This window comes from Lissotriton vulgaris, chromosome 8, assembly GCF_964263255.1.
Source record: "Lissotriton vulgaris chromosome 8, aLisVul1.2, whole genome shotgun sequence".
Lineage (NCBI taxonomy): Eukaryota > Metazoa > Chordata > Amphibia > Caudata > Salamandridae > Lissotriton > Lissotriton vulgaris.
In genome coordinates this window covers 885,019,742-885,091,830 of record NC_141696.1, presented here as the reverse complement: position 1 = coordinate 885,091,830, position 72,089 = coordinate 885,019,742, and positions in this window count along the sequence as shown.

The following is a 72,089-nucleotide window of genomic DNA, read 5'->3' as shown; positions in this document are numbered from 1 at the left end:
TGCCTGTTTGCGTTCAAAATGAATGCAAGTATGCATTTTACTCAAAGAAATAGTGTTAAATGCAAGAGAACATGAATAGCAACCATGAGCAACTACTCGTGCTCACTAAATGTGCTCTAGGGTTAGGGTGTCCCCTCAAATTACTCTTGGCTTTTAGTGCTATCTTCTTAGCGCAAAATGCACTCTTGCATCCAAAATGGATGCAAGGCTGCATTTTGCGCTAAGAATAAGCAATAAATGCAGCAGAACAGGAATAGCAAGAGTGAGTGTCTGCTTATGCTCGAAATGTGCTCTGATGGCATGATTTTTTTCCCCAGAATTGCTCTGATTTATGTAAGCAGGAGTAATTGTGTTATTATTGGTAATTTTGTGTCGAAGAATAACACAGAATTTCTGAAATTACTCTAATTAATTTTGCCTAATTGAAATTCCGCCAAGGCCTAGTTATCGACAAGAAGCAGGGCATTTTTCATAGAGCTCTTAAAGGGAAGGGTTTGTGAGAAATATGTTCATGAGTTGACCTGGGACTACTGCACTTGCAGCATATTTCACTGTATGATGCATAGTTTGCAGATTTAAACAAAAAACTGTTGTTTCTCATTTGAATGGACCAAAGATTACTGAGAAAAAGAATATTGTGCTTCATTTTTCCTTGCAGTGGCAAAGCCTTTCTAAATGTCAATTTATCTTCTTTAAGTTGCAAGTTGCTGTCTTCAGGATCTAAACTGGTAATAATTAGGTGAAACCTTTGGCCATATATTATCAATTAATCAAAATCATACTGAAAAAATATTGCAACTGAATTTGCCACTTTATGCCGCATAATTAAGGGGGTCCTGCTGCATGATGTGGTTCTCTGCTGTTGCATAATTCCAGTGGCCCTGATTTTACCTATGCAGGTGAGGATACCTGAGCTTATGCAGCACCACTCCTGTCTTCCACTAAAGTTACTGAAATGTTCATGTACAAGACGTTTTAAAGGGGAAAACAGATTCAGGGGTAAGAATGCCACACAAGGAAGGAAGGGCATGTAAACAAACTACAGCTGCAGCAAACTAAATGCTTACCAGAATATATTTTACAATATAAGAGGAATTTTGGATCATTGATACAAGCCTCATTGGTTAGTGGCAGCAAGTGGCACACTTTTAGATTGTGTAGTGAAGTGCATTGGTTTCATTGTTTAAACTACCCATATTCTAATACAGATGTATGTTTGTTTCTGTGTTCCTTCTTCTTTTTTAGGATTCTTGAAGTAGGTAATCTCCAGTTTTCTATCAACTCACCCTGTATAGAAGATTTGGGTAACATTCACTTAATTTTGCCTGGAATGCATGCAGATGCATAACTCTGATGTCAGTATAGGTTAGGAGTACAAAGGTCTTAGAGGTCCTGATGAAATCTACACATCTTGTGAAGCAGATGAAACATGTCACCCTAGAACAGACACACTGGCGCAGTAAATGCCTCTTTATGTCATGTTATGTTTTCAACTATATCGCAGGAGCCCTCCTATTAAAGAATTGGGTTAGGGTTCCCTGTAGGGGCGTAGCTTCAGGGGGGGGGCGGTGTTTGTGGTAGTACACCCCCAATAAATGGATAGTTGGGTATAGGTACTTTCAGTCGGGTATGAAGAGGTATCTGTCTGATTTCAACAGGAATTTTTCATTCACACAGACAAAAACGCAAAATACCTTCTCTCTCTCCCTGTTTTAAAAGTCCTCAAAAATGTTTGTGGTTTTTGGACTTGGCCCTTTTGGCAAGTTCACCCCTTAACTTTTTGCCTTTTAATATGAATTGATGGTAGTGATTTTAGGCTTCTGCACACTTAAGCACTGTGGCCCAGTGTAAAGTGGGTGCGCTCTCTGGGTGCATGTGGTGAGAGTGGCCTGCCCTCCCATAGGAATGCATGGGGGGTATGAGTGTCCATGGTCATTCCTGATGTGAGAGGAGTGCAGGGGCGAGTTTGGTATGTGCGAACTCTAGAGATTAAATACTGAGCGATGGTGTGTGCAGATTTACTGTGACTAGTGGAGAAGTGCCACTTTTAGAAGTTGGCATTCCTGTGTGCAGTGCCTGCCTGCCTGATGTGAATTGCATGTCTGGCTTGTGATTGACAGGGGCTGTTTGGTGTGCTTAGCTCCAGGAGCCAGGATGGGTCTGCCCGGTGGTGAATTGGGAGATCTGTATGCAGATGGGAGGGAGGAGTTGCACCTGGGGCCTGAATACGGCTGGCCCTTCCCTCCACAATGCTGGCTCCACCCCCTGTGATGAGTCTGATGTCCCTGGCCTGTCCTGTGAATAGAGGAGAGGACCTGAGCAAAACAAGGTGCTCAAGTGCTCTTGGTTCTCACCTAGCCCTGTGCTGTGTCACAAAGGGAAAATAGGGTATAAAAGAAGGGGATGTGACCCCATGTAAATGTTCTCTTTCTGAATCCTGACAGAGGGGGGCTTGCTGCTGGTGGGGCCCAGGAGGGACTGCCATGGGGGCTGCCTCCTGTGTGAGGGCCCCTGGGCCCTGCCTTGCCCCCTGGATGCCTGGAGGACTTCTTGGATCCTTTTGCCTCCTTTTGCTGAGCCTTATGGATTTTAGGCTGCCCTAGCGCCCTGTGTGCGCTTTGCTTTCTTTCTTGGATTTTCCCCCGGCGAGGGAGAGCCTGGAGGCCGCGCAGCGCTGTGCTGCAGCCCCTGGTGAGGGAACCCCTCTCATAGGGATTCTCCCATGCTGCCGGCCTGGCGGGCTCCCACCCGCTTAGTTTTATTTAACCATGGGTGCCCACCCCATATGGCCGCTTATTGCTGCATTTCAGATGGCAGGAGTCCACCCTGCTTTGCCCTTTAATTACCAATGGAGCCTACCCCTTATTGCCGCCACCCGAAGAAATCGTCACGATCCTTGGCCCGCCTGACTGTGGGCGGAGCCGCCGGACGGAAATGACCAGTGTGGCCGGATGGTGGTGCTCCGAGAGGGGGGGACCGGAGCCTACCCCGCCTCCCCTAGTTGCCACGAAGAGTCCCGGGGGGGGGAGGCCCGGGTGAAGGGAAAGAGCAGCTGCCAGCGAGGCTCTCGAGAGGAGGGGAGAGCCCCGCCCGCTGCTTCGATAATGCCTGCCAAGGCTCCCATGAGCGATGGAGAGCCCCGGCAGACCGCGAAGAAAAGACAGCGCCCCCTGCCACCTCCGGAGAGCAGTCTGGTGAGTAGAGTGCCTGGAGGGCGCCAGATAGAGGCATCCCGTCAGAGCGACCCCGTTCGTGCAGTGAGCCGCTCCAGCATGGCAGTAACTGTCTAAAGGGCCCCGTGGGGGGTCCAGAGGTCCCGTAGGCCCATACCACTCCTGTTCCCTTTGGGGGAGTCCAGATAAAGGCACACGGTGCCCATTTGTTGAGCGGGCTCACAGTGGCGGGCCGCTCCTACACCGGGGCATTTTTGGTTTAAGAGCGTGCTTGGCCCTAGTGATGGGCAGATTGATCCTCAAAGCCAGATGGCTCCAACGCCCCAAATTTTTTTCCCAAGCCTGAGGGCTCCAACGTTTGGCTGATTATCTACGGAGCCAGTGCGCTCCACAGGGGCAGATTACTTTCAGAGCCAGATGGCTCCACCGCCCAAAGTATGTGTTCTAGAGCCCAGATGGCTCCAACCAAAGGGGTCACATAATTGTTTCCAGAGCCCGTGTACTTTCCCCAGTGCTTGGGGACATGCTTCTTGCCAGAGCCAGGTTGCTCCAATGTGGGACATATCGGTTTAAGGGCCACTGAGGGCCCCTGCCTCATTTTTACACTTGATATCTACAGCTGCGCAGCAATTAGTGCCAGCTGCACCGTTTAGGCGCAATTCTTGAGAGAGTCTCTGTGAGGGACAGAAGTGGCACAGAGGTGCCAGGCCTTCCACAGCTGCACAGCACCTAGTGCCAGCTGCTACGTTTAGGCCTTCCTTTGAGATTCCCAGCAGCCAAGGAAGTAATGGGCAGCTGCAACATTTAGGTTTTGCACAGTGGGGTACCCTTGACCATCGCTGCCTAGGCAGCAGCCCTGACTCTGTGGACATGGGGCATTTGAGCCCCCTCATTTTGAGATGGCCAGTTGGCCAGGGGGATTGTTACATTTATAGGGCACCAGGCCCTAATGTGATTTATGTGCTAATGTGATTTATGTGCTGATGTGATTGTGGTGCTAGGAAATGTAATGCATTTCCTATGTTTTACGCACCCTATTTGATACCTCTGAATATGGTTTATGATTATGAGGTAGTTTTGCGTATTACGGTTTGTGTTAGTGAGATTATACTTCACTGTGTGATTTACGCCCCTAATGTGAGTTATACTTAAGAGGTTAGGGCCTAAGGTATTTAGACGTGTGTGATATTGTGCATAATGTAGTTTATGTCATGGACTGACGCAAAGTACAGTGATTACCAGCGTTTACTGGTTGTACATTTTTATGATCTATTTTTACTTCTACCAAGTTCGCTTTGTGATAGTTTTGCCAGTGGTCCATGTGGCCCTGTCGGGTGTACATGATCCCTTGTAAATATTGCCCAGTGCCAGTTGGCACAGCGTAAAGTATGTGTTTACTATTCTGACGTGTTTTGAGAATACAAAGACTCTTTTTGATATAACCTTGTGTTGAGTTCCTTTTGTAGTGTGCCTGGGATGTTGTTGCTGTTGTGTGCGTGCACAAATGCTTTACTCATTGCCTCTGGGATAAGCCTGACTGCTCGTGCCAAGCTACCAAGGTAGTGAGCAGGGGTTATCTTTGGCCTGTAACTCTCTTGCCCTGAGTAGAGTGGTGGTCTCCGCCTGGCTTTGGCGCAAGCCTTAGCCAACCATCTCTAACAGTGATCCTATCACAGTTAGATGGGATCCCATCTAACAGTGGTTTTACAAAATATTGTGTTTTCTCTCACTTAGTACACCCACCATCATAATTCCTCTCTATTTAAACTGCCCTTAAGGCCCCTCTCATGCACCCTGCTTGTCCTATAATGTATTATAACATTAAATACCAGCGTGATTGTTGGAAAAATCTGAAGCTCCCCCCACTCTTCCTAACCAAGCTATGTCCCTGGTTCCCTATTTTTTTTAACAACAAATTTTTTCTGATTTTATAGCACCAAGTGGGCAAACCCCAGTAAGCGGCATATAGGCATATGACAAAGTGTAAGCACATGAGATACTTGAGATAGCCTCACCAGGAGGTCTGCAAAAAATCCAACCTAACATCCCGCCCCTTCCCCTCCCCCCAACTCTGCACCACACATCCCATGAGGAGCAATATATACATGCACAATAAGAAGATTAGGTCTACAGCTAGGGCCAATTAACACATTATATTGGTGAGTCATTGATAACCAGTCGTTCGATAGGGTCTTGGTTTGCTGGTTGTAGAAGGAGGGACAGGTCAATACCTCGATGTTTTGCTCAAATCTTCCCATGTTTCTGTGGGCAACCCCGTGCCTGAAATGCTGCTACTTCAGCCGACATACATTTATCTAAGAACGTTTTCCATGTCGCCACCCCGGGGGGAGAGGAAGACTTCCAATGCTGCGCAATGTCGCGCTTGGCTAAAGTGAGGCCTAGGAACAGGAGGCGTCTCTTGTATCTGTTCCCCCCAATGTCTTCTGTGCTGTGAAGAACTGTCAGTTAAGGGTCAGCCGGGATGTCCCACACCAGTACCCATCCCAGGCAGGACAGCACACCCGACCAAAAGTGTTGTAGTGCACCGCAACTCCAGACGGTGTGAAGGAACGACCCACCATCAGAGGATACAACTGAGACATGACTGAATACAGGACTGAATAGCCCCCATCTTTCTGAGGCGAAGGCGGGTGTAATAAATTCAGTGAAGGTATTTGAACTGGATCAACCAGTACCTAAAGGAGACAGCAGCATACCTGGGGCTGGCAAGGGTCTCAGTCCAGTCGTCATCTGTCAGGGCCGGTAAGTCAGCCTTCCACGCCACCCGGGTCCGAGGTATTTTTGTTTTGGCGTGTGTAATCAAGGTTTTATAAATTTGGCGGATTTTATGTGCTCCAAGATCCCCCATTAACAGTCTGCCTTCCTTGAGGTGGAATTCAGGTAGGGACTGGAGGTACTGTATCAGAGGAAACAGGGCATGGCGGAGCTGTAAATACTTATGGAACTGAGATTTGTGTAGGTCAAACTCCTTCTGCAGCCTCTGAAAGGATTTAACTGTGGGCTAACGCATTACATCTCCTAGTATAGATATCCCTATATCATCCCATCTGCAAAATCCGGTCAGGGTGGAGACGGGCCGGAGGTGTGTGCCCTGCCAAAGGGGAGTTGTGCCTGCCAGCGTGTCCCACCAGCCCATGGACCTGGACACACATCTCCAGATCTGAATTACTGTGCGGCAGGCCGGCGGGAGGGCCTCCAAGGACAAGTTGCTGTATAGGAGACCAAGCAGTGGGTATTCCGCCAGGAAAAGTCTTTCAACCGCATAGGCTGGATCAGCTTGAGAGTTGTAGCATCATTCGTTAATTACCAAGATCTGAAATGCCCAATAATTTGCGCGAACGTCCGCTGCCGCAATTACGCCCCAGCAGGTAGATTGAATACATGTTACCAGGGCTACCCGAATCGCCATTTCCCCCCGGAGAAATCTGTTTAGGAGCGCATTCACTTGGAGAAACCACGACGGAGGGATGGGATATGGGTAGTTCTGCAGCCTATAGAGCAAGGGTGGCAGGGACACCATTGTGAAGATGGCGGACCAACCATAATGTGATAAGGAGACGTGGGACCTTGCAGTCGTTTCCTCACGCACCGCCGGGAGCAAAGGGGCTATGTTGCACGACCACGCCATAGTGGTATATCTAGCGATTTGGACACCGAGGTTCTTAAACCCCTTGTTCGCAATGATCAGCTGTGAGGCCCAAGTTTGACTCCCCTGTTTGCCGCATATGGGGAAAATAACAGATTTGGACGGGTTGGCATATAGTCCGGTTGTTTTGCCGAACACCCACAGAATCTGAAGCACCCTAGGCCCAATGACTCAAAGGTCGGAGATGAAGAATAACGCGTCGTCAACGTACAGTGCTATCCTGTCTGAGCATTCAGGCGACCAATCCAATCCCCGGTAGACCGCATCCAAGCGCACCCATGCTGCCATTGGCTCTATAGCTAAGGCGAATAGAAGCGGGGAGAGGGGGCAACCCTGTCTGGTCCCCTGTGGATGGGGAAGGGGCAGAGTGATAGCCGGCCACTCAAACCGTGGCCGTAAGATCGGTATACAGCAATTTCACATAGGCACGAAAACGGGGCCCTAGATTAACCGATTCTAGAAGTTTAAAAGACAGGTCCAGCTCATTGAGTCGAACGCCTTGTCGATATCTGCTAGCAGGACAGCCGCACGGCGTCCTAAGCGGTGGGCCTCAGCTACAGCAGTATGTGCGCATCTTATGTTGTGTCTCGCAGAGCGTTGAGGCATAAAGCCAGATTGGTCTGGATGTACCAGGTCTAGCATGCAAGTGCAAAGGTGGTCTGCAAAAACCTTCCCTAGTAATTTCATCTCTAAATTTATTAGGGATATGGGACGGTACAAACTTGGATCCTCCGGAGGACGGCCTGGTTTGAGGAAGACGACTATTTCGCCATGTCGCCAGTCTGGGGGCAAGATCTTCTGTTCCAATGCCAGGTGTAGCGCTTTAAGGATGTGGGGACCAATGTTCCCTATATGGGGATGCATAAAATCGCTGGGGGACCCTTTTGGCACGGTGCACGTCCTGGCTGCGTTCTGGAAAGGGCCGCCCACCCTTGAATAATTTTAATGTTTTCTGTTCTAAAATCCCATCAAGACAAAAGAGAAAATGAAAGTGCTCCCTCCCACTGTGAGGTTGAGCCCACCTGGTGATGAGCACCTCACGAGGTGAGGACCTTTTTGATGAAGCATGCCACATAATTAACATGTAGGTGAGAGTTCTATCTATAAGAACACATATACTGTGCCTCGTGAGCACTTAGGAGCTGAGCATAATATAGACATCTAAGTTAGTTTGAATAAAAGCAACGACCCCCAGTTTGGAGTAAATATAGTACACCAACTTATTTCTGCATTGACATAAACATATACAGCTAAGGGACCCGAAATCCAGCAGTGCGAATGTGCTATTGCATAGTGACTGATTGTTTTTGGGGGACAACCTCCAATTTTTGTTTATGTATATCAGTCCGGGTAAACTGAGGGCATTTCTCACATAATGATTCCCCTCCATTTTAAAATGGAGTAAAGGTAAAACAGGATCCAGAACTACACATGGATGACTGTGTGCAGCAACTAAGGGCACAATGTATATCTCAACTCTCCTTTCTCTCAATTGAATAGTGAAAGATTAACTACTTTGTTTCAGATTGCAAGTCATTGGATAAGACAGGTGGCCATTGACATGTCAAACATCTACTTCTCCTAGAGAGAAGATTATTTGCTTGGGTGGCAAATAAAAACTGGACAAAAACCTTTCAGCTGGGAAGTATAGATCAGAGTGGTTTGGTCACAATTTGAAGGTTTTAGCAAAACAATACTCACCAGGCAGCTGGCAAATGATCAGGAAAAATACTCCCATACATTTTCTGATAGTTTGTGCTTTTAAGGGATGGCAGAGATATCAGGAGCCAGTATGAGCCAAGGGCAAACAACATTATAGGGGTTGTCACCTAACACAATACAAACACTGTGCTTCGAGATGAAATCTTTTCTGTTAAAAAATCATTGTCATCAGGTGTGTCTGTCCAGTTGGTGCTATGGAAGCAGCTGAGGACTACAGCTCACAGAAGAGTAGGGGCTGTATTATAGATAGGGTCCTTCGTCCCTGTTTGTGCTTCGGCACACCTTTAACTACATGTGCTGGGTACAGACAGAAATAGTGTGCCATAGTATAAATAATGCACTGCCTAAGGACATATGTGAACTTTACGGCTGCCCTGGGGATAGCACAGTAGTAAAAGGCAGAATGGCTGTTTGAAGTGGCCACTGTGTCCTGTGGCCTGAACTTAAAAGAGGACCCCTCTGCAGCCTGTGCCATCTGTGGCTGCACACGCCTACAGGGCTTTGTATGGGGGATCCATGTGTTCCCCATGCTCTCCCTTGCAGGTGTCACCACTGGGGGGCGCACAGCCTGTGTGCTACCTCTTTGCAGTGCAGAATCAGTGCGCCGCCTGATGGCCTCTCTCTCTGGACCCAGGTCAATAGTATGGTGCATGTGCAAAGGCAAATGCGAGAATGTTCTTTCAAGACAGAGCAGGTGCTACATGTACGCCAGCGCTGTCTGTATTACAAAAGGGCCCCAGAGGTGCAGAAAGCGAGCACACACACATGTATAGTGCCACCTGCGATCTATACTGTAGTGTAGGTAAATCTCTGTTTGGCACCTTCTTGAGTTGAAATTGGAATGCCATCTACTGATTGTGTCTGCTGTTCACTATTGTTCGTTTGTGTAATGTTAATAGGGTGTTTGTTCAAGGTTTAGTTCAGAACTCGCTTGAGTAGACTAAAGTGTGTTTTTTTTATCTTGGGAGATCTTTGTAGTGTTTTATGAGTAAGGGCGGGTGTGGTCAGGGGTTTTTACTTTTCTCCCATCCAGATGGTCGACTGTCCATCGCTCCACCCAAATGTTCTCTGTGCATCGCAATATAGGTAGGTCAATATGATGAGATATTATGCACACAAGTGTGTAGTGTGTTTAAACTAACTTTGCTTGAGTATCTCTATGATATGTGGTGCGAGGGAGGTTGTTGACCTGGCAGCACCTAACAACATGTATGGCTTTGTTACCATTAAGTGCACATGAGAGGGCTGGGGGGTGGTCAGTCTAGCGTACCCTGTTTGATTGATGTGTGTTTTGAGAAGTACTGCATAGTGAGAAATGTTTTGAGGATGTGGCGAGTGATGTTGAGTACCACAATAGCAGAACTCCCTCACTTATCTGGGCTGGGTGGGATGAGTGTTTGACATTCTTTTCAATAGGCTCCGTAGAGTAATTGTGTTGTGTCATGGTCGCAAGTGATGACAAGTTTAGCTATATGGCATATCTGTGTCTGTTGGATGTATGCAGGGTGATCTGTCATGTTGGGAGCCTGTATGTTTGTTGCCAGCTGTGGCATAGCATTTAGAACTGCTTGTTGGAAGGACGTTAGTTCCTTGTACGTCTACAGGTTACCCCATAGTGCCAACCCGTCCATGGATGTTGCAGAGCACTGTGTGTGTTTATATCTTAAGAGTGTACTCCCAAAAGACCCAGTGATGAAAATGGTGACATGCACATAGGTTCTGCAAACATTTTAAGATACTGCCAAATGAGTGACATTTCAACAGATTTTGAAAGGCTGAAGGAGCAGTCAGAGTTGATGACATGAGAAGAAGCTGTGCAATTCTTCAAAGGGGGTGACAGTTTCTGGTGCTGTTCATTTATGCCTAATGAGCTAGATAATACCTGGAAGAACAATTGAAGTTCTTAACCCAAGAGGGACTTACTCAACCCTTTCAAGGTACAGATTTCCACTACTGCTCGTATTTTCCAAAGGGGTTCACACGTTTAGTCCTTTTTATTTCATCACAGGCTCCCAAACATGGACAATTTTCAGTCTGGCAAAACCTAGTTTGGTCACGGTTCAAACCCTAGCCACACAAACAACCTACAGATGCAAGAGAGAGACACCAAAAACATGGGAGTCTGTTGCCCCGAAGATCAAAACGGAACCAGCCCACCCAATGTCAAATGAAAGGCCTATGGTGTCCTGATGTTGTGGAGCTAGGTGGTAACCTAGTGGACACTCCCTCTATTCACACTGTATCCTATCCGCAACCCTGTTTTACGTTCTACCTGTGTTTCATATGCTTGACGATTGAGTTGTTGCTTCTGTTCTGAGAAAGGAGCTTCTGCAATGCTTGGCCTGACAAATTGCTTTCCATGATGGTTGGCCATAAAATGGATCTGGGCCTAGGGCGTCAATCCCCCAAGGCAGGGCTGGCTTTCGGGCAGTGCAACCGTGCGGGTGCAATGGGCGCTGACCTTTGGAGGGGGCGATGACCTGGTTGGGGGCCACTGTGTTTAGCAATAACTTATGGCAGGAGAGATGAAGGGCACTTTTGCCCGGTGGTAGTGAGAGAATCCAAGGAGGTGGTCATGGTGTGTGGGGGCACCAAAAATGGCTGTCGCACCTGGCACTACCAGCGCTAAAGCTGGCCCTGACCCAAGGTATTCACCCATATGCCACATTCCATGTCTATGTAAACAAAAATAAATGTATTAATGAAGTGCTGTCAGTTGTTCACTTTCATATAACACAAAAGTCCCAGAGCGTCAGCACACAGCAAATAAAACGATGCTCGCGAAGCTTTACATCCTAGCGTGTAACATTTCCCATGTGCTGAACATGTGCTTGGCAAATAAGTGTCCTTTTGTTTAAAAGTATTTAATTACATGACAGAGGATCCAAATTGAATGAAAGATTTATAGATCCCTGATTAGCTAGAAAGCGATCTTTTTGCTTCAATTAGGTTGGACGGCTCTCACCCGAAGCACCCCAGCCCCTCCCTCAGTTGCTGACTGTAAAATAAGAAAACTATTACCCAGCTGGGGTAACAATAGGCTCCCATCGTGCTTTTCTGCTCAGCCCGCAGCTGCCAGTGAAAGTGGAAACTACAGCAGCAGGAGAACATTCTTTCTTTGCAGCCTATTTCTATGGCCAAGTGCCCCCCCACTGGCTCCGTGTATTTTCTATGCAAAACTGTGGAAGAAGTGACATTTTAAAAGTTTTGACCTTTGTTTTTTTCTGTTTTGTGCGAACTCTGGCATGCATTTTTTAAACCCCTTGTCAGGGTGTCTGCTCGAAACCGCAATAGCCATTTATTTTCATGCTGACTTTTTTTGGGGAATGGGTAAAAATGGGCACTGAATGTTATGCGCCGGCAACCTCTCTCTTGAAAATGATAGTGATGCGGAATGTAGAGAACACAGTGACTATGATGACAGGCGTCAGGCACCGCGAGCAAAACAAGAACATAGCAAGCCCTGCCTTTGTCCTGAAAATGGAAGAGTAGAAGTGACTGGGGCTGTGACTCCATGACCTTTGCCCCGGTAAGCAAATTCCTACTTAGCCTGGTGTGCGAAAATTGGATATAACTCATTAGTACAGCAGTGCCGCAGTAAAGTGACGTTCCCCGTCACTTAGTCCTTTCGTGTCGCAGTCCTTATGACGAGTTATGACCTCTGCTACAGGGATGAGGTACGTGACCAGTATTAGTGAGGTTCACGCGATTGGGGATAATTAAGCACAATTGGGTCATCCCCCTGCAGTAACATGGTATTACCCTAATCTATAAATAAATAAGTGACATTTTGTTAAACACACTCCATGTTGTATTCCTGCGTAATTGATTAGTAAGTAGCCTGTACAGTATTGTGGAAGCCCTCCGATCATGATGCTTAAAAAAATAAACAAAAAAGACAGCAGAACACAAAATCAGGAGACCAAGTACCCTTATACTAAATGGATGATTTAAGAATTATTTAGTGCATGCAAACAATAAATGGAGTCTCTTGATTGAGGATGGGTGAAAAATGTAACAATGCTTCCAATGAGATTTTGAGCATGAGTTACTTGTGATTAAAAACAGCTTTGAGTTGTATAATGTAGGCACCTCATTTTAAATTTACGAATTATTAGCTGCAAAATCAGCTATTTTGTAATTGATGCTAATTAATCTGGAAATACATGTAAAAAAACGAAATGAAAGCATCAATGTACGGAAGGAAATAAAGAGGTAGAAAAAAATGAGGAGGTTGAACGCTCAGCTTGAAAATAAAATACTCTTAGGAGGTTAAAGGAACACGCTGTGCAGAGCAGACTGTTCCGGGGGTTTCTGTTTACTACAGCGCACTATTACTTTTCTTAGAACTAACCCCCTAGCTGCCATTCAGCTGTAGGCAGACACCATGCTGTGCCTGCTACAGTTCTCGCCACAGCAGAAATACAGGACTCTTTGAAGAGGTAAAACAGATCTACAGGTCTGAGAGAGAGCAGGAACGTGCAAAAAGAAGTGCTTTATTTGTGCCAGTTGGTGCAGGTGGGAGCCACCAACACTTATTTTTGCTGACTGGCACTTATTTTTCCTCAACGGACTTTGATCCAGAGCAAGAGGAAGAAAAACACAAAAAGGCGAAAGAGAAAGACAGAAAAACAGTGACAATGAGAGAAAGCAGGGATAAAAACAACATGCAAGAGAGAAGAAGCACGGGGTGTCGGGTGGTTATTAAAGAATAATCAGGCAGACTCAAGACCCTGCAGACCTGGTATTCAGCATCCTGGCCTTCAATAGCGCTGGCCATGTGTTCTGCGCAAAACTTTGGGCACTAGTACTTTTGCTAATTAAGCACTGCCTAAAAGATATGCATGGTATGTCCAAGGAGGTCAGATAGATAGATAGATAGATAGATAGATAGATAGATAGATAGATAGATAGATAGATAGATAGATAGATAGATAGATAGATAGATAGATAGATAGATAGATAGACAGACAGAGACAAAGAGACAGACAGACGAGCAGGCAGGCAGATGTGTTATTGGGCCACAGTTATTCTAACTGCCATGGGGTGGGTGTGCATTTATTGATTTTTTACTGAAAAAGCAAAGGTTAATTTAATGTAGCTTTTGTTGAAAATTTCTAAGTCACATAAAAAGCAAAGGTCATAAGCCATGAACTCCTTATCACCTCTGTTAGAAATGGGGGTCTCTGATAGGCCATGGTTTGCATCTTTGTCCAAGTAGGGACCCTTCTTCCTAGTCAGGGTAAGGGAGTTACACTCCTGAAATAACCCCTGCTCACCCCCATGGTAGCCTGGCATGAGCAGTCAGGCTTATCTCAGAGGCAGTGCGTAAAGCATTTGCACATAACCAACAGTAATACAGTGAAAACACTACAAAAGGACACCACACAAGTTTAGAAAAATATCCAATATTTTGATATATCCAAAACAAGACCAAAACGATAAGAATCCAACATACAGTACTTAAAAATATATAGTTTGCAAGATACCCTTTGAAAGTACCAGAATATCACCAAAACACAGTTCTTCCGAGTCGGTAGCTCTGTCCGGTGCTACCGCGATACTGAAAACAACAGAATCCAACAGTTCCATCTGATTGCGTCGGTCAAGGGTGTCGGCTGACTCGTGAACAGTACCTTTTCCATTGCGGCCGACACCATGGTGAGAGCCAGTCATGGCAACCGACGCGGTTGCGATGTGAAGTGAATCGGTGCCCACAAACCGTGGTGCAGGCAACGGCTCAGTGACAGTTGTCCAGTGGCATCGGTGGGACCAGGGCTACGATGTGGAGTGAGGTGATGCTTGTTGCGGTGCTGGCAGGTCATGGTGCAAGCGACAGAGCCGGTTAGCAGTAGCCCAGACTGCGGTGGGGGACAAGGCAGGGCATTGTGAAACTTGCAAGTGGTGCCCCAGCCACAATGCGGTCACAGGTGTTGAAGTCAGCAGGCAGTGATGGCGTCAGTGAGACCAGGGCAGCTCGGTGGAGGTGGCGGCGGTCGTTGTCGTCGTCGGTGAGACCAGGGTTGCAGTGCGAGATGTGTCAGGCCCCTCTGCAGTACTCAAAGTCGGTGACAGAGCTGGTTGCTTTTCCCTTCTCTGTGGCAACGGACACATCAGTTCCAGAAGTGGTACCCAGAGGTTGTGAAGTCTTTGCAGTCCCTGAGACTTCAGAACAGGAGGCAAACTCTACTTCAAGCCCTTGGGGATTCTCAGCTCAAGTAAAGATAGTTCAGTCCAGTCCTTTCACTGCCCAAGATAGCAGGTTCAGGCCCACACAACAAAGCAACAACACAGAAATGGGGCAGCACTCCTCCCGGCAGCTCTTCTTCTTGGCAGGTTCCTTGATTCCAGCGAGTCCTAAAGTTCTGGGGTCTGGGCCCCAATATTTGTACTCAAAATTCCTTTGTTCTTTCAGGCGAAGAGTGTCTGTGCTTAGTCCAAACCAGTTCTGTCCTCTCTGCCCCAGCTTCCCGGTAGGAGGTGGAGACAGCATTGTTCAAGGCAGACCAGGCCCATTCAGGTGCAAGGAAATATCCTCCCACTGCTCTAAATGTAGCCCAGGTCTACTAAGCCTAGCCCTGACTCATCCAGAAAAGGCAGGACACACCTCGACCACACCAGTGGCTGTCTGAAGAGAATGCACATCCCCAGCCCCTGCCACTCCAAAGCCAGACATTCCATACAAAGCCCCAGCAGAAGCACACTGGACGGCTAAGCAAGAAAACACCTACCTTCTAAAACTGGTATTTTCAAACATAGAACATAAAAATCATCTATATTGAAAGATGCACTTTTACATTGTGAATCCAAGCATACCAAACTCCATTTCCCCATCTTGTCCCAATGAGAAGTTATGCTTATAAGATGTTATAATTAAAACACCCATTCTATCCTATGGGACAGACAGCCTTTCAATAGTGAAAAACAAAATACACTGTATTTCACTATCAGGACATGCCACACACCTCCGTATATGTCCTACCTTTCACATACACTGTACGCTACCCATGGGGGTACCTTTGGCCTACCTTAGGGGTGTCTCATATGTAAGAAAAGGAAAGGTTAGGCCCTGGCAACTGGTTGCACTTTCCAGGTCGACATGGCAGTACCGAACTGCACACAGCACTGGATTGGCAGTTCCCGGTTACATTAACAGGCTGCTCATGTGTGTGGCACAATCAGTGCCCCAGGACCACTCACAGCATTCGATTTACAGGCCCTGGGCATACACAGTACACTGTACTAGGGACTTACCAGTAAACGAAATATGCCAGTAATGGAATCACCAATCCATAACATAACTTACCTGGAGAGTATACACACTGTAGCACTGGATAGCAGTGGTAAAGTGCACAGGAACCTAAAATCAATAAAAACAAGGTCAAAAACAGGAGGTAAAAAAGCAAAAAGTCTTTGAAAGTTATATGGTGCACCCTTTACAAATTACTAAAGTTTAGGATGCTAGTATTACACCATGTTAAACAAGATTAAAGCTGAGTCATCTTATATGTGTTGCAGAGGTATGTTTCAATATAGCTTGTGTCTTAAACCCAAAGACTCCGCCCTATAAATATGAGAAAGGCATAGCTTCTGCTGACAATAAATTGTCCATCAGTGGATAACTGGGGACTTGCCCATTTTAAATATATGTAATTCACTGCTATAGACAAGTTCTATATGGCAAGGCTATGGTGTGGATGTTTATTTACAAAACTTAGCTGAAATATTTTGAGGAATTGCAGATTGTTGAATAATGTAGAATGTTATGGTGTCCGATTTAGAGAGCATTTGTTGCACACTGACACTGTAGGCATGGCTCTGATGCTGGATGCCATTGTGCCGATATTAGAAATGTATGTAGTATATTTTACCAAACTACTCGTTGTCCATAGGCCCTGGCAAAAAATCTTTTCAGTGGCATACCTGTCAACCCCTTAACCTAAAATTGCAGGTCATTTGAAGTCCTTAAATGGGTAATCCGTTTGAAGTGAATAGAAGGTTGGCCTCAGCTGTAGCATGTTATATTACTTTAAGTCCACACATCATATAGGATGCTGAAATAATGACTGGATAATGTCATCAGTGAAGTAATTAATGATGTCAATTGAGATGTCATTAGTGATGTCATTTAATATGTAATGAGTGATAGATATACTATGTGAGGCCATACGCACTGTAAAGCGGAGGCAAACATAGTTGTCTCAGCAAATTATAACTGGTGAATTTTAGCGTTTTTTCATTTTTTAAACATTCATTTTTATGTTATTTGAACACCAAACTGTGACCTCACTTTAACAGTTACTTTTTTCACTAAATGTATGGAGTGTTTAACATGTGGTATAGATCTTACTACCATATTCTAACTATAACAACACTTTGACCTTTGTTTTTTAAGTGAATTTCAGTTTTTATTTTCATATTCAGCCAACTGTTCACCTGCGTATAGCCTCTGGCTGTATGCAGCAGATTTTGGCCGTAGGCGCTGGCCACGCCCTGCACCCAACCCCCCTGCAGTTGGCCATCCTCCTGCTGTTATACCCAAAACTTACTATGACTCTCGCACCTCCATATTCAGCGTTGTGAACTCGCTAGCCAGATTACATGAACAACTAGCACCTTTCCCATGCACAAATGATACATGTTCATATTACCTCATTTATATTATGTTAAATTATAGCATTCATAGCAACATTCATAAAATCTCAGTTAGAACTATAACTTTAGAATTTCCTAGTGTTTGCTTAGTAAAAGTTGGATTTGTGAACAATATCCTTGAAATCATTTGATGTTCTTTAATATGGTATTAATTGTTTTTTATTTGTTGATACCGCAGCACTTTCCCAGAACTTCGAAAGTTCATTATGAAGTGTGTTGTGGCATATACTGGAGTAGCATAGAGTTGGTTGGTGTAGAGTAGAGTGTTGCAGAGTGGAGGGGCATTGAGTGTCAAAATGTAGAGTATTATGTTGTACAGTAGAGTAGAGGCAAGTGACATAGAATGGAGTGTTGAAGAGTGGAGTGCCGTAGGATGTTGTAGAGGGGAGTTGCACAGAGTAGAGTGTTGTAGATTGGAATGGTGCAAAGTGGAGTAGAATGTGGTAGAGTGGAGTGTCATAGAGTGGAGTGGCATTGAGTGTCATACAGTAGAGTGGAGTAAAGTGGCATTGGTTGGTTGCCTAGAGCATCATAGAGTGGAGTCGAGTGGAATATAGTGGCCTAGAGTGGAGTGGCATTTGGTAGAGTGGAGTGGCATGTCATAGAGTGGAATGGCATGTCGTAGAGTGGAGTGTCATAGAGTGGAATATAGTGTCGTACAGAAGAGTGGCATGTTGCAGAGTAGATTGGAGTGGCGTATCATAGAGTGTCTTAGAGTGGAGGGGCATAGAGTGGAGTGGCATGTTGTAGAGCAGATTAGCCTGTCATAGAAGGGAGTGGTGTGTCGTAGAGTGAAATGGCAAGGAATGCCGTAGGGTGGATTGATGTAAAGTGGAGTGACATTTTGAACAGCAGAGTGGAGAGGTATACAGTGAAGCAGCATGTTATAGAGTAGAGTTGAGTTACGTGTCACACCAGTGCCCGCTTATCCTTAACGCCGTTTACCTTCCCAGAGAATCCCCCTCTTCTGCGTTCCCAGGGATATACCCACCCCCCTGCCTCAAAGTACCCTCCCATCGCCCTTCAAACCCATGCCCTCCACTCTCGCTAACAGCCCCTTCAGCATACCTTTTCCTCTCATACGTACCTTCAGTTGATTTTATAATTTTCTTACCCCAATATTTTTCCTTTGCCCGTACTTCCTGACATCACCATTCTCCTAAATGCACCACACCTGAGCACTGCTCCTAGTACTATACCTTGCTGCATTTATCCATCTTACAGTGACCTAACAGAATTAGCCCCCAATATGTGCGTTTTGCACCCTCTCAGTGCATTATCCTGGAATGTGGACGGCCTCACTCATTACATTAAAAGGGAAAAAATTGTCTCTTAACTCCAGTCCAAAAAGGTGGATGTGTTCCTGCTACAGGATACGCACCTAGACACCCTGTAGTCTGACAAACTACGTTGAGACTAGGATGGGCAACGTTATTCTCAGTAATGTACACCCAAGAGCAACCCCAGATGGAGGACCCCCGCAAATATAGAGTAGCAGTTTGTTCTCCGCAAATACCTGCAGGCCACAGTAACAAGCACATGGTCTGACCCAGATGGCAGATATGCATTTGCCAAATTGCACCTGGGAGACAATTCCTTATGTCTGGGGCCGATCTATGCCCAGACGGGGGCAAAACGATCATTGTTCCTCCACTTGAACTGCCTATTACTAAAATAGGCGCCTCGCAATAAATCATTGGTGGAGATTGGAACCTCACAAGGGACCCAGTTCTGGACAGACCGGGACCCTTACAGAAAAGGGACCCCCCTGTTGGTCAGGGAGGAAAGGGGGAAATACAAAGAACACCAAGAATAATGTGTCTCCCTCTAGACCTCTATTCCTTTGTATGCCCCTCTGACCAGTATGTTTATGTATTGTTTTTGAGTTGTTTGCGGGTTTGATTGGTGTGAGTGAGTGTAAATGTGATTTTGTCTATGAGATTAGATTAGATGTTTTTTGTCATAGGGGTCCAATGATGAGTATCAATTTGATTGTGTACATAAAGATATAAAACTGTTTCTTCAAAAAAAAAGGAAAAAGAACTGAATAAACAAAGAAAAAAAACGTGATGAAAAATGTATGGAACGATTATATATTTTTTCGAAATTTGAGACTATCAATCAATCAAAATGAATAAATTTAATTGTGGAATAAAGTAATTGTAAATTGTTTACGGTATGTTCCATGAAATGTAATGTAACCCATTGATGCACTCTAGAAGGTAAAGGAATAGAGGTGTAGAGGGAGACACATTAGTCTCAGAACGAGACCCTTAGACAGAGGCAACACTGCAGATAGGGCCCTGATGGATGATGTTCTGTCAAACAATGGATTGGTAGATCATTGACGCCACAGTCACCCGACAGATATGGTGTATACATTCACCTCTCCGGCCGAAGGCACCCTCTCCAGTCTGGACTTCATCCTCATCTTTCACAGAACGGTTGCGATCATTCGGGAAACTCACATACTGGAGGCAGCACTCGACGATCACTCCTGGTCCTATTATCCTTAGATGTACTGCTGAGCTCACTGGGACATAAATAATGGTGCATGAACATACAGAGGCATCAAACCCTTTAGGGTAAATCCCAACTGAAGACCCACCTCTCTAAATATCTCTCCGATAACCAGAACCCGGTGGCCTTTCACAGAATACTCTGGACTGTCTCGAAGGCCACCATCAGGGGCCAACTCATGAGAGACCCCACATCGGCCAACAAAACAAGCAGCTAATAACCAGAAGGATCTAGAAAGCAATGTCTCATCCTATACCACCTATATTCCGCCCACATCACCTTGCAGCACTGCAGATCCCTGGAACAAACGTGGATGGCCCTAAATAGCCTTTTCACTTCTAAAGCCGAATACACTTTGCAACGGATGAAAGGGCGACACTACGAACAGGGGGGAAAAGCTGGATGACTGCTGGCAGCACAGCTCGGTCAATGGGAATCAGTCATGGCCATCCTTGCTATAAAATCGGAAAGGAGTGAGACCCTGAAACTGCCCCAAGACATTGTGAACAAATTTGCCTTATTATATAAATCCCTTTATACTCCGGGTAAATCGACTAGAGGAGAATGAATGACTACTTTCTTGACAGAGGCTGACTTTCCCGGTCTCTCAGACAAGGACAGAGAGCTCCTAGAAAGGGAATTTAGCAAAGAGGAGCTAGGGCTCTCAATATCCAAACTACCTTATTATAAAGCCCCCGGGAAAGATGGCTTCCCAGCAGAATTTTATAGGTGGTTGGGGGAAGAGATGTTTGACACCCTGCAGGCCGCATGCCAGGAGGTGGAGTGAAGGTCCTCCCTGGGTCTCTGTCCAACAAGGCAATAATTGCCATCCTGCCCGAACCTGGAAAAAATGCATACTATGCGGCAGCTACCGGCCTATCTCCTTGCTAAACTGTGCCATTAAACTATTGGCCAGTTTTTTAGCAGCCCGCCTGTGTAAAATTCTCCCCTCTTTGATACTCCACATGCAAGTAGGTTTTGTGCCAGGCCAGTCTTCCAGGAACCACCTTCGCACCTCGGCATGGGCCCTTTCCCTCAACACAGAAAAGGCATTGGACTGCATTGAATGGAGTTATCTTTTTGAGGTGGTGGAATGCTTTGCCTTAGGAGCTCAATTCATCGCTAAGGTACAGCTGCTGTATGATAGCCCCACTGCCCAGGTTGACTGCCGGGGCTTCCTATCCGATCCTTTTTCGATTAGCCAGGGACGCATCAGAGATGCCCCCTATCCCCACTCCTCTTACTTTTTCCCATGGAATCCTTAGCCTCTACCATCCGCAATTCCACCAGCATCACAACCATCTCACCCCCAATAGGAAACTCCAAGCTCTATCTCTATGCTGATGATGTTCTGCTCACTCTAACTGATCTACAAAGATCCCTACCAACCTTGTTGGACATTATTGACGATTTTCTACATTCTCCGGCTATAAAATAAACTGGGATAAGAGCGAGACCCTTCCCATTTTGACTGGCACCATCAAAGCGGCCATACACGGCTACACTTACCACTGGCAAAACTCACGTCTCAAATATCTGGGGATACTGGTAAATAGAGGAATGGTGGGAATGTTCCAGAATAATTTGAACCCACTACATTCTCAGATGAAACATGGCTTTTTAAAAGGGGTTTTATTGGGTTTCTCAATGTGGGGCAGAGTGCAGGCCGTATGGATAATAACCCTACCACTCTTCATATGCACAGTCGGGATTCCCGTCCAGGTCTTTCCACACTTCCATTGACTCCCAGATCTGGTCCTGTGTGTGGGGCTCCTCAAAACCCAGACTAGCCATAACTAGATTGATGGCACGTCATTCCAGCAGATGCCTGGGCCCATCAGTGGAACACTGCGTTCTTGCACTCCAGCTGTCCCAACTGGCATATCTGCTGCCAGGGGTCTGGAACCACCACAATGGGTACACATAGAATGGAACCTATTCTCAGCAAACGTAGGCCTCTCCATTCTATAAGGGGCCTGGACCTGCCAACACAACCCTACCCATCCAGTGATACACGCTTTGCATGGGCCTGGCAGCTCGTGCATCGTGTACTCAGGATAGACCCACAACTCCATGAGAAAGCCCTCTTGTGGGAGAATGCCAGAATACACGCTGATGGACAGGTTCCGTCCTGGGTCCAATGGAGGGAAGCAGGTATCCACACTCTCGGCCAGCTTCTCCTAGAAGGAGACCTCAAATCATTTGAAGAGCTGAGGGATGAATTTGGCCTCCATGCGGCGCAAACCTAGTCCTATATGCAGTTGCGACACTGCCTGAGAGGTTGCTTGTGCCCTCGCCCATGGTCCCTACTGACCTCACCAGTAGTGTCCTATCTACACATATGAGGAAAGCACAAAGGGGTGATGTCAGGACTATATGGTACATTATCATCACATCTCTTCTCACAACCCCTATTGCGAGCTCTACACAACAGATGAAAAGTTCCATTGCTGGTCTCGTAGAGGAAGACGAGTGGGCAGATGCTCTTGAAGCCATGGATAGGGGTACCAGGGAGGCCTGACTGAAGTTCTGCCTTTTTAGGATGTTACTTGACTGGCATTGGACACCAATGAAACTAAACAGAGCAGGTCTTCTCCCACACACAAACTGCTGGAGATGCGCAAACGCCCGCTCCGATATAACAAATATATGTGAATGCCCTTCGTTCTAATCCTTCTGGTAATATGTTGGATCAGTCTTCGGTACGTCCATACCTCTTCACCTGCCACTCATCCCCCCAACTATTCTCCTTCATGATACACGAAACTCAGCGGAGCTCTCTGGACTGAAATATCGTCTCCTCTAAATAGCCTTAGCAACAGCCAAGATATCCATCCTCCGTCAATGGAGATCGCAAGCACCCCCACCGCAGGAGGCTTGGCTGGTGGCCATGATCCAGGTAGCATCGCATGAGCATGTTATCCACAACCTACAAGACCAGTCTGATCTTTTCCTCCAAACATGGGCACCTTTTCTGCAAAAGGAGAATGATAATGGGCACCCTTCATCAGACGCCTTAGGTTCCCCACCCCTAAATCCACCTCCAACCAAATGGATTAAACTGAGGGGCCTTACTCCGTACCACTTCCCATGAAAATAGCACACAACAACACGATGTATTACATTGCATGCTTTTTACAATGCAGTCGTTACATCGATCGTGTTGTTACTACGCAATACATTTACATCGCAAGTCATTAGAATGACTTGCTGAAGGGTTCGTGCTGGACTTAGAAATAGTATTATTTAATATTTGTACTCCAGTTTGTGCAACAGTAGGGAAGGTGTTGAAATTAATTTCCAATACCTTAGCACCCTCTACAGCAAGCCATTCTAATGACTTGCGATGTAAATGTATCGTGTACTAACAATGTGGTTGTTGTAACAACCACATTGTAATAGTACTGCGATGTAATGACCGTGTTGTAAATGCTGTTTCCCCTGCCTATCCTTACAGCTCAGAATGTTTACTCACTTTCTCCCCACCTTCCTCCCCATTCTTCCATTGTTACACATGTACAAGCATCGTCTTCTACCCTCATCTCACTTCTCCACTGCTGTTCTACCCTGCCCTGCTTTCCCAATTCCCACCCCTCCCCATCCCCCTTTCAACCTACACCCTTCTTCCCCTATCCTTACCCCCATGACCACCCTCCCCTCCCCACCTCTCCCCCTCACTTCCCATGGACCCCTTCTCCCTCCCTCCTATCCCACCCCCTATTCTAGCATTCTCTCCTCCCCACACCTTATACTACGAACCGCTGATATCTCCCTCTACGACCCACAATTCCCTCCCTCTCCTCCCTCCCCTCACGGTCATGCAGACACACCAAATGATATGAACTCCTGTTCCCCTCACCCTGAAGACATCGGCTGAGACCTCCCACACCATCAAACTGGTCCTTTCATTACCTCCCTCCTTGCCACTGGTTCTTTTCATCAAACTCCCATTCATTTATACAATGACCTGTGGATATACCACTGATAGCAGTATAGGGGAATCTCTTTAACCCTCATTTCCTGCCTGTTCCACAACCCAACCTTATCCTCTACCCTGTTCATAACCTAAGACACTCGGCCACAGTTTTCGTACTTGTTAATTAACCCCATCGCTGTGTACCATGACATTTATCTATTTTCCAGGATGCTCATATCCCCCCACATCCATCCACTATCATGAGAGGCAGCAGACATCATAAAAAGGGCTCACCAGGGAGTCTGCTTCTCATCAGTGATATGGGCACCTACTACCTCATCACCTGTAGGTTGACATCCAGTTCCTTCGATCCTCGGACCACTCTAAAACTTTAGGTGGGCACCTTCCGGAGGTCCCTAACCCTTATTCCCTACTGTGCCCCCCCATATTTACCCTCCCAGCCTTCCCTTCCCTTCCTACTCTCAGTGTTATATACTATGTACCATCTCATTCTTATTGGACGTCTGTGGGCGATTCAGATGTCCACTGGAGTCTGGGAGCACCGCACGTTTTTATCTGGCTGAGATCACACAGCCCTGCCGCCTCATCGCGCGCTTACTCGCGCTGCATCTGTGCGCCTGTATTTTAAACTGTTTTTACGCTGTGCTGTGCAACACTAACCCCTCTTTTGTTGTGCAGGTTCCCTGGAGCTGTTTTACTTTACTTTGCGCCGCCTGCCCTTAACTTACCTCCGACTTCGGAGTGCACGCTGGGACCCGTCCAGTCGCGCTGCACTCCCACTAGCTGACACCGCCTCCCGGCCCGCCCACTGCAGCCGAGCAAGGTGCTGCCTGGGTCGTGACCTGGTGAGCCGCCATCTTGGGTGAGGGAGTAGGCGAGCGGTGCAGCGCTCGGCCCCTCCCGCCCTCGGCCTCATAAATACCCTGGCCTGGCAATTATCCCATTGATTGGGCGTCTGTGGGCGATTCAGATGTCCACTGGAGTCTCGGAGCACCGCACGTTTTTATCTGGCTGAGATCACACAGCCCTGCCGCCTCATCGCGCGCTTACTCGCGCTGCATCTGTGCGCCTGCATTTTAAACTGTTTTTACGCTGTGCTGTGCAACACTAACCCCTCTTTTGTTGTGCAGGTTCCCTGGAGCTGTTTTACTTTACTTTGCGCCGCCTGCCCTTAACTTACCTCCGTCTTCGGAGTGCGCGCTGGGACCCGTCCGGTCGCGCTGCACTCCCACAAGCTGACACCGCCTCCCGGCCCGCCCACTGCAGCCGAGCAAGGTGCTGCCTGGGTCGTGACCTGGTGAGCCGCCATCTTGGGTGAGGGAGTAGGCGAGCGGTGCAGCGCTCGGCCCCTCCCGCCCTCGGCCTCATAAAATGGTCCCTCCTCTCAGGGAGCGCAGCGGACGGGCGCAGCGGGTGCGCCGTCATCGCGCCGAAGTCGCACCTAAGTCCCGCCCCTCTGTGCCCGTCCGTGCCCAGATGGGCGCAGGGGCCAGGGACGCTGTCGCTCCCATAACTTACAGCGCTGCGGCACTCAAAGCACTGCAGTTCCCCTCCTGCTCCCTTCACCCCATTACCTGGGCTCGCATCACCTCTCTGGAAATCATGGGAAGCTCTCCCCCTCTATTAGGGGCAGGCACACCCGCTACCCATGAGTCAAGCCTTCGCGTTCTTTATCTCAATACTCGTTCTTTTATTAGGCATCAGATCGACATTTTCCTCCAACTGACTACCGAGAGCCCGGACATACTCCTACTCTCGGAGACATGGCTATCGGAAGACTCGCTCCCAGATATCCTGGCGGCGTTACCTCCCGACTATTACATGCTGAATGCCAATCGATCAGGTGGTCGCCAGGGAGGGGGCGTTGCAGCAGTAATTCGGAAAAGCCTGCAAATCATCTCTACCTCCTCGCTCATTCTCCCAGCAGTTGATAACCTTGTTATCAACCTGGGCACGAAAGAGGGCGCTGTCACGCTCGTGGTGCTATACCGCCCCCCTTACCCTATGCCTCTCTTTCCCTCTTCTTTTGTTGAACAAATAGCCAATCTTACCACCTCTTCCCCCCGTGTGGCCATCTTTGGGGACTTCAACTATTGGTACCAACATAAGGATGCCGGTCCTCAGGCCATTGAGCTTTTCGAGGCCCTATCGTCCCTTACCCTAAAACAACACATAGACGTCCCCACACACACTGGAGGTCACATTCTCGATCACATCTGGACCCATGGGGTCAAGCTTTCCCACCCGGTGATCACTCCCTGCATTTGGTCCGACCATTTTTTGGTCGACGTCACCCTTACCATCACTGGCCATATCAGGGCCCCTCCCTCAGAGGGCGGCATGGCACGAAAATGGAGGGCTGTAGACACTCAGGTTCTTCTTGACCTCCTCTCGAAATCACGCCCTTCCCTCACGTCTGACCTTAGTACTGACAAGCTAGCCCATGACACCTCTCATTGGCTTGTCTCGGCCAGCGATATTTTAGCCCCCTCACCAAATTCCCTCGGTCCCGGCACAATCACTCCCATAAGTGGTACAACTCCGATCTTAAACAGCAACACCTTGAACTTCGCCAATTGGAGCGCAGGTGGAGAAGGGATTATTGCACCTCAAGCAGGGAGACTTACTTGGTCGCCCGCAACAAATATAAGAAAGCCATCATCGCGGCCAAATCTGCATATATTGCTGAAAGAATTCTCTCTGCACCTATCCAATCTAAAGAAATCTTTAAAGTCATTGGGGAACTTACCACTGACACCAGGACTCTCCCCACCCAGGCCCCCACCCAGGAATCCTGCAATGCCCTTAGCTCCTTTTTTGTGGATAAAATTGTTATGATTAAGGACTCCATCACCGCCTCCTTTCCTGACGCTGTTACTACTCTGGTTCCTCATAACCCTTCCTCACTTTTGCACTTCCCTACTCTTGACTCAGCTACCCTAGCAAAACTAGTCACCCGGGTCAAGTCTGGTTCCCCGGATGACTGCTGCCCCCCGTCTATACTACGAGACATCTGCCTCTCCCTTCCCGAATGCATTCTTCCTCTGCTGAACTCGTCTCTTTCCTCGGGCATGGTGCCTGGCTCTTTTAAGGAGGCCGTTTTAGTCCCTCTCTTGAAGAAGTCGGGGGCCGACCCATCGGTTCCAGCCAATTACCGACCCATCTCCCTCCTTCCCTACCTTTCCAAAATCCTGGAAGCCCATGTTACGGCTAGCCTCTCACAGTTTGTCGAAAATTCGAACTTCCTGGAGTCCAACCAGGCCGGATTCCGACCCGGCCACTCTACGGAGGCAGTCATCTTGGCCGTGCTCGACACTCTGAGAGGCAATGCCGACGAGGGCATCCCCCAGGCCCTGGTCTTGTTAGATCTGTCGGCTGCGTTCGACACGGTGGATCATGACATTCTTATCCGCCGTGTCAAACAAGCCGGCCTCCAGGGCCCGGCGTTGGCCTGGATCCACTCCTTTCTGTCTGGCAGGACCCAGACGGTCAGTCTGGGTACCTTTCGTGGACCCAAAATATCCTCCACTTGTGGTGTCCCCCAGGGTTCTTCTCTGTCTCCCCTCCTTTTCAATCTCTATCTTCGCCCCCTTCTTCTTTCTCTGAGGCAGTGGGACGTCACCGTCTTTAACTACGCTGACGACCTACAACTCATCTTTCCTCTCTCCACCCCTTCTGCTGTCTCCAATTTTCACTCTGTGATGTCTCATATTCTCCTCTGGATGAGCCAAAATCAGCTTAAGCTGAACCCTGGAAAGACGGAGCTCCTTCTTCCTGGCAGGAGCTCCACCTACTGGGGTCCACACTTCTGGCCCATTGGACTTGGCCCTCCCCCTGCCCCTGTGGCATCCGTGAAGAGCTTGGGTGTCATTATTGACTCCGAACTCTCTCTTAAGGCCCAGGTGGGGGCAGTGGTCTCCTCCTGCATGTACCAGCTCCGCAGGATCAGGAAGGTTGCTTACCTTCTGTCCCCCGAAGTCCTACTCCAAGTCACCCTGGCCTTAGTCCTTTCCCGCTTGGACTTCTCGAATTCTCTATATCATGGCCTTCCAAAAACCTTGCTCTACAGGCTGCAGGTCGTTCAGAACCAAGCGGCGCGACTTGTATTTAGGATCCCCAAATGGCAGTCGGCCAAGCCTCTTCTTGCACTGGCTCCCAATCAATCTCAGGGCAGCCTTTAAGATCGGCTGCCTAGTATTCAAGTCCCTCACTGGCCCCTCCCCAAGGTTTCTGAAATCTCTCATCACTCTGTACTGCCCCCCTCGCACTCTCAGATCCTCTCACCTTCACCTCCTGGTCATCCCATCCTTCAAACTTGCGAGGATTGGAGGTCGAAGTTTCTCATATCTTGCCCCCACATTTTGGAACTCTCTTCCTCTTCCCCTCAAATCCGTTAAATCACTCATCCTCTTCCGTAAGTCTCTTAAAACCTGGCTTTTCCCCCAATCTGGATAAACTCTAATCTGCCATTTTCAGAATCCCAATCAGCGCCAGGAAACCTACGGTGATAGTGCGCTCTAAAAGAACCTCCTAACATAACATAACATAACATAACATAACATAACATAACATATTACCATTGTATGACATTGCCGTACCTGAATATCGGATGATTCCCCATGCTTTGTACCGTCATGTCTTCCTTAATGAACAATTGCAACACAAATATATATATATCTATAGTACTATTGTAAAGAGAGAGCTGAAGCCTTTGAGGCAGGTAAGCTCAAGAAGAACACCACCAATCACAACACCCAATACAGCATTGTAAAGGGGAGTTGCGGCAAATGGACATAGGCTATACAGCATCCCAACATATACTCTGTGAGGGGAAAAAACATAGTGGGGCAAAGTAGTCTGTAGGAGTGGCACCAGCTCAGAGGTGGGTGTGTGAAAAGCCATTATACAGCGTGCAAAAAGCGTTTTGGGCTTGTCGTTTAGCGTTGTGGGCTTGTGGGGTCTGATACTCACGCCTGCTGCATCGGCGTCAGGATAGCGTTCTATCACATCGGGGCGTCGGCGGGAATGGACACTGACGCAGTGTGTGGCGTAAAAGTGCCCAGACAACGTTGGGACGGGCGGGAGCAGACACTGACGCGGTGTGTGGCATGTAAGTGCCCGGACAACGTCGGGACGTGCTACTAGTATATATATATATTCACTGAAAAAACCATAGGTTTCACACCAGTTATAGTTAGCTAGAAATTTTACTGACATAAAACCATTGAAATTCCCACGTTATAGTTAGTTGGACTCACTATAACTCACGCGCCTGCAATGCACTGCTGATGACGTCACATATTACATCACTCATGACATGGTCAGTGACATCACTCATGACATCACTGATGACACCATCCAGTGAATGTGTGTCTTTCTGAAATATCAATATGTTTTATATATGTATTTGTAAAGGTCGATGGACGAATAAATGTTTAAATAAGTGTGTAAATGGATGTTTATATTTAATAAAATATTGAATGGTTAACTGGCTTATAAAGTGTATCTTAGTGAATACATATATTACCGAGTAATTTTTAAATATTTTAAATATATGTATCAGTGTTTCACTTTGTGTATAAGTGGCTGCATGGGTTGGTGACTGACTCACTGTTTGTATGTGTTTTCAAGACAGCGTATGTGCAGGACTGTATGGGTGGATGAGTGTGAATATGTGTGTGTTAGTGAGTGAATGCCTGCCTCACTAGTGTTTTTATGAGTAACTACATATGTTTTAATCTAGTATATGTGAGTATTAATGTTATAAGTGAGTATATGTGAGAGTGAGAGATTGAAAGAGTTCCTGTTTAAATAAGTATGTGTTTCTATAAGTGATTGTTTAAGAGAGTAAGTATGTGTAAGTGTCCTTAGAAGTAATGTACTAGTGTGTGTATAGCTGTATATGCAAATAAATGGATGTTCAATCGTTTATTTGCATGTGTGAGTATGTGTGTGAGTAGAGTCAGAGTCAAATACACTTTATTCGATTATTTTAAAATCATAAAAGTATGCTATACATTCATTTTTGATCATAACAAACACAAGTTATAAAAAACTGATTTTAAAAAGTTATTCAAAACAAAGATTCGATATATACACATCTTCGGTGGTGATCAAAGTAACTATACAACGAATTATTTACAATTTACATGGTTTTTAGGACCATAGCGAAGTGTGCAAATCTTACAAAAATGTACAGAGTTTATAAATTGAAGTTACTACAGTTCTATTTACAGTTCTATTTACAATCATTTTACAACCTTTTTACAACCAGGGGAAGAGTGCAAACCTTGCAAAATTCATAGAATAATTTTTGCTAGAGGTCAGATGGTACAAGACTATTAGCCTAGAAATATATCGGTCAATCATCAATTTCCATGGTGAATGGCAGAAGATGGCCGACGTCTATTTTGCCTGGACCGAATTGACATTGTCAGGAAATTGGCTACCCCATACATTACTAGTGGTGATTCCATAAGCTGCAGGAACAATAAAGCTGGTTTAACTTGCATAAACTCTTGTGTGAGTAACTTTTGGATGACTGTCGGCGTGTAACAGGATGTATATGTGTATCACTACATATGATGAGTGAGTATATGTATGAGTGACTATATAGAACTGTTGCTGAATGAGAGGATGTGTATATAGATGGTGGAATTACTGAGTTGGTTGTTGTAACTGGTATGGGTATCTCAATTTTTTGAAAATGTTAGTTTCTATTTTTGAATATGTGTTTCAAGGGTTACATTACACCCAAAGGAGGTCTGTCAGTCTGTCACAAGGATGGTGTCATCAGTGATGTCATGAGTGATGTCACTGACCATGTCATGAGTGATGTAATATGTGACGTCATCAGCAGTGCATTGCAGGCGCGCAAGTTATAGTGAGTCCAACTAACTATAACGTGGGAATTTCAATGGTTTTATGTGAGTAAAATTTCCAGCTAACTATAACTGGTGTGAAACCCATGTTTTTTTCAGTGAATTTAATAGGTTTTTTAAATGCTAATTCCTTACTATAACTGGTGTGAAACCTATGTTTTTTTCAGTGAATTTCATAGGTTTTTTAAATGCTAATTCCTAACTATATATAAGGCCCCAAACCTATGTTTTTTTCAGTAAATTTCAAAATTTTGTTAATAGCAAATGTCTATAGCTAGGAAATGTAATATTTTTGAAAATTAATGAATCCTATATTATATTTGTATTTGAAAAATGTTTTTAATGTATAGATATATATATTTTTTTTGCCCTGGAGTGCTCCCGGGGCACGCCCCGGTGAGCGCCCCGGAAAGCGTAGTCTTTTGAAGCGCCCCAGGGCGCGCTCCGGAGAGAGTCCCGTTAGCGCTATTGCCGCGAACGAGAACAACATCGTGACGTATCGCGTAGCCGCGTCCACGTGATACGCACAGCGTAAGCGCACCCGGAAGCACTCGAGCGAATACGATCCCGCAACGTACTGATCCAACGCGCTTACGCGACACGACCCAGGGCGCGCCTACGGGCGCGCCCGGGGGCGCGTCGCGTAAGCGCGTCGGGTCATGTGACCTGAAAATAACACTTTTAATTGGTGCAGAACAGTTTTGGTTTCATAATGATGAAATCCCTAGTCTTGTGACCTGAAAATAACACTTCTCATTGGTTCAGGACATTTTTTTTTTCCAAATGATGAAAGACCCCACCTTTTTTCCTTATTCTGACTTTGTCCTTTGACTGAGGAAGACCTGTTTTGAAATCTTTTAAATATATTTTGTACTTTGAAATGGCTACAGTTGCAGCATCAGCTGGAGCATCTGCACCACCACCACCAAGAGGACCACCACAACATCGCATTGGTGGTCAAGAAGAAGAGGAAGAGGAGGAAGAGGAGGAGGGGACGAGGAGGAGGTGGCTGGAAGAACACAATACCCCATACCAACCCAAGCCACACATTGTATGGGAGTTTTTTTCCATCCCTGAGGGAAAAAAGAAAGTGAATGCGGCAAAGGTGACTTGCCTTATCTGTGACATGGAACTCTCAAGGGGTAACCCAAATAAAAAATATTCATTTGGGAACAATACCATGATAAGGCATATGCAGCGCAAGCACCCTAACAACTATCCTGCCGCAGAGATGAGAGAACTGGCCAGCAACCCTCCCCAATCTACACCCAGCACCTCCAAACGAAAACAATCCACTCCATCGGGACCAGAGACAAGGGAGACAATCCCTTGCATTCAACCACGATTTGGAGAATTTAGGGTCACCTGTATTTTTTGTGGTAAGACCATCTCCTATGGTGAGCAGAGCCTAAAGCTCATCCTCCTTGCTGGTGACAACCACAATTGCCCCAAAAAACTCTAATTTTTTCCTGATTTTTTTTTGCTCCTGTTGAGCCATTTTCAATTCCCTGTTTTTTGTTTCTCCCCATAAAAATAACCAAAAAAATACAAAATAGTTCATAAAAGCCAAAAAAAGTACAAAATGTTCAAAAAACATTAAAAAAATATAAACAACAAAAAGAAGAAAAAAACCAGTTCTTTTTAGAACTACCTCCAATTTCTAAAAAAAGGCTACTTTTTTAAAAACTCTATCCTTCATTTTTCCCCATGGCACGCTCCCTGGTGCGCTCCCCCCGCGCAAATAAAAAAAAAATGTTTTTCACCCGCGGGGCCCTTTTATAGCCCCCACATCAAATCTAGGGGGTCAAGGGGGGTCTACTCTGCCCCCTTATGGTCATTTCCCCCTTTGTTTTTCCCAACTCTTGTGTCTCGATCTAACCGAGACACAAGATGGCGGCCGCTCCGGAATGTTTAGAATGTTTACAGACACCCGAGAGCCAATCAGCTTTCCGTGCGCACCTCGCGTGGCGCACCCAGATCGCTCCCCGGTGCGCGTACCGGGGCGCTTCCATAGATATATATATTTTTTTTAACCCAAATTACTCAAAAACCACTGTAGCACATATCTTGAGACATAGTAAAGGCACATCGGGCTACCAGTCCCTACAATTTTGCCAAGTTTGGTAGAAATCCATTCAGCCGTTCGGGCTAAAAGTGAGGTTGACCGCCCTATGGAAATTAACATGGGGAAAACACGTTTTGGGACCCCCCTTTTATCTCGGCCCCCGCTTGACAAATCCCGCCCAAACTTTTTAGTAAGGACCAGAGCTCCACGAGGCAAATTTGAGGAAATTTTCAGGCAGATTCGTCAACCGGCGCCAAATTTATTCACAATAGAATTTTGAGATTTTGCATTGAAAAAAATCCTAACTATAACTTCCTACTGGCGACCGCCAGTAGGTTTTATATATATATATATATATATATATATATATATATATATATGTCATGAATTATTTTTTTATATATATGTCTTAACATTAATGTACTTTTATTGAAATGTGTAACTATTTTAAATCATTTCATTTCATTTAATATTATTTTCTATGGGTTTTTATTTTAAGGCCATATGTCCCTTATTTTCTATGGAAGGGTATTGCAGTACTAGTTGTTGCCCATGGGTGGTCTTGGACTCAATGTAAAAGTATGTTACGACAAAAGTGTGAATTACTATAAAAGTGCAATTTGTGAATTCCGTAAAGTAGTAAACTTTCTCAAAAGTATAAACTTGTTAAAAAGTACAGTTTACAAATCAGGTCCATAACTGGTGAATGGCCAAAAATAGCACAGCTACTACAAGGTGCATGAATATAATTACACATGAATAAGCGTACACATGTACATTTAGGGCCCAAGGTGATGATATCTTGGAACGGTAAAACAATAATAAAGTTTTAAAAATGTCATTTCGGATACCCGCCCAGTGCTATTGTATTTACCAATGTCTTCACTATAAACAAACATTGGAAAGGCCAACACCAGTGAGCAGCTGCTTACAATTCTACAAGCATTAATGATCCCAAATGGGCAAGGAAGGCCAAATGGCTTTTCCAATATATGTTTTGAGGTTGATGTTGATCACTTTAGAGATATAAATAAATGCTGTCTCAGTACTGCTGATTGTTTATCTTGATCTGGTCCTTCCTTTGGGGAACGTAGACTAGAGTTTCTGGTTATTCTGCCAGCATGCTGGTAGGGCTCTTCATCCAATCTTCTCATTTCTCACTATGGCCACAACTATATTTGCCTTGAAACCAAGGAGAGGGGCTCATGAAGTCCGGAAGAGACAGAGCACAAGTAACAATGTAGTTAAGAATATTTTACCCTTTGGACTTGAGATCTAACTTATAGATCAGTTACACATATACCACACACATGCACTTGGAACAACTTCAAAATGGGTACAGTCAATAATAATATAGGTCTTTTATTAATAACAAAAACAGAATATATTAAAAAGTTCACAATAACAAATCATTACATTTCAATATTAAAAATGGGTACCAAACTTCCCATAGAATAACAAATACAATTATAATTCATAGTTAATAAGAAACATTACATCAATAGCAGCAAACTAACACCACACAGGAGGAGCAGGAGATAAGGCTCTTGTGTGCAATTCTTGTAAATGTATAGTTTGCCAGAAGAATGACCTGCTCGTTTAGTGCTAGGTTTAGCATTTTGATTATAATTGTATCTAATAAATCGCCATGTGTCAATTATGCTTGGGCTATTACTGAAGTTAGTCAGTTATTCATTTTTAAGCTTAATATATCTCTTAGTAGTGGCCGGTTACAGTTGTATCATTAGGACTTCTTACAAAGTGGAATTATTATACGATGGCGTTCCCAATGTAATAACGATTTACTTCCCCTTTAAAGTTTTTCACGTAACGCAATCGCTCTCATGCGTATATAACTCGCAGAGCGGGTAGTGGGAAAGTTTACATGGCGGCATATTGAGACGCTGCAATGCCGTACCCGATCTTTATGAGGACAAATAAGGAGCAATATAGGTAAGGCGATGAGGGTTATGATGTTTCACCTTTCTATACTCACCAGGCACTTTTATTAGATCAAATACGGGGGCGTCGTCGTATTAGGAATAACGTGTTCCTCTTTAGTTGTTATCTTTCCGTCAGGGGGTGGCGGCCAGGGGCGGATTGGCAAGGCGGGCATTCCGGAATGGGCCGAAGGGCCGGTGCCTCAGTGCCCTCTGTGGGCCGTTTTTTTTCTCCCCTGTCCCAGTCCACAGAGAGTGGACTAGGAAATGGGAGTAAAAAAAACGGCCCACAGAGTGCACGGAGACAGGGACACAGAAAATGAAAGCAGCCTCGCTGTGCGGCCAGACAGCGATTGTCAGCTGTGGGCTCTCCTTCACCCCTATCCTGCCAAGCAATCAAGCTGCGGCTGGGCTGGGGAGGGGTGATTGTTTGCAATAATCGGCCTCCCTGGGGGCCAGGTGTTTCTCAGGCCTTTGAGCCATTTGCACCTCGGCCCCCTGGCGCCCATGCAGCCCAGAAACGGTGTTAGTCTTAACACCTCGCCCACAGCCCTTCACATTCAGGGCACAGTGGGCGAGGAAGAATGGGTCTTGCTGTGGGGGCCTGGTGATGTTTGGAATTTTTTTGTTTTATTTATTTATTTATGCGATTTTATATAGCGCGGACTTTACCGAAGGTGTCAGAGCGCTTCACACTAGGAACAACAATAATACATGAGGAGAAAATTATAAGTGGACAAATTACAAAAGCAAACGTTAAGTTACATGAATTAAAAGTGACAATAGTGAGCAACCAAAATACAAGAGGAGCAAACAATACATTACAGGAGGAAAAAGTGATATGTGTGCAGGTTACAAAAGCGTATTACAAAATACAAGTAGAGGTATAATACTGCAATTAATGGCAGACACTCCAGCACAAGAACAAACGTTACGTAGGCAATGGTGGCACTTGTGCAAGTATCTAAAGCAAACAAAAGTGAGAGGAGCAAACAGTGTGTTACAAGAGAAAAGTGACTTGTGCAAGTTACAAAAGGGTACCATAGACAGGTACAAGGGTAATACTACAGTAAATGGTAAACACTCAAACTTCCAGAACACACAGGGAAGGCACTTCCCATGCACCAGCTTCACCTCAGCCTCCCCCTGGCTACCTGGCTACCTTGGATGACCCAGAAAGCTGTGTTTTGTGCTCCCCTGCCAGGACATTTTCCCAAGGCCTGGAAGGTTGATTAATTTACTAATTGCAGGGGCCTTACCTCTGTTCATGTGCTCCTGAGCTGAAGGTCTGGGGAGGGCTGAGTAGGTTAGTAATAGCAGGGGCTTTGCTGCTTTTCGGGTGCTCCTGTGCTGGAGAGCTGGAATAATTTTGGGACAAAAAGGGGCCTTGCTATTTTTTTTAGTTGCTCAGCATGTAGGCCATTGTCACCTTGGCCCTGTGTCGTGTGCAAGAACAGTATCCTCCCACTTTCATTCCTTGTCTGTGCAAATGGTGTTTCATGAAAGGGCACGCCCCTTGAATGTGGGCCACGCCCCTTAAATATGGGCCACGCCTCTTGAATGTGGGCCACTTTTTTCGTCAGTGCCCGGGCCGAATTGTGATCCCAATCCGACCCTGGTGGCGGCACTTGGGCGAAATTAGGTCCGTTAGCGGTCGACTATTAATCGGGCACTGCGTAGGTAGTCGAGTCCCAAAACTGTTTCAAACCAAGGGAGTGTTAGACATCCTTTTTTCTCACGCACTGACAGGGTAATGCTTAGGCATCTTTTTTAAGCGGTGCGTAATTAGTGAAACGCATGTTTTGTTTTCTCCAGGTAATGTTCCCAATGTAATAACGATACACTTCCCCTTAAAGTTTTCACGTAGCGCGATACTCTCTGAGGCGTATTTAACGTGCAGAGCGGGTAGAGGGAATGTTTACATGGCGGCATATTGAGACGCCGCAATGCCGTACCCGATCTTTATGAGTACGAATAAGGAGCAATATAGGTAAGGAGATGAGAGTTATGATGTTTCACCTTTCTATACTCACCGGGCACTTTTATTAGATCAAATACGGGGGTAGTGTCGTATTAGGAATAACCTGGTTCCCTATAGTTGATATCTTTCCGTCAGGGGGTGGCGGCACTCGGACGAATTTAGGTCCGTTAGTGGCAGACTATTAATGGGGCATTGAGTAGGTAGTCGAGTCCCAAAACTGTTTCAGACTAAGGGAGTGTTAGACATCCTTTTTTCTCACGCACTGACAGGGAAATGCTTAGGGTTGTCACAAAGCAGGCCGGACGGTTCCGCCTCTATCTATTTATTAATCTTTTAAGCGGTGCGTACTTAGTGAAACGTATGCTGTGTTTTCTCCAGGTGATGTGTCATCGGGCTTTCTCAATAATGAGTGGGATTTGGTAGCATATGGGGTGGTCCCATATAAATGGCACTATAATAGCAAACTGGTTAGTCAGGGTCGGGTACATTAGGTTGCTTGCATATAGTATATGTATTTTAGATATGGAGTGCACTGATTAGCCTTTCTCTTTTCTCGCAGACTTTTTTAAATCATTGAAATCGGGCTTCTCCAGGCTAAGTACAGTGGCCGCCTGTAAAGGGGAAGGATCTTTTGGTGTATACTTTAAAGCTGAAGTTCGAACTACAATATGCAAGGTGAGTATTAGACATATAGACCCATATCAAGAAACATAGATGGGAGCGCTATAGTTCAATGGTGACATATTTGTGTCCTGCATATATTTTTATAGGCAGACCGCCAATCAATTTTATAATTCTTGAGATTCGAAATGCCATGAGGCCAATTTCGGTTGGAGTGACACTACTTGTATGAGCTGACAACTAGTCAACAAGGTGAGGACTACCTACAGTTTGTCTTACATTTTGATATTTTTATCTTTTGATGTGGTCAGTTATTAAGAAAACTGATCTGCAATGAGAAAATAATGATATATCCCTTGAAACATTGAGGACTCTAATCACTATTTTATAGGTCGTGAGCCGAATAGGCAGATACTCTATCCTTTTGCATAAGAAGTATCGTAGGGGTCCAAAAAGACAAGCCCTATGAAGGTAAAGGGTCCATGATAAGTAGATATATTTTTATTTGAGCACTTTTGCCAAATATTAGTCAGGACCGGATTAAGCATAACCCAGTTGTTTATTAGTGTGGGTATGCACATGAGGTCTGATCAGATGAGCTCAACTATAAATGATGGAAGGTAGTTGTGTGATGGTGAGGCCTATGGGCAATGACTGAGTGGTTGGAACATCCCCAAATGAGATTGAGACTTATTGTTATCTTAAATAACTTCTTTACTCTCTCTCTTTTTAATTATCATATAATTGTTTGTGATAAAATGCAGGACTGCCTTACCGAGACATATGTCGACTGTATTACAGTTAAAAAGATTGTTGATATGCTCTCTATGTCTTTATGAGAAAGAAATATGTGCTAAAATATGCTTTTTGTATTATGTTTTTATGTTAGCTATTTTGAGTGGTAACAAAGCTGGAAGGAATTTTCTATATTGCTCCTGAAGAAGGTGGACGTATCCATATAGTCTCACCGAAACGCGTTGATGCAATTAATTCTGTTAAATACGAAACAGGACTAGAAGCATAGAGGCCAAATTTCACTGTCCCTTGCCTTGTCCACAGTTATTCTCAGATTAACTTTGTAAAGGCGGACTGTGGCTGCCTTATCTCCTGCTCCTCCCGTGTGGTGTTAGTTTGCTGCTATTGAAGTCATGTTTCTTAGGAACTATGAATTTTAATTGTATTTTTTATTCTGTGGAAAGTTTGGTACCCATTTTTAATATTGAAATGTAATGATTTGTTGTTGTGATTTTTTTAAATATTTTAAGTTTTTATAATAAATATAAGAATGAATGAATGAATGTTGGATTCATAGAGAGCATGGTTACCCGGAGGCATCCCAGTGCTGTACCACTGGGGAATCCGTCCTGGCTTTCCCTGTGAGACCTGTATTATCATTGACTGTACCCCTTTTGGAGTTGTTCCAAGTGCATGTGTGTGGTATGTGTGTATCTGATCTATAAGTTAGATCTCAAGTCCAAAGGGTAAAATATTCTTAGCTACACAACTATATTTGGTAATTAGTGGCCCAGACAGTCTTGTCTGTGATTGATGGCAACTATGACACCTTTATTTATAGTAAGATAATGAAGAAAGAATTTTAAGAAAAAGCACAGAGATTAAGGAGGAAGAAGAGTGAGGAGACAAAAATAATTGGAATAAAAAAGAATGTATTTTATTTTTCCTAGAAGTTTTTTTTTGCAAAGAGTCAAGCTCTTTGATAAGAGTTAAATAGTTACAAGACTAGTCAATTAGTGTAATATATCATAAGAGATAAAAATCAAAAACATGGGTTAGGTGAAAATCATTAAATAATCTATCTATTTTTGCGCTTTGGAAGCAAGGCCACAAAAAGAGATCAAGAAACCTAGGATAAATAGTCAAATCAGTAGACGGATTTTAAGTAATTTGGGGTTTTTATGCTCTTTGTGAATTTATGTTGTCTATATATAATGTGCACATGCTTCAAGTGACCATACAAGATTTGCCCTGTACCAAATCATTTGGTAAGGATATCTCCATTTGAAAAACGCAATAATTAAAACTTTGATTGATTATGATTTAATTGTTTATTGAAAGGGCATCTAATCAAGTACCAGTATGGGCAAAGTAGCTTTAAGTAGGTTTTGTAATGTTGTGCCTAAAGAATGGCTCCATTGTTGCTGCAATTAATGTTTAAACATGCATTGGCAGAGCCAATAGTTCTCAGCAGTGAAACCTGCATCCTTTGCCAAAGGTCACAGTGGATTAGATACCCTCAGGAAATCTGTATGCATAAATGGTATTGCGGTCATCTTGGAATGGGATTTTAAAAATATTGTGAATGCATTCAAAGATGGAAGTCATGGATCCTTGACTGCTCCTTTGAATGCATTTGGAATATTCAATAAATCTAGTTTAAATATGTCCACTGTGGATGAGCATGCATCCACTCCAGATATGTTTGACTGTTTTGTAATATTTTAATATTTTCCGGTTGCGATGGCCATCAGCGTTAGCCATCTTTGAATGGGTTTGTTAAAGTAACACAAACTCTTTCTTAGGTGCCACTGTGCATGTATACTCGTGGACGGCCATGTTGAAATAGTCAAAAGGAGATTTAAAGATGGACACCAGCTGATAGGATGGCACTTGCAAATAGTAGGAAAATGTTTTAGAAATGGAAGTTATAGAGAGTCAGGGAAGAGGCTTCTGAATGAGGGGAGTTGAGGAGCAACAGAGGAGCGAGGGTGCAAGCAAGTAACATCAGAAACAAATAGCAGGATATGGCGGGCATGGTAAACAATGGATGAGCTGGGGTGGCTAGGGAAAGCAATGTGGGGAACATGGGGGTGGGAAATAATGCAGAAAGCAGCACATGTAGAGAAAGGGCAAATAAACACATGCAGTCCTGTGGAGTGCTTAACATAAAATACAAAACAGACCACTCATTGTCCAGCAGTGGAAGTATATAAGTCAACCAATCAGAATAATGTGGTACTGAAATGCCCCTGAGCTTTACAAATACATGACTAGTGGGGAAAGATATCAAGATGAGACAATTGAGACAGGGAAAAAAGCTATTTAGTCATGAGTAACAGGTCTACACAAAGCCTACTCAGTGTATATAGGAAAACATAGATCTGGCTAACAAACATCCAAAGCTGCTTGTAGTCGAGACATCAAAAAGAAAGAATAGAGGATGTTTAAAACTATCTGCATAACGCAGATTCTTTGATGGTATATGAAGATTGATAACTTTACTAGCCTATGTGTCCCTTGTCCCTAAAAAAGTGATCTGTCTGAAATGTTAGGTCAATTTATGTTTTCTCCATATAGGCACTGTAGAATATAAATAGAATAAAATAAGAAAAATAGAGCTTTCTTAATTAAAGGGCATTCAGGCTAAATGCAGCAATTATATAAAACTTTATAGTGAGGGATGAGTATTTATTTACAGTTTGAAAAGGTAAAATAGTTTAAACAAATAACAAACCATACTAAATTGAAAGGTTCTGTCTCCTCTGGAGTAACACACTCGAGCATTTTGACATGATCATCTTTTTAATTGGAGTGTGTGGCAATGTTATCCAATGGACCAGAGATAAGGAATATCTAGAACCAAACAGGTCGCTGTCACTTTACTGTGAGCTTTGGTGCCCAAGCTTTAGTTAATTAAGTTTTGATGCTAGGTCGGAGTCAATGTGGAGAAGTGTGGCTCACGGTGTAGAGCAGGCAGACCCAGAAGCTGAGGTCAGACCCGGGACCAGGGTTCAATTCCCGTCGCGGCAGGGTCTTGAGCTCAAATGTCCACGGACTCGATAATTCTCGCTTCGGTGCCTGCTCTAGTCATGGGTTCTCACTCTGCAACTCTGGGCATTAGCTTGCTTAATCTCCACAACGGCCCCCCGCGGCGGGATGCCTGGCTTTCACCTTGGGGATGCCCTGTAGGGGCGATCTCACAGGGAAAAGCCAGGACGGGTTCCCTATGCAAAAGCGCCGGGACACCCCGTTAGGGGTAGCCGTGCGCTATATAAGTATCGCGAAATTTAAATTTAATTTAATGCAGTTTGTCCTAGTGGCACCAATCCTGAGCCACATAAAAACCTGCCACCCAAAACTGTAATGGTGAACCTAAAATCACGGGAGGGAATGTTGCTGGTTGGCACAGGCAATGTGATAAAGTGTCAATTCAATGAGTGCATGGTGTAATAGGCCTTTGTGGTTCCAGTGGCAGTAACAGGGTATCAGATACAGTTTAAGCAGAGGGGATTTTCTCCCAGCTGGTTATATCAAAGAGTCAACAAGCAAAGGGTGCTAGAAAACAGGACAACACTGGCCCCAAACTATTTAAACATTTTAGTGACCTCTATACTGAAAACAGTTATTACCAGTCAATATTTTCCATTCTCGGGGCACACACTAAGGGCCTTATTACGAGTTTGGCAGTCCATAGGACTGCCACACCCATGGTGGTGATTCAACCACTGCCACACTGCAGGACCGCCTCAGTATTAGGACAGCAGTGGTCAGACTGCCACAGGACTGCACACCGCCGGGATCAAGGATCCTGCTGGGCAAGGGGTCTTTCACTGGCAGCAATAAGCTGGTGATGTTGCAGCAGGCAACGCCGAGCATATTCTGAGTTGGCATTTCACTGCTCTTTTAATGGATGCAAACTCACCATAAAAAGAGTGGCGAAATGGCAACAAAGGAGACCCTAACAGGGCATTTGCTATATTTGTGCTTGGGGTGCATGCGGGGTGGCACATATGGTGCCCCAGTGGATATGCACCCCTTTTCCTGCAAGGGGTGGCATATATGCCGCATCATACTAGAAGGTACAGTCAGCACTCTGGCAGTGGCGGTCTGTATTTGAGGTTCTTCTATAAGCCTTAGAGGCCACTGCTATCAGACCATCACAGAACCGCCTGCCAGACCAGGATTGAAGTCCAAATCTGGCGGGCGGCAGCACCTTGACTTTGGCAGGCTTGTAGAACCACACAAGTCAGAATAAGGCCTTAAACCCTTGCGTGCGGCCGCAATTCTGCTCCTTTGCGGCGCTTTTAAAGAGTGGGCGGGTTCATGACGGCCCCCAGCCATCATCAGCACACGAGCACCGTGCTGCATGACGGACGGGGGCCGTCATGAGCACGCAAGGGGTTAATTTACCAAGTATGATCTTTCATTGTTTGGCCACAAACTAGATTAGGTGACCCTTTAAGTTTTGGGTGCCACGAAATGTTGCAAACATGAGAACTGGGGAACCATAGGTAAGAGAAAGATGTTTCAAGTGGACATGAGTTCAGCGTGACTAGGGAAACATAATGGAAGGCACCTAAGGGCATGGGGTGTAATTGGAAAATCTTGCTGTTCCTCTCAAACTTTGAGATAGCAGGCATGTGGTTCCCAAATGGGAGTTCAATGGGCCTTTCAGGCTTCACTTCTGATCACCCGTGGGCAGTTGGCCCAGGTGCACACTACTGAGGTTAGCTTTCTGGTGACAGGTCATGTAAGCAATGTAGCCCGACATATAAGCGCAATAATTCACCATCTTCAGCATGTCCTCAATTCACTAGTGATACAATTGGTTCAGTTATTGGCCTTATTGTCCCATTTCAGTCTGTATCTTTGAATAAACTCTCAGTCAGCTGAGCCTTGGTGTTGTCTCTTCCTGATCATGTTGGTTCAATCCTTCTTACAACAGTCCAACTTCATTTGTTCCTAGCAATAGCACAGCAATCTCAGTTTTGTTATCTAGTTCTAGACTTATTCTTAGCCGCAGGGAGAGCAGCAGCATTGGTCCATCGGGCTATTTGCAACAGCAAATCTGTATTTTCTTTTTAAAGTACAATCCAAAAGTGTCAATTCGGTAACAAGATACTGAATAGCAATTTGGGTTTGCAACCAGAAACAAAATTGCTATTTGAAAGTGACATGTTCAGGGCGTCTCTTCCGAATAGGGAATCTGAATGGTATGTACTAATAATGATTTGTGACCAAAATTTTGTCTCAAAACATTTGTACTTTATCACCAGTTGGTCGTAACCTATTCGCAAACGGAAAGGAGTACCCTTGCATCACCATCCCATTTGAGAATGGTTAAAAAATATTTTTTAATAGCAGACTGTTGTCCCACGGCCATTGCCTACTCTTAAAAAATAAGTACAAAACGATTTCTTTATTTAAAAAGTAATCACAGACATGGTGGTCTGTTGACCGCAGCAGACCAACATCCTTGTGACTGCAGCGAATCCCAGTGGGTCACAAATTGCGACTACCTCATTATTATTCATGAGGTATGTCTATTTGCAACATACTACAATTCGCTAATTAGTAAATAAGGGCCAGATGTTATTTTACTACATTAGTAATAGCAATTAGCACATAGCGATTAGCATAAAAGCGCTTTTTGATCATTAATATTACTAATGTGAGTACATCTGGCCCAAATAGTCCTCTTCCTGACATATCTTTCTTATATTGTGCTGCAGAACATCCTTTCGTAGTCAGAAAAGGGCATTGTTCTGGCTAGAGAGGATCAATATTTATCTGAAACTGATGGACAAGAGGGTAGGCCAGGACCAATAACAAGGTGTGCAACCTTAAAATTCAACCCAGAGCCAAACTAAAGCAGATAGATCAATAATAGGTGCAATGTTTAGTGAAACATTTACTGGAAAGATTAAACCAGTTGATGTGAGCAGGTAGAAAAGGGCTTGAGGCATTCAAAGGATGTGTGCTTTGTCTTGGGGGTTGTAGATAGGTAAATGTCAGCTTTGCAGGGTGTGAATGTCTCAATCAGAAGCAGGTTACTGACGGAGATATTTCCAAATCAATCAGGGCTCAATAAAGTGCAGTGAAGGTCTCAAGGCACTGGGGGTGTTTGCATGCTGGTCCTTCTGGGTGTGGAAGATCATTCAAAGAGCCAGGTCTGAAAGTCCTTCTTGAATTCGATCAGCGACACAAATTGCCTGAGGTGGAGTGGCAGGGTGTTCCAGATCTTGGCGGTGAGATAGGAGGGTAGGAGAAGGAATTTCCTCCTGTTCTGATCTTGTGGATCCCGAGGACGGAGGCTATGGTGCGAGGGGTGGAACAGAGCTGTCTGTCGGGTACTTAGAATGTGAGGCAATGGTTCAGGTATGCTGGTCCTATGTTTTTGAGAGCTTCATAGGCATATGTGTGTAAGGTGAAGGGAACCTGAAGCAAAACTCCATCTTGTGGAGAGGACACTGTTTGCTGAGCAAATGGACTTCCACACATGAGGCACATCTGCAGGCACCTCTCTAAAGCACAGCAAAAATGCATGTGCACTTGTGCACCAACTAGCTGCTATCAACTCTCAGTCCCCCTAATCTGAAAAGGTGCAATACACAAAAGGCAGTAACATCCTTTAGGTGAACCTCAGTACATTTTCCTTTGGCTATAGACTTTGGAAGTCTGTTCTAGAGGTTGACTGGCAATGAGCTTCTATTTAAAAAATGTGAGTCAGAAGTAAACAAATTGAAGGAAACTGCAATGCACGATTTGGGATGTAGATCTGGAAGCAAAGTATGAATAATAATGCCTAAATACAATAAAAGTGCATCACATATCAGACGGAGAGATTGAATGTGTATTAATTGCCCCATTAGCAACCAATGAAAGTAAGCAAAGACTGGTGAGATGTCTAGATCTTTGGGAGTGCCAGTGGCAAAATGGGTTCCAGCATCTGGAAACACTGCAGGCAAATGGTTAAGGGCCTAAATATGGGTTTGGTAGTCCATAGGAGGTGCAGTGGAGGTGCAGTGGTGGTCATGGACTGCCGCACCAGTGGTCCGACTGTCGTATTGGATCGTAACTGGACTGCAGCGAAAGCCAGGGATCCCTGGCAGTAATGCAATGGTCTGAGGGTCACAATATACTGGGGGTGCTGCTGCAGCACCGCCAACCATATTACAAGTTTCCTCACATCCACCATTTTCATGGCGGTGAGCCAACCATGAAATAGGTGTCAGTGAGGAATCTTAGAGGGCCCTACCAGGCCCCTTGTTCCCTTTGGGCCATGGGATGCATGCAGCGGGGCACATGGTCTGCATCCCCCCCCTTTCCTGAACATCATGGACTTTATAGTCCATGCAGTGCAGAAACGGGCCTTTGGCGCTCCTACTAAGGTGCCTTTTTAATAGTCACCACCTGGAGAACGCCATAGGACTGCCTGCCAGACCACAAGATGACTCGTAATCTGGCAGGTGGCCGGCACTGAGGTTTAGCACTGTGGGCGCAGGGCAGTGGCATGACAGCATACTCCCACTCTGCCACACTCAGAATCAGGCCCTAACTAATTTGTTAAACCAATGTAGAAACTGTTATAATAGTTTTATAGTGCTTCAAAGTTTCTAAAGAAAGATAGAAAGCACTTTCTGCATTGTCTTAATTTGGAAGATAGATGTTTTTGTGACTGCCTCAGCCTGCATAAATACATTAGCATCAAGTTGAATTCCCATAGTCAAATTAGAATAAAGTAGAATTCGCAAAACATCAACAGATCTAGATGGTGTTGGACACAGGCAAAATCTCAGTGGATCATATTGTTAGTGACCGCCAGAGAAAAGGACTTCTGTTTAATGCCATTGCGTTTTAACTAGTTGATTGTTATCCGGCAATCAATAGTTAGCACACAGGCTCTGAGTAAAGAAAACCCAATTGTGGCATTTCCAGACATTCAGCTATTATGTGCATAGTTGTCAAATTTAAGGCTTCATTTCATAGCTCAAACCTAGGTGAATTGTTAAGTAAACTGAACTAAGAGAAACAAAGAAATCTAGCTAAGCACTGTGTCCCTCACCTCAATGTCTTCTAGCTGACTAACCAGAATGTCATTGAAAATTGTTGACGGGCAATCAAAAGGATGCTTTTAACTCTACGGCGTCACTAAGTGTAGTGATTGTTTTGTTGGATCTTACAAATAAATATATAAAGGATAGAGAAAAAAGGCTACTCATATTCTGCTTAGTTGCTGTAGGCCGCAAAAAGCATTTTAGATTGTGAGTAGTGTATGTAGGTCCCGGAGAAATTTCCGTTATGCGGGTGCAATCTCGCAAAATTTCATGTTATGCCTGTTACGCGAAATTCCTGAAATGATACCATAAAGTCATGTTGAGTAAGTATGTGCTACTCGCCGAAAAATTGTCATGCAATTTCATGGGAACAATGCATATGACCAGAAAGAAAGAGACTGCTGTTATCAGGGCTTATGTTTCTTGCACTTTTTAAAACAAAATACATTTTCTCGTCCAAAACGGATGGGAAGGCGTGATAGGGCGCATATAGCACTCTAATTCTAGGGGTGCACTATACTCATGAATTAACGCTTCTGCGTATGCTTTAGTATCATTCTGTATTATGTTTGAAATGCATTCATTCAACACGTTAACCAAACAATGTAATGTGCACGTTATATAGAATTCACATGTAATAGAAACATCAGTATGTCTATATGCACCTATGTAGGGAGACATTATATTCATAATAATGTAATCATGTGTTAAAGTTGCCTGCAGTCTAGGCCTCAAACTGCAGGGTGTTTACGGTTTCAGTTCCTCAACTACTGTAGAATTAATTAAATGTATCTTTATTTATGCTAGAATATTATGTTTTCATCCCATTGTAGGTAGAAAGGAATGCATCCTTATTATTTTAGTTTTAGGAAGATAACTGGAATGTCTTTGAACAGTCTGAGAAGCGAAAGGGGAGGAAATAGTCTGTGCCTGGCCTATCTACACTCCAAGGTCAAAAGAAGCGAAGATGATTTAATTAAAGAAGCTATGGAAAACTACCAGTGTATTGAAGAAGTGAATAATTTGTCACGTGATATATATAGGGGGGCTGAACTTATCCTTTTTGTATTGTGTGCAGGGACAGAAACGCAGATTTCTAGATTTTCGGAGGAGAAGGAGCATCTTAAGAGTGAGCTTCATAGCCTTAAGCTATTTTAACCCATTTGACGTGAGTACTTCTAAGGAAGTCCACACGTGCTGACACCTTTTAGAACTACGATAGGGGAACCCACTAGAACCATCATTCATGAAGAGTAGTGTATATATCCAATTATTTTTGGCCTTATATTAAAAATCCATAATTAGAATCCGGAGTCTGTAGTCTTTACAGCATGACTACATTGTAAGTATAATAATGATGTGTTTCTTCCCCTCAACTATTTTTAGCAGGCAAATAAAAGATCATCTTAGCTGAACTTGGGCAAGGTCCAAGTTTGGCTTAACCTAATGGTAGCAGAGGATGGCTTGCCTCTAAATTGAGGGGAAATGAGGGGTTTGAGTTTGAGTTTGAGTTTAAAAGCACTTTTAAAGCGCACGTATACCGGCGGTTTCTTGGCGCTGTAGCTAGCGGGGACTGAGGTTTAGAGTAGAAGTAGAGAAAATTCTTGCTCTGGACTCGGGGTAGAAGATGGCGGAGGAACGGCGATCGATGGAGTTTGGCGGATGCTGACTGTGCGTCAGAAGCAGTGCTAAATTGAGTGTGAAATTGTGTGGGGTGTTAGATTGTGGTGATGTTTTGTTCCTGTACTGTCTTGCGAAGTGAGAATGCGTGTTGAGTGAATGTGGGTTAATTGGTTTACTGGTTTGGACACGTGCAGACCAGGAGGTTTGGTGAGCGGACTCAAGAGAAGACCAAAATCCCGGGATAGTTGTATATGTAATTGTCCGGTTGAATTGTGGGTGTCGTAAAGCGCTATCGGCGATCCACTTGTTGTAGGGAACTTTGTGTAAATGAAGAGTAACATCGCGGTGGAAAGCCTCAGGTACTGGGGGTGGACTACAGTGAGTGGGTGACCAACGCAGGTCGGGGGTCACGGTGGCTGTTCTCGTGAGAGAGTTCTATCGATCTTTTAGAAGATGGACAATTACTTGTTTATGTGACTGTTAATTATTGTGGTTGTAGTAGGAAGCAGCTACTTGGTTAATACCTTTGGTTATACAGTTACTTGTGCATGTATGTGTGAGTGAGAGTGTACAGAGAGAAATGTAAAGGAGGGTGAGCTGCTGCAAGGAGGAATTTGTGACGTCAGAAAAGAGCTGTGCTGGGATTGGTCGGTTGGTGTAACGCCGTGCTGGGATTGGTTGAAGTTTGTCCATAGTGATAACATTGAAGTCTGGAATTGCAATAAGTCGCTTTTACATTGAGATGTTTTAAATTGTTGCGCGATATGTGTAGAGGTGATACAGGAGTGGTAACTCGGTGGAGAAGAAGCTCCACCAGAAGATACCCCAGCACATTATATGGCAACCAATGTAGGACTCCATACAATAGTGTGGTTACAAAATTGTCACAAGATTACAGAGAAAGAGGGAGACTTGTCTTTTCCTCATTTTGGGTCCTTTCGGAGGGAGGTACTATATCAACTCAGGGGAGTGATGAATGCTCTGAAGCCTCCACCTAGACCAACGCAGCTTGAAGCTTTAGATGCATGGATGAGAACAGCAATGGCAAAGAAAAGAGAAGTGACGCAGCGAAGGATAAGAAGGGCAACAAAGGCCTATCAGGACGCTAGATGGGATGCACAGTTGAAGAGGTGGAGAGTAGATACCATAGAGGGAGAACACCTATATCCATTAAGGTTGTTGAAAGGCGGATCTGGAGGACAGATTAAGATGGAGGAAGACAGTTACACGGATGATAGCTTCCTAGAGAGATTGTTAGCAGATAGACTGTAATTCACCTATATTAGGACTACAGAAGCCTAGCGGTAAGCACAGAATAGTGCAGGATCTGTGTAGGGTTAATGAAATTGTGATCCCATGTTGTCCTGTGGTACCGAATCCAGCTGTCATACTATTTCAGATACCATGTGAAGCCGAATGGTTCTCAGTCATCGATTTGTGCCATGCTTTTTTTCTCTATACCATTGCATGAAAATAGCCAGTATATTTTTGCGTTTAGGATAAACGATTGTGTGTTAACATGGTGTCATATTCCTCAAGGGTATACAGAAAGCCCCTCTATCTTTAGCCAGTGTTTGAAAAAGAATCTTGAAGGATTGGTAATGCCCCAAAACTCAGTTCTGGTTCAATATATTGATGACCTGTTGGTCGCATCAGAGACTGAGGATACTTGCAGAATTGATACAGTGGCTTTGGTCAATCATTTGGCAGAGAATGGACACAAAGTGTCCCCAAATAAGCTCCAATATTGTCAGACAGAGGTGCAGTATCTGGGAGATCGAATTGAAAAAGGAAAACAAAGGGTGTCACCGGATCGCATAGAGACGACTCTGGAAATGGGAACTCCGAAAACAAAGAAAGAAGTCTGCATGTTTTTTGGAATGGTCGGCTATTGTCGACAGTGGATCCCAAACTTTTCCTTGCAGGCAAAGCCACTTTTGAGGTTGACTCAAAAAGATATTAGTGATCCGATACCATGGGATGACGACAGTTTGAGTGCCTTCCATGAGCTGAGAGAAAGCCTATGTCGCCCTCCAGCACTGGGAATGCCTGATTACAACAATGCGTTTTTGCTCTTTTGCTGTGAGAAAGAAGGATGTGCATTAGCAGTCCTCTTACAAACACATGGAGGTGCCCGTAGACCAGTGGCTTACTTCTCATCTACATTAGATCCTGTAGCTTCTGCGTTGCCTGGATGTCTCAAATCTGTTGCTGCAACAGGTGTCAGCATGGAGAGATGTGAAAGCCTAGTAAGGGGTCATCCACTTGTGGTGTGTGTGCCACATTCGGTGGAACTGCTAATAACAAGGACCAAGACACAGCACCTCACCAACAATAGTCTTACAAAGTATGAACAAGTGATCTTAACTGCTGAAAATGTTACTCTCAAGCGTTGTACTACCTTGAATCCTGCTACATTGTTACCTCTTCCACAAGAGGAAGGAGAATATTGTTAAGAGTATGACTGTCTGGACGTTACTGAACTGTCTACCAAACCCAGACCTGACATTGTTGATGAACCACTGCCCAAATCTGATTTGATTCTTTTTGTTGATGGTTCATGTTTAAGATACAATGAAGGGTACCTGAGAGTGACTTTTGCTGTCTGTACTATTTTGAGAGTAGTCGAAGCTGCCTGTTTAACAAGAGTATATTCTGCTCAGGGTGGCTGAAATTGTTGCCCTGAGGCGTGCCTGTAGTATTGCAGATGGAGTACGAGTGACCATATATACAGACAGCCAATACGGGTTTGGAGTAGTTCACGATTTTGAACAGTTGTGGTCTCAAAGGGGATATTTAACACCATCAGGATCTACTATCCGTAATGGTGAATATGTTCATCATTTACTAGAGGCTTGTGACGGGCTAGAGGAAAGCGCAACAACACTGTACGGAGATAAACTGGGTTTTATTGGTTTTAACAAGCGCTTTCTGCGGTCCGTAAGTTTATAGAAGGGATGGGGTGCTTTGGATTCTTTCTCAGGGGACACACGTCCTTTTGGAAAGCCTTTTCCTCATTTTCTCCACTCCAGGATGATCGGGGAGGACACCCACCGGTCCGGATTATGAGGGAACAAAAGTAAAGAAAGACTGGTTTCAGTCGGGTGCCCAATATATACAAGGTGTCCGGGGAAGGGTAGTGAGGAGTCACTCTGTGCACACAAACCACAAAAAATAACCACTGGAACGCGGTGTCGGCTGTCCTCAGGAGAGGGAGTGACGGGATTTGTGCGAATCACGCTCTACGGTGGCTTAAAACCCTTCTGTCCCACCCAACCCGAGATACGCGAACATACCTGTGTGAGCCACGCTTCCTCTGAAGCGCGACTGGGTGATACGCCGTGTCGTTGGCCTCATGGCTCCGGTAAACGTCAGGGTGGATCTTGGCTTGGTGCTCCGTCAATTCCTCTTCTCTCGTCAGTCTCCGCTCTCTCTCCGCATTCGCCTTCGTCTCCTCCGGGTGTAGAACACACCGTTGTCTGTTTACTTCCTGTGTTTACCCGTTCGTCGTCCTCTGCGTCATAAAAGGGGGCGGGCTTGATGTAAACTCGGCCCAGTTAAAGAAGCAGGGGGCCGGTTTCTTCTTCTGGCACATATAGTGGTGTCTCCGACCTGCTCCAGTTTTCCGGCTGCTGTAGAAATAGAGGGGAGAGGGACCCGTTCACATTCTCCGGTCTCAGACCCATGCCCTCATCGTTTCTGACCTGGCTCACCTCGTCACATACCACCCCCACTGCAATCTCCCGATCGGGGAGAGGAAACCGAGACAGGAAATCGGCACTGCCATTATCAATCCCTTTTCGATGACAGACCTTAAGGAGAACGGTTGGAGGGACAAAAACCACCTAAGGACTCGGGGATTCTGTGAGATATTGCGGCTCATCCACTGTAGAGGAGCATGGTCAGTGTATAGAGTGAATGGGTGACCCTCGAGGTAATATCGTAGTTTATCAACAGCCCATTTTATCGCAAGACACTCCTTCTCGATGGTTGGGTATTTTAGTTCTTGTGGAAAGAGTTTTCATGCTGATGTAGAGTATTGGATGCTCTACTCCCTCAGGAGACAGTTGGGAAAGGATGGCCCCAACCCCATAATCAGTGTGGAGGATAAATGGCCAGGTGAAATCTGGGGAGGATAACACCGGACTGGTAGTAATTACTCTCTTTAGGGAGTTAAAGGCTTTCCACATGTCGGGTGTGGGATGTTGATACGTAAAAGGCTTGGAGTCCTTTTTTAGGGTGTCTGTTAATGGAGCTGCTATCCCTGAAAATGAGGGGATAAAGCGGCAATAATACCCGATTAGTCCCAAAAGACCCTCATCTCTTTTTTGCTCTTGGGGAACGGGTTTCTGCTATCGCTCTCATTTTTTCTATCTGAGGCTCGATTACTCCGTGTCCTAGAACATATCCCAGATACTTCACTTTTTGGTAGCCCATACGAGATTTTTTTCGAGTTTACATGTAAACCGCCTTTCTGGAGGGCCCCCAGTATTGTTTGTATGTGCTCCAAGTGGCTTTCCCATGTGGGACTCCCTCCCATTTACGGAAAGCATCTTCTTGAGTGTTGACTGGAGGGTTCTTTTATAGTGCTCCAGGAGTCCGTCCGTCTGGGGGTGGTACACTGAAGTTTTGATGTGGCGGAGGTCCAACATTCTACACACTTCCCGCATCAGTCGGGACACAGAAGGGGTACCTTGATCCGTTAAGATCTCTTTTGGGAAACCTACACGGGAGAACAGTTCGATAAACTTCTCTGCTGTGGCCCAGGAGGTAGGGGCTTTCAGAGGAAAGGCCTCAGGGAATCTAGTGGCGTAGTCCACCATGACGAGAGCGTATAGGTTTCCACGGCTGGTCCTTGGGAGGGGCCCTATTAAATCCATCCCCACTCTTTCAAAAGGGGATACGTAATATTGGGAGTGGTTGCAAGGGTACTGCTAGAGGACGATGTGTGTTTTTCTTTTGGCATACGTCGCAGGCTTGACAATGACTCTTTACATCTTTATAAATGCCTGGCCAATAGAAGTGCCTCAACACATTTTGCGTGTTTTTTCCACTTCCTATGTGTTCCGCTAGCAGGTGGGTATATGAATAGAACATAATCTGTTCTCTGAAAGACATGGGGACTAGGAGCTGGAGGGGTTCTTCTTTATTTCCCTGCCGATAAAGGAGCCCTTCCTTAATAAGAAACCGTGGAAACCCGGTGTCAGGGGGGTCGTGTGTGACATGCGCCTGCTACCATGCATTTCAACAAGGTGGCGTTGTTGGCTTGAGCGAACTTAAAGCTCCTGTCGGACGTCCAGAGTTCTGGTGACATGAGAGCAGGGACAGTGCAGTCGTCTTTGGGTGTAACTTGCTCTTTGGGATCAGCAAGATTCAGGGAGTGGGTGAAGAGTTCAAGGAAGTGGGGGTTATCTGTCCCAATGATTATTTCTTCTGGAAGAGTCTCTAGGACCCCCACCCTTTCGACATGTGCCTTACCCTCAGACAAGTCTAGGGGTACGTTAGCCACTGGATAAGCCTTTACATCTCCATGGACGCATTTAATGTATACCAAGGAATTCGGTATCACTTGATTGGGTTTTACGAATACCCCTTGGATCACTGACTGCTTACACCCTGAGTTTAGGAGGGCCTTGATCTTTTTCCCATTCACCCTTACACTTACATGGTATGCTCCTCCTAGTTCAGCCGAGTAGAGAACCATCTTGGGGAGATATCCCACTTCCATGGGTTCTTCAGCTGTCTTTCTTTGTGGACAGAGTCAGGCAATGTGCCCCCAGGCCCCACACTCAAAACATTGGGGGCCCTTAAAACTGGGGATGTCAGGTTTGGAGGGGCGAGGTGTATATGTCTCAATACTTAGGCACATTTTTCTTTCTCCTTTGTAGATCTGCTGTCTGGTGGGTTTTTCAAGCTCCCAGGGATGTAGTCGTGGTTGAGCCCTGGCGAACGTGGATGCCATCTCCATTGCTTGGGCGGTAGTCAAGTTGGAATTTTGGTGTAACCATTTCTGTGTGCCATAAGGCAAGGCTTCTAGATATTGTTCTAAATACATTTTGTCCATGATTTCTTCTTTAGAACAAACAGCGGGGTGAGCCATTTATCGGTGGCTATTTTCAAATGAAAGAATAACGTTTTCGGATTTTCCCCTGGCGCTCCCCTTTTCTTTCTGAAGCGCTCGCAGTAGGCCTCCGCGTCAAGACCGAGATGGTCAAGTATGATGGTTTTGATGGTGGCATAGGGGGTGTTCCCTGAGGCATTCACCACTTGGTATGCAGCCTGGGCCCCACCAGACAAAAGGGGGGCCAAAAAGAACGGCCATTTCTCGAGGGGCCACCTACAAGCTTGGGTGGCTCTCTATAAATTGAGTAGAAACACGTCAGGGTCTTCTCCCGATGTATACTTTTGAAGGGAAATCGCTGACTGGCTGGGATGAGGGAGCCCTGAGAGAAAGAAGACTTACAATTAAGGTTTATCCTAGAGAGAAGTGAGAGTAGGGCTGACTACATCTCTTCAATAGGTTTAGGGTATGAAACTGAACATTGCGAAAAGAATCAAATGAAAAGGACATTAAAGGCATTGTAAACAATAACATTGAACAAGCAAAATAATCAGAGACAATATTGGCAGAAAAATATATATAATTGAACTAAGAATCAAGATGGAGTCCAAGAAATCAGGACATAAAAAGAAGTGCATAATTGGTACCCTTATTGTTGTGGTGCTTATTGCCATAGTTGTGGTGATTGTTATATCGCTGGTGGGGTCTCACGATTCTGGAAAGTATGACATGACACCTACCTCATCTACTGCAGACTTAGGTGAGGGTGCATCTGCCAAAGATAGGGACATGATTAGGGAAACCAGTCGGATGTTAGACATAGATTTATCAAAAGGAGATTTCACCCTGAATGCATATGCTCGATTGTTGTATGAGTACGTGGACACAATGGATGCAAAAGACTGTTATGTATGCATGCAATTACCCACTTCAGTAGAAGAAGGCATTCAATATCACCACTTACCTTTGACCTATGGCATCACCTGCAGTGTGTTGCTAAGCATGTTTTATAGTAAGGCCCATTTTGAGTATTATTTCTCTAATTATGATGTAGTACTCTCAGAAGTTCCAGTTCTAAAATATATGAATAAGTATGATTATTATAAGAAGAAAGGAAGAATGTTCACCTATTTTGTGTCCACTATTACATTAGATACTTCCTATGCTCACAGGCATAACCTAACTTGCATGCTAAATGAGGTTGAATAGAAATTTGTAGATTAAATACAAGATTGACATAGACAAACTTTGTATAGACCAGATCCAAAGCATAAGGTTATTCCATGGACAAAGGAAGAACTAGATCACAAGGCAAAGGGAAGCTCTGGTCCCATAGTTTTAGACTTGGGGAATCTGTGCATTAGACACCCATCAACGTACTATGATAATATCTTTCTGGGTGAGAGTGATTGTGAACATATTTTCTAATTGAAGAAGCAATACGAAAGGCATTATTGGATACATTGACCATAGTGCCAAATGTGTATTTTGTGTGTGGATTAAGTGCTTATGTGAAATTGCCCAAGAACTGGTATGGCACCTGTTACCTAGCAGTGATATTTCCCAAAATCTTTCATGTGGAGGACCTATGGCCTTTAGAAGGGAAAAGCATCCATAAAGGAAAACATGGTGAAAGTGCTGGAGAGGTTGTTGGTGATATATTTGGAGCCATGATACTGAGTGTGGGTGTTATTTTGAATGATGTGAAAATTAGAAAAATGGCAACTATCATAGATAAACTCTCTGTGAATACGGACCAAATCTTACTACTTGTGGATGGGGAGATGGTCTCAATTTGGGCTATGGTTCTTCAAAATCGTTTTGCTTTAGACCTTCTTCTAACAAAAGCCGAAGGAGTCTGTAAATTATTGAATGTGCAGCAATGCTGCACGAATATTCCAGACTATAGTCGGGATATACGCAAATATATCAGTAACATCTCAGAGATCCATCAAGATTTGAGTGACTTGGCTGCAGCTGGCATATGGGAACAAATTGGCAAGGGTTTTGGAAAGATCGGAAGATGATTTGGAAGCCTGCCACAAGGGATAATGAAATATATCTTGAAACTCATCATAATAGCAGTCGTCTGTGTCATTGTATTATTGGGAGCCATTAAAGCTTACGAGTGGCAAAAGGCACGTCATGCTGAAAACTCCTTTAAGAAACGAGAGCAGCAGTTAGAAAGACTGCAGGACATTCATTATCTGCAACTTAAAGGGTTAGAGACCTTTATACAGGGACGGCAAGCTACAACTTCTATTTAGGCCAATCTCTTCTGCACTGAAAGACCTGTACGAGAATGTGAGATGCTGGTGTTATGACACTAGTCATAAGAGGGGGAACTGATAGAGCGCATATAGCACTCTAATTGTAGTGGTTCACTATACTCATGATTTAACGCACTGCATATGCTTTCGTAGCATTCTATATTATGTTTGAAATGCATTTATTCTACATGTTAACCAAACAATTTAATGTGCACGTTATATAGAATTCACATGTAAAAGAAGACATCAATATGTCTATATGCATCTATATAGGGAGACATTATATTCATAATAATGTAATCATGTGTTAAAGTTGCCTGCAGTCTAGACCTCAAACTGCAGGGTGTTTACGGTTTTGGTACCTCAACTACTGTAGAATTAATTAAATGTATCGTTATTTGTGCTAGAATATGATGTTTTCATCCCATTGTAGGTAAAAGGAATGCATCCTCATTATTTTGGTTTTAGGGAGATAACTGGAATGTCTTTGAACAGTCTGAGAATCGAAAGGGGAGGAAATAGTCCGTGCCTGGCCTATCTACACTCCAAGTTCAAAAGAAGCGAAGAAGATTTCATTGAAGAAGCCATGAAAAATTGCCAGTGTATTGAAGAAGTGAATAATTTGTCACGTGAAATGTTTAGGGGGGGCTGAACTTATCCTTTTTGTATTGTGCGCAGGGACAGAAACATAGACTTCTAGATTTTCGGTGGAGAAGGAGCATCTTAAGAGTGAGCTTTAAGCTATTTTGACCCATTTGACGTGAGTACTTCTAAGGAAGTCTACACGTGCTGACACCTTTGAGAACTAAGATAGGTGAACCCACTAGAACCATCATTCATGAGAGTTGTGTAGGGAAATATATTTCATGCTTTCTTTCCTAATGAAAAGGGATTTGGGGGCACATGCATCAACCTATTTAGGAAGTGCAAATGGTGTGAATCGGTAAATTCGGCCGTTTGCACTTCCTAAATATGTTTTTGGGATGCATGAACAATTTTTCAAAATTCGCTTTTTTTTGCATTTCCTAAAAATACGAATGCATTTAAGGAATCGCATTTGTGCGATTCCTTAAATGCAATGCATCAATTTTTTTAAAAATGCGAATTTTGAAATAGGAAGTGAAAATTAACACGAGGTTGACCCTCGTGTTAATTTGCGAAATTCTTTAAAAAAGCACAAAAATGCATTTTGGAAAGTGTCATGTTACAGACACACATGTCCTTAGGACATGTGTGTGTGAAACATGCACTTTAAAATACATTTCAGGGGTGCAGGGGGGGTCCTTTGGACCCCCCCTCTGCACCCTTGCAATGCATCAACAAATTGCAAATTCCAAAACAAAGAAATGCAAAACGGCATTGATTCCTATGGGCCTCTAGGCCCATAGGAATCAATGTAATGCCATTCCTTAATTGCAATTCGCAATTAAGGAATCGCAAATTCCGAAAATTAAGAAATCCTAAACAAATTTAGGATTTCTTGATGCATAGGATTTTGCAATTCCTAAATTGCGATTCCTTAATTTTCACAATTTAGGAAATGCAAATTCCTACAATGATGCATGTGCCCCTTCGATTCCGCCTCCATTTTGAGTTGTGTATTAATCTTGGAGTTTATTGTTTTGCGCCTCTTTTGCCGAATCAATTATATGTGTAGATTTGGCTCTGTATTGATTTTCCTGTACCTATATTCGCTGATTTTACGGTGTGTATATATATATCTAATTATTTTTGGCCATATAATAAAAATCCATCATTAGAATCCACAGTCTGTGGTCTTTACCGCATGACTACATTGTAAGTATAATATTGATGTGTTTCTTCCCCTCAACTATTTTTAGCAGTCAAATAAAAGACCATCTTAGCTGAACATAAGTAGTGAGTCAAGGTCCAAGTTTGGCTTAACTAGGCGCATTTCATTCTAAAATATAATACCAAAGGCTCGTTCTGCATTTCACATTACTTGACATCATTTTTCAAGTATTTCACATAATTATGCAAAAGAACATTTTCACAAATTTCGCACACCCCTAGTTTTATCTCTTGGCCTATTTGACTAACTAGTAAGTCTCTAGTAAAGTGCACTAAGAGTGCCCGGGCCTGCAAGTCAAATGCTACTGGTAGGCCTGCAGCACTGGATTGTGAAATCCACACAAGCAGCCCTCTAAATGGTTTTCAGACCTGCCACTATGGTGTCTGTGTGCAGTTTGTAACTGCCATGTCGACCTGGCAAGTGTACCCACTAGCCAGGCCCTAATCTTCCCTTTTTCTACATATGTCACCACTCACTGGCTAGTTGACCTACTACAATCTTCTTGTCACTGGGAAGGTTGAAACTGAATTGCCAGGCCTGCTTCTGAAACCATTTAGTAGTTTTACCTTACACCAGGCAACAGTGTGAGTTACATCTGCCTAGTGAGCCCATCATTACCAAAGTTTTTCTCAGATAAGGAATGTCTTGCTTGACTCTCAGAAGTAAGTTAATATGAATACCCAATCAATCAATAAATCAATCATCAGAATTTGTAGAGCGCGCTACTCACCCGTATGGGTCTGAAGGCACTGAGGGGGGGGGGGGGGGGTTGCTACTGCTCGAACAGCCTGGTCTTGAGTTGTTTCCTGAAGGAGAGATGGTCCTGGGTTAGCCGAAGGTGAGTGGGGAGGGAGTTCCATGTCCTGGCTGCCAGGTAGGAGAAGGATCTTCCTCCGACGGTGGATTTCCGAAATCGTGGGACGGAGGCGAGGGCGAGGCTGGCGGATCAGAGCTGGCGGGTGGGTGTGTAGAATGTGAGATGGCTATTGAGGTACTTAGGGCCCGTGTCTTGGAGAGCCTTGTGTGCGTGGGTGAGGAGTCTGAACGTGATCCTCTTGTTGACGGGGAGCCAGTGAAGGTCTTTCAGGTGGGCAGAGATGTGGCTGCGACAAGGGATGTCCAGGATGAGTCGTGCTGAGGCGTTCTGGATGCGCTGGAGTCTTTTCTGGAGTTTGGCTGTGGTACCCATAGTTCAGACGGCTGGTGACTAGGACCTGGATGACCGTCTTCCTGGTTTCGGTAGGGATCCATCAGAAGATCTTTCGGAGCGTGCGCAGGGTGTTGAAACAGGATGATGAGACGGCGTTTGCTTGCTTGGTCCTCGCGAGGGAGGAGTCCAGGATGAAGCCTAGGTTGCATGCGTGGTCCGTTGGTTTGGGTGCGCAGCCCAGGGCAGGTAGCCACCAGGAGTCGTCCCAGGCGGAGGGAGATGGTCCGAGGATGAGGACTTCCGTCTTGTCTGCGTTCAGTTTCAGATGGCTGATCTTCATCCATTCTGCGACGTCTCTCATTCCTTCCTGGAGGTTGGCTTTGGCGGTGGCGGGGTCGTTGGTGAGGGAGAGGATCAGCTGGGTGTCGTCGGTGTAGGAGATGATGTTGAGGTTGTGTTGGCAGACGATGGCTGCGAGAGGGCTCATCTAGATGTTGAAGAGGGTGGGGCTGAGTGAGGATCCCTGCGGGACGCTGCAAATGACTTTGGTGGCCGCGGATCGGAACGGGGGGAGGCGGACTCTCTGGGTTCTTCCAGCGAGGAACGAGATGATCCACTTCAGTGCCGCTCCTTGGATTCCGGTGTTGCTGAGGCGTTGTATCAGGGTGCGGTGGCATACGGTGTCAAAGGCTGCTGAGAGGTCCAGGAGGACGAGGGCAGCCGTTTCCCCATTGTCGAGCAGGGACCTGATGTACTTGGTGGCTGCGATGAGGGCGGTCTCGGTGCTGTGGTTTTCTCGGAAGCCGGACTGTGATGGGTCGAGGGATCCGTTGGTCTCGAGGAAGGCGGAGAGTTGTCTGTTGACGGTCTTCTCGATGACTTTGGCTGGAAAGGGGAGGAGCGAGATGGGGCGGAAGTTCTTGAGGTGCGCGGTGGGTTTCTTCAGGAGGGCACTCAGCTCGGCATGTTTCCAGCTCTCCAGGAAGGTGGCGGATGCGAAGGAGCTGTTGATGATGTTCCGGAAATGGGGTGCAATGATGGAGTCGGCTTTAATAAAGATGTGGTGTGGCCAGGGGGCGGTAGGGGAGCCGGAGTGGATGGTGTTCATCATGCGGGTGGTGTCTTCAGCGCTGACAGGGGTCCAGGTGCAGAGGGTGGTGGTGGGAGGCGCTGGTTCGGTGGTTGGGTGCGTGGTCAGTGTGCCGAAGCTGTTGTGTATGTCGGCGAACTTGCGGTGGAAGAATGAGGCGAGAGAGTCGCAGAGGTCTTGCGAGGGGGTGATGTCGGTGTTGCAGGCGCTGGTGTTGGAGAGCTCTTTAACGATGCTGAAAAGTTCCTCGCTGTTGTGGGAGTTGTTGTCCAGTTGTTCTTTGAATGTTGTCCTTTTGGTGGTGCGGATCAGCTGGTGGTGTTTGCGGGTGGCGTTCTTGAGGGCTGTCACGTTTTCTGTAGTCTGGTCGTGGCGCCAGGCTTTCTCGAGGGTGCTGCAGGTTTTCTTGGAGTTTTTTAGGTCGTTGGTAAACCACGAGGCTTTCCTGCTGCCGGGTCTGCTGGGAGGGTTCTTCAGTGGTGCGAGTTCGTCGGCGCAGTCAGTGAGCCACTATGTGAGGTTGCAGGCTGCTTCGTCGGGGTCCGTCATGTTGGTGGGCGGGTTCTGGCTGAGGGAGGTGGTGAGCTGGTCGGCGGTGATCTTGCTCCAGCTTCTGCGGGGGACCTGTTGCGGGTGGTGGTGGGTCGTGGTTCTCCTGTAGTTGAAGTGGACGCAGCTGTGGTCTGTCCAGTGTAGTCCGGTGGAGTGGATGAAGGAGATGTGTTTGCTGGAGGAGAAGACGGGGTCAAGCGTGTGGCCGGCGTAGTGGGTTGGGGTGTTCACCAGTTGCTTGAGTCCGAGGTTAGCGAGGTTGTCCAGCAGAGCGGCGGTGTTGCAGTCCTTGTTGTTCTTCAGGTGGAAGTTGAGGTCCCCTAGGAGGATGTAGTCTGTGGAGGTGAGGGCGTGTGGGCTGACGAAGTCTGCGATGGCTTTGCTGGATTGTGTGCGTGGTCCCGGGGGCCTGTAGATGAGGGTGCCTCTGAGGGTGGTCTTGAAAGTCTGTGTGGATCTGGAAGTGGAGGTGCTCGGCGGCGGTGAGGGTGTCGTCGGAGTTGGTCGTGATGCGGATGGTGTTTCTGTGGACGATGGCGATGCCTCCTCCGGTTTGGTTGACGCGGTCCCTCGGGTGATATTGTAGCCCTCCGGGATGGCTATGGTGATGTCGGGGGCTGAGGAGGCGTTCATCCAGGTTTCCGTGAGGAAGGCGACGTCTGGTGATGTTGTGTCGAGGAGGTTCCAGAGTTCGGACGGAGCGGGTGTTGAGCAGGATGCACTTGAGGTGGTTGTTGCTGGTGCTCGGCTTGGCGGGTACCGGGCAGGTCCTGAGACAGGTGGCAGGTCCTGAGCCAGGCTTGATTCCCAAAGGATTTTGTGTGAGTAATTTCCAGGAGTACGGCAGATTTACTCATAAAAACAGTGCACAAGACACATATAAACCTCTAGTCACAATGCCAACTCATAGAATTGTTTCGAGGAATCAGGGGCCTGGTGTACAAAGACTTTTTTTATAGTTACAGACCCTCAGATTGAGCAAATCTGAGTGTTTTCATCTGCTAAAACACTTTTGTAATGTACTACACCCAATTAACACTTCAGAAAAGGTTTTTCATGCCATTATATGGGTTACGTGAACATAAAAGAATCGCCATTTAGAAGGGGCGTATTATGAGCCTAATTTCAAAAAGCGGACTTCTTACGGTATGTATTAATGTCTTGCAACTAAAATCTGATCACAAAACTTTATTTTTCAACCAATTCAAAATTGATCGTAAGCCATTCCGAAACAGAATGTGATCGCCAGGGGACCCTTCCCCTTTGAGAATGTTGAAACAAATGTTTTTAGGAGTAGGCAGTGGTCCCTGGGACCATTGCCTACTCCTAAAAAAGGTTTGTTTAACGTATGTTTTTTCTTGTTTTTTTAATGCATCCGGTTTTGCTTCTAGGAAAATGAGTTGCATTTAGAAAAAAGTTGCTTTATTTAAAAGCAATCACAGTCATGGCGGTCTGCTGACCTCAACTGACCACCATTCCTGTGATGGCTGTGATTGATAGTGGAAACACAACAGGTGATGGACCGAATGTGGATCAATGTCACACACTCACCCCAGTCCAAAGATCTGGGCCCAAATCCATCGTTTTTTTGCACTCCACACCACCCTGGGTTAGACAATGGCGATATGCAAATCAGCTCTGACCCTGTGCCCCATGGGAACAGTCCAGTCCGAACTACAAAAGACATGTCCTTCCCAGAACGGAATCAAGCATCCGAGGACCGGACCGGTTTCGAGGTAACACCTCTCATCAGCCCGGCTAGCTTGACTCCAGTGGTGTGGAGTGCCTGGGACCCACGTCTGGGCATCCCCAGCGCACTTAGGGCGGAATATGCAAACACAACAGGTGATGGACCGAATGTGGATCAATGTCACAATGATTGATAGTGGGTCACTATTTGCAACCTACCTCATTAATATTTGTGAGGTATGTCGAATTGGGACCCACTGCTAATCGGGTTTATGTGAACCGACCTACTAATACATAGGTCGGTTTGCAAAAACAGAATGGATTTGGTAGAGGTGGGGATGTAATTTCCGATGACATTTACCAAACCCATACTTGATATATCTGGCAAGACCCCCAATGATTGTGGTGAATGAGAAACCCCACAGCAGTGCTGCAAGGCCACCCTGTTTTGGAAAGCACTTCTTAAACCCTATGTAGGGCAGAAACGTGCTTTACAAATGCTCTTTACCTAATATAACTAATGCACACACTCACACACATGCAATCCTGTTTAGATCATGCTCTGCCACTAAATCACATGAAACATGGGAAGCCATTGAATGCCATGTTCATCTGCAGCAGTCTTGTTTGAAGGATCCAAATACAATTTACATATAGGTCCAAGACTCAGAACTATTATATTTTAAGTCAAGCAATGCCTTTAGATTTGGAGGGATGCTATAACATTAATGAACCTTGATCTTGGATGAGGGTTCACTTTCTGCATTACTTACCTCTTTAAATTCAATAAACAAATTGCTTTATTTAGTCTTTCCTGTTGGAGATTTGCCAGAACTAAGAGCTGTAAATAGCCAGCATCCTCCTGTTAAATGGTACTTGATTGACCAACCTCAGGTGGATGAAAGGCTGGAGCACTCTGGAAGGCTTTGAACTTGGAACCTACAGGTCACAGCATATATTTTTTGCATAATTTACGGAAATTGCTTCTTTTAAGACCTGCATTGTGACTTTGCCTGTGTGCACTAGTGGTTGAACAAAATGCCTGGCCTCTTGTTATGCCCTGTCCCGAGCCCGCTGTGTGTAAACCTCCCTACTTTTTAGTGTGCTATTAGTGTCTATGGTTTTTATACCTTTTTTGAAACTAATGTTAACCTTTTTTAAGGTTATATATTTTTTTAATTTTTTGAACTATTTTCTCAAATTTTTCTTTTGCTCTTTTCTTTCTTCAAGCTTGCAATGAAGAATTTGTGGTATTTTTTAGGTATTCGTTCATAGCACAGTTTTATTCATCTTTTTGCAACATGTAACACTTTTACATTTCTTTCAATATATTGAGAATATCAGCGCCTTCAGTCTTCTTTCTCTTCCTCAGCATCAAGGACTTCTGGTGGTACTGTTTTCTCCTCACCTTCATCCCTCACTGTATTTCCATTTTTGCTTGGGTGTACTGGTTTGGCTGGATGGCTAATTCCAAATGAGTACACACCAGGCTGTCTAAGCTACAGGACTTGGTCGCACAAATATCACATCACCTTTTGGGTGTACACCTTCTTCTCCGTTCTGATGTTAATGAAACCTTTCCATACTAGGGATTCTTTGCTAGAATGATCTGTCTTTACACCCTATGAAGTTGTTGCTACTTCCATGACATTCTCTTCTTGCTGTACAAGAGCAGATACCTGACCTTGACTAGAGCCTACAATTTGCTGGCACTAGCCAGACGCTTCCTTCTCTTGATCTTTGGGGAGAAAGTGGAAAGGGTGCCCTTCTAGGTGTGACCTCCTTATTTCTGCAGGCTAAACACTTGTTTATTTACAGTGTGAAGCTTTAATGCAATCAGATGGTGTCTTTCTTGTTTTTTGCTTTTCAAAGATGTACAGTTCCTCTGTTGCCCCTCATGCAATTGCAGCGGCTGGACTTCCTTTCTGACTACCACATAACACAAATGAGAACTGTGAACCCTCACATTTAAAATAGTTTTTCGTGTGAATTCAAGTATATTGTTTGAGGGCAGTGGTTAATAAAGTACATACAACTTTAAACTCACACCCCTAGTGGTACTTTTCCATTTTTCACAATTACATGCCTTCTTAATTTTGTGGTACTATGAATGGGTACTGAGGTTCCGGATCTACCGAAGCCTATTTTTCAGTAACCTCAGAGAAACCACATATCCTTATGGATTATGGAACACATCTGATTGGCGCTGGTAAATGTATCACTCCACATTGAAATAGTTCTCAAATGTCTTGCACACTGCACTCCTTGTCATAAGAGAGCTAAGCAACAAAGGAGCCTGTTTAGTTCTTTTTTTGCTATTCTTTATTTTTTGGGGGATCAAAATTGTTTTGCTCCTTTGCAAAGATTTCTGGACAGGAAGAATAAGCGAAATGAAATCCAGAAGTACGTAGAGAAGAGACAAGTTAATAAATGGAAAATCTTCTGAGTAAGGGATCAAGATCACCACCAGAGTCCATTGTGTTAAACTTTTTTTACCATTGCACAGGGTGAAAATAAATTAACCACAATGTATGTATTTTTTAGGGGGAAGTTTTATATAGTGTGAGCACCAATTGCGTTACAGAAGGACACATTCATTTTGTTAGGCATGGAGAGATTAAGTAATTTTCTCAGAATCACAGGATGTTAAGCGTCCCTGCTGAGACTCAAACCCGGTTCATCAGCTTCGAGATCAGCCGCCAAGAAGTTGGACAGAGGGAGTGTTAGACCTGGCATCTTTGGTGTAATTCCCCAGTCTTTTTGCTTTCTAACCTCCTGGTTTTGACTCTGATTTTGCTGGTTTATTGTCTCTGCACACTTTTTCACTGGTGTTCAGTGTTAAAGTGCAAGTATTCCTGTTGTAAATTGTGTTATGGATTGGTGTTTCCATGATTTGCATATCTGATTTACTAGTAAGTTCCTAGTAGAGGGCACTAAGAGTGCCAGGGTCTGTAAGTCAAATGCTGCTGGTGGGCCTGCAGCACTGGATTGTGAAAACCCACATAAGCAGCACTTTAAAGGGTTTTCAGACCTGCCACTACAGTGCCTGTGTGCAGTTTGTAACTACCAGGTCGACCTGGCAAGTGCCCTAATCTTCCCTTTTTCTATATATGTCACCCTTAAGGTAAGCCCAAAGTACCACTGTGGGCAGGGTGCTGTGTATCTTAAACGTACCTTCGTGCAAGTCGGAACCCGCACTATTGATTCAGTCTCTTGCAGCGCAAGATTTACTCAGGCGCTGTACTGGCATTAAAGAAACCTGGAATTTCCCCATGACGGGTCACGACTCATCCACATGCTGATCCTTTGATCGCCTGCATCTAAGGCCACCTCACGACTGGCACCTACCCAGTACCAGCGTTTTTCTTCACCTCAGCACTCCATCAATTGTCAACCCTGTCCTGAAGAGGATCCCAAACCATTGAGGATCGAAACGCCGTCGACACTGCAGCGCAATTCTCTGGCACACTACTTTTGGCTCATAACTGTGTCCTACTTGCAATCTGAAATAATTTGAATTTATTTTTGAGCCCACACTGTATATTTTTTGTCACTTTGCGCCGACCACGCTGTTCACCACGTTCACTTCCGTCGTCACTTTCACTTTATTATCACCTTGTCACCAAGTGCCATTTGGGTTGTCACATGAATGTTTTCATGTACAGTGCTGCTTTACAACTGTATTCCCATTTGAAAAAACTGTGATTAATAAGCCTTTCACTAATGAATTGAGACTCCTTGTTGTCCTTTGTCTGTAATGCTTGGTGCATGCATACTTGAAACTGCCTTATCTATTGGTACCTATTGGGACATTGTGCTTTATGTGTATCTTAAACGAAGGACACGCACTGGTGTGTGTGGCTTGCCCTGGTAGTGAATTACAGTGTATTTTGTTTTTCACTATGGAAAGGCTATGTGTCCCATAGGATAGAATGGGAGTTTACTTATAACATCTTATGGGCATAACTTCATATTCGGACAAGATTGGGATATGGAGTTTAGCATGCATGGACTCTAAATACATCTTTTAGTAAAGATGATTCTTATGTTCTGTGTTTGAGAATACCACTTTTAGAAAGTAGGTATTTTCTTGCTTAGCTATCCTTTGTGCATCTGCTGAGTTGTGGATTAACTGTCTGGCTTTGGAGTGACAGGGACTGGGGCTGTGCATTCTCTTTAGACAGCCACAGGGGGTGTTGAGGTGTGTTCTTCCTTTCTGAATGAGTTAGGGCTGGGTGAATAGACTTGGGATGATTTTAGAGTAGTGGGGAGAGTTTCCTTGTACCTGAATGGGCCTGGACTGCCCTGACAATGCTGTTTCCACCTCCTGCCAGGAAGCTGGCCAGAGCGGATCACACTGGTTTGGACTAAGCACAGACACTCTCTGCCTGAGAGAACAAAGAGAAATAAAGTTTAAATATTGGGGCTCAGACCCCAGAACTTTAGAACTCGCTTAGATCAAGAAACCTGCCAAGAAGAAGAGCTGGAAGAACCAGGGCCGGTCCTAGGCATGTGCGGTATGGGCAGCTGCCCAGGGCCTCGCGCTCAGGGGGGCCCCCGCAGACCGCAGTGAAAAGTCACAGGGCCGCCGGCCGCCGACATGAAAATGCGGGAAAAGTGGGCCAGGCAGTTAAGTGCACCGTGCACGCACCACCTAGCTTAGTGGTGGTGGTGCCGTTCGTTGCGCGGGGGCGTATCATTTATCATGTGGGTCCCAGGGCCGTCAATCTGGTAGCGCGCGAAAGCGCTACCAGTGACGGTCCTGGTCATCATTTTGGCCAGCTCTTGTGCGCTGTGCTGCTAAAATGCAGCAGTGCAGCCAGTGACGCAGCACGCACGCCACCACGCGATCTCTCAGTCTCTTCAGTGGAGTCGGGACTCGGGAGTGCAGGGCGATTTTTTGGCTTGCAGACAGTAGTTGCAGTCTACAGGAGAGGTGAGTGAAATTAGCGGCCCCTTCCCTTGTTCCCTATGATTTAACATTGATTATTTTCGACGTTTCTTCCTTATTGGCATCCCCGCCTTATTCCTGCTGCAAATGCAATTGCTCCTATTACGGGTGGGAGTCGTGAAAGCGTGAAATAAAGGGACATCGAGACTGGTGGTGAATGTAAGGGGGATGGGGTGTAATGAAGACTTGCATCCTTAATGTTCAGCAGCTGACATAACATAATGACATTCGATAGCCCTGCCCACGTGCTTCTGAACATCAGCACAACTTTGGACCCCAGCTTTTATTTTTTTTCTATTTTTACAAATTAAGCACTGCCTATGTTTATTTTTTGAATGTCCATACAGTCCATGGATAATTACAGAAAATCTTAAATCTTTCTGCATGTATACATCCTGAAACATAACTTTTTTAGAAAGTATCTTAAAAAACTATTTGCAAATTGCAACATGTTTTTCAAAAAATAATAAACGTCATATTGGTGTGTTTAATTTTCACCACTACATATTCCACATGTATTCACATATCTATAACCATACTCTCTGGCATAAAAAGCCAGCAACCAAGGATGTGAGATTTTTTTGGGAAGGGGTAGTGGTGTGACCTTTTATAAGGAATAAAATGCCATCTGAGGTACATTAAAAAGATATTTCAATTCACCTTTAAGTGTCACTCTTCTTCTCTTCGGCCTTGTTCCTCTTACTGAACTCCTTTGTAAGATAGGGTAACCTTAATGTGTACATCAGAGGGTACTTTATTCTGTGTATAGGCACCTCTTGAACTCGTGAATGTTTATGTGGCCCCATGTGATTGGACAGAAAATGGCCAGGCACTTTGGCGCACGAGTGTGTGGCGTAGTTGACATACATACCCAGCTGCCGTCTCCTCACCTGGTACTGAGAGGTGGCCAAGGGGTGTTGACAGAGTGCGGCTCTCGGGACTTTGGCGCATTCCATTATGCGCTTTTTGCCCTGAGGGCGAGAGCCGGGGGAAAATACATTTCCTTACCGTCACACCTAATAAACACATTAGCTCCACTTTACCGTGCTTGCCAGTAAAGCCCTACTTTTGTTTTCTAGTCTCTCTTTGAACAACATTGTTTTCCCTAAGTGGGAAAGTGCACTGTTCCTGGAGCTACTTAAATACCTGCTTGATGGGTGAATTGGAAAACAAAATGTGTACAGCGGTTGTGTGTTCACGAATATGGTCTTTTTAAACCATACTGCTGCTTACGTTTATGAGGATATTAGCAATGAGCCTTGAGACGGGTCCCTTCTGGGCCCTGTAGTCATGGCCTTAACTTTTCAGGCCAAAGCACTCACTAATTTCTGAATAATGAGTGTAAAAAGCAAAAGGTAACCATGTTGTTCCTGCTTACATTTCAAATGCTTTACTTAATGTTGCATTCCCTATAAGTGTTTGTTTTTTCTAGGATGTTCATTTTTTTTAGGCAACATATTGCTCTTGTCTAGTGCGTAATTTAAATTGAGCCACATCCAGGTGTTTATGGCGGGTCAGTGAAGTGCAAGTTTCTCTCAGTGGGGCAGTATGATGTTCAGTGGGGGAGAAGATGTGGCACTATGGTCAAAGCTGCTGAATTTTGTATGCATGCTAACAGTCTCTGCAAAGATTTGTCCTTATTAGTACCAGTGGAACATGCAAATGCAGCAGTCAGAAAGGTGACCAGTCAACCTTTGCAAATGGCCATCCACTTCACAGTAGCACAAGTCCCATTTTTTAGTAACTTTTGATCCGTTTGAGCTATAAACAATTTATTAGTAAAAATCATCAGATTATGCAGCAGATGATGTATTATGTGGCAAATATGCATACTGGGAGTTGTAGTTTCACACTGTCCAATAAAGGTTGGGCTTTGCAAGAGCTAAAAGGAGGGGGGGAAAAGGCACTGTTTAACTCTGGTCCATTTGTGTTAGCAAGCGGCTAATTTTTTTAACACGTTTATAAATGGTGGAAGTATGATCATATGAGCAACTGCTGTTTTCCACGATCAGCCCCTTACCATAACTAACTTTCCATTCCATCTAACTAACAACACTGCCATGAGCAAGCAAAGTATGTCTGTTTGTAATGCACACTTGTATATGGCTAGAAATACAATTGTTAAATGTGGAACCTTATGATATTTTGGACTATTAAACCATATATACTTGGTGGGAGTGATGCCATTTAATAGGACCGCACTCGAGAGGCCAGTGGGGTGGGAATGGTGACAGGTGAACCAGGCCCTAAAGGCTGGCCCGACAGGTCAGTGCATTGGTTGTTTTTTTTGGCTGTTTGTAGGCTGATTTTATTTGCTGTTGGGCTGTGCCAATACTTGTCTGTGGCTTTTTGGCTATTTGCTGACTGATTTTATTGGCTGGTGAGCTGGTGTTTTTTGTTAATTTATCTGATATTACTACAAACATTGCTGCAAGTCCAACTAATCATTAAAGCAGCCGGCAAGCGTTACACTCATGGATATTTGCTCACCTGTTTTCCATTCCCTCTACTTTTTGTCCATGTTACTGATATCCACATTAGTTTGGTTCAGTGATGCCAAATAAGATCAATAGTACTGCGAAGTCACTTTCTGTGATGTCACTTCTTGTGACGCAATATGCAATTAGAGGGGCTTCACATCTTCCCTTTCGCCCGGGGCCTCAGAAGGACTAGGACCGGCACTGGGAATAACTGCTAGGAGGAGCACTTGTCAGCCGAAGCCTTCCTCAGAGTCTGGATGCGATGATAAAAGGGCCCACCTCTCGATACCTTCAACTCTGACTGTGTTACTTACACAGAGTATTGAAGTTATCAAGCGGGAGGGAAAGGGAATTAGGAAGGGAACAACTGGGAAGGAGAACTGCAAAGGAAAAGTTAGCTACAAATAACAAACAATAACGCAATTTGCCTTTTGCATGATAACGCCACTCAGAATGTGTCTATACATTCTTGCTCAATATTGACCACATTAATGAGGCTTTGTTTCACTTTGAGTGAATAGAATTATACTCTTTTCTGAATAATGCTGCCCAACACTTAACTCTAGTATCAGCAGATTCTTCTTACTAAATGGCTAAAGTAGCATGAGACTTAAACTAACCAAGATTTCTATTGTCGTATAACATGCACAAAATCCACTCAGTTTAGCATCAAATACATGTGGGTCATATATTGGTTTCTGCTTTCTCATGTTATTTGGATATAAACATTAGCACTATAAAACATCTGTGAAATATTAAATAAACACTCTGGTCCACAAGCCAAAATACGCTTTAACAAACACAGCCCTCTCTGGACTGATAGGTGCTCAGGTAAGCAAAAGGTTTAAGCTGGTCAGGTCCTATCTGTAGAGTACGACCTACTCTACTCCCGAAGCGATGTCTACGCTGAATGACTATAAAGGAAGCCCAGCGGAATGTCAGCCATCGTAGCAAAAGTTGACCTGGGGAATCTGACTGCTCCAGAATTTGCCTTACTCTCTGATCGTGCAAAAGACTCCTGCGAACAAGCTGGCGCTAGATTACTCACCACCACTGCTTTCTAAGAGCCCCAAAACCAAGTGAAGATCAGAGCTCCTGGACTAACCTCCTTCGTCTCCAAGAACGCCGAATAGTGAGCACGGGGAACTGGGCGCGGCCGGTGTCGTCATCGTAGGCACGCCCATGCCAAATCTCACGCATCTCGCGTGAGATGCCAAATCTCACGCATCTCGCGTGAGATGCCAAATCTCATGCATCTCGCGTGAGATGCCAAATCTCACTTATCCTGAGTGGGAAAAAGTTAGTAAAGAGAACAAACATACTAGGACACATAAACATGCACAAAAAAGGATATGTACATAATGGAGACCACGGATTAAAATTCAACAAGTTGTGGTTTGCCTCTTTAAACATTTACACCACCACAATCCTCCAGAGGCTACTCTATGGCTTTCACCACATAAGGGTTGATTGCACAGGAACAGGCGTATGTACCTACAGGATGGGGCCACAAGCCGCCCTAGTCCTGACAGCACTGCCCTGATTCTGTGTCGTTGCTTTGTTGGGTTGGCCTGCCTTTGCTGCTTCTGCCTTGGACAGTGAAAGGACTGGACTGAACTTTTTTTACTAGTGCTGAGTATCTCCAAGGGCTTATAATTGAGCTTGCCTCCTGTTCACGAAGTCTCAGGGACAGCAAAGACTTCACCTACCTCTGGGGACCGTCTTTGGAACGGTGGTTTCAGTTGCCACAGAGGGAGAAAGCAGCCGACTCCGTCACTGACTTTGTCGCTGGCTCGATGTCCAAGCGACACCGCAGAGTCCACCATCGCATCTCAAACCGCAACCCTGGTCTCACCGACGACTTCGACTGCCGCAGCCATCAAGCGGCTGCTTGCATCGTGACCTGTGAGCACCACTCTCTGCACTGCCTTGCCTCACTCCTCTGCCCTGGTCTCACTGACAATGTTGCAGCCCGCTGACTTCGACACTGTGACTGCACCGTGGCCTGGGGGCACCGCTCGTAAGTCCCATGACGCATCGCCTCATCCCAAAATGCAGTCCGGGTGACTGACGCCAGCTCCCAGCAACAGTCACTGTCGCCTGCACCGTGACCTGTCAACACCGCGTCACTCTGCGCCACAGCCCTGGTTTCACCAATGCCGCTGGACGACCTTCACCGAGCCGCTACCTGCACCTCGCCTTGAGGGCACCGCATGCTGCACCGCTAGGCTTCACATCGCAACAGCAACTGTTACCACGACCGGCCTGCACCAACGTGATCAGCCGCAATGAAAAGGTGCTGTTTACGAGTCTGCTGACCACGAACGACATGGTCGGACAGAACTGTTGGATTCTGTTGTTTTTAGCACTGTGATCTCACCAGACGGAGCTACCGACTTCAAGGAACTGCATTGTTAAGGTTATTCTAGACACATGCATATTTTTGAGTACTG